A 72,089-nucleotide genomic window follows, 5' to 3' on the forward strand; every position below is an offset into this window, starting at 1 on the left:
GAACATGTGAGTCTGAAAAAGAATCAATTAGAAATCTTGGAAGTAAAATATATAATCATTAATATTATGGAAGAAACTCATATAGACAAGTTAAAATCTAGACTGGACCCAATCAAGAGCAGAATTCTGGAATTAGAAGATATTATAGAGGAATCTGTCCAGAACAAAGCACAGAGAGACCAAGGACAATACAAAAGAACAACTATGAGATATAGATGCTAGACTGATACGCTCTAACCCAGGGGTCAGCAAACTATGACCTATAGGCCAAATCCAGTCTTCTGCCTGTGAGCCAAAAGTGACTTTTACAGTTCTTAATGGTTGGAAAAAATCAAAAGAAAACTAATATTTTGTGACTCATAAAATTTATACAAAAATTCAATTTTCAGTATCCATAAATAAAGCTTTGTTGTAACATAGCCATATTTGTCTGTTTACCTATTGTTTATGACTGCTTTCAGGCTACAACAGAATTGAGTGGTTTCTACAATAGAATTGAATAGTTTCAACAAGAACAGAATGGCCCACACAGCCCATTTATGATCTCCACAGAGAAGTTTGTATATCCTGACTCTATCATTCCTGTTTAAGAAAAAAGGAGGAAACAGCATAGACACTATATCTGTAGAGATAATAAGTGAGAATTTTCCAGAATTAAAGAAAGACTTGGTGGTGAGAGATATTTAATACTCTTCTTAACTGTTCCTATTTTAAGAATATTGATGGGTATTTGTTAGGACATCACTGAGTTTTACTGCCTGGAGTTTATAGCCAATTGTACTATTTCATTGAACTGACCAATTAATTAGACAACTCATCAATCCAGTCAACCATATGTTGTTGTTTCACTGAAATGATTGTTAAAATCTGGCATCCAGAAGATCTAATCCTATAACTCTCAAAAACTTCTACAAATCCATCTCACCAAATTTCTGCCCTCTCCTGAGATTTTCCCATGAGTTAGCTCACTAACTCAATTCCTTCAGCAAGGCATGCCCTTCCCATTGTTCTTCATGTTGCTGTCTTTGAAGTTGCAATCCTTTAAGATTCAGCTAAGACATTATCTTGTTCATTCAGTATTAACTCTGCAAATATTTACTGAGTGTCTGCCATGTAGCAGGTGCTCTTCTAGGTGCTAGGGAGACAATGGTAAACAAGTAATAACCCCTGCCTTCAAGGATCTTACTTTATTTTACAGTCAAGCAGGTAATTAAAACACACAATAATAATTGTTAAAATCAGGAGAAGAACAGATGAAGAGCACGTAACACTTGAGGGCTTGGTGGAGTCAGGGAAGTTTTCTCAATTAAGAAAGATCTTAAAAATCTTAAGATGAGTGGGAGTTAGTTGGACAAGGGTGGTGAGGGGTAGAAGAATTCTAAGCAGAAGGCATATCATGTGCAAAGGCCAGAAGGTAGGAGAGTGCACATAATTTCAAAAAGTGTGTGCAGTTGGAAAGTAGAGGCTAAAATGGGAATAGCAGGTTAGTAATAAGTGAAGCTAGAAAAGCGAACTGGAGCTAGACCATTAAGAACCATCTTAAATCTTACCAAGAAACCTGGAGATTTTCCACAGGCAGAGAAGGGGAGGTTTTGAATGGCATTAGGTAGAGAGCAGTGTGATCATATTTGAACTTTAGAAAGATTTCCCTGGCAGCACTGAGGAGGAGGGCTTGGTGTGGGCAGGATAGGCATGGTTGCAGGTTCACAAGTTTGGCTGCAGGAAGCTGAGGGACTTACTATCTTATGCTTTCCATTTTCTCTGTGAAGTTAGACCCAGGGCCATCCACTAAGATAAATGGGAAGATGGCTGCCTAGAACATGCAAAGATGGTGGAGTTTTGTCATAGCCATCACAAACGAGATAAAGAGCTGACTGGGAAAACAGAAAAAGGACTTCCGAGCACATCAAGATTGGAGACCTTGAATTTTGAGCAGCCCCATCTACTTAGCAGCCTGCCATGGAGAAGACAGTGGGTCAAGGACGCATGGTTGAAGGCGTTACTTGTTATATATGATAAAAAAAAAAAAATCAGTGCAAGGAGTTGAAGAGACTTTCAAAAGAGTGGTTGAAAAGGGATCATGGGACCAGGATGAGCAGGGAAGAAAGTGAAGATGAGAGAAACCAGGGAGCTGGAAGGCTGGAAAATGCTAAATGACCTGAATGAGAGCAGCTCTGAGAGCCCCCAGAAAGGTAGGAAGACAAGGTTAGGTTGTAGAATGGCATCGTCTCATCAGCAAAGCAGTAGTGGGCAACACCAAAGTCTAGGGAGTAGCTATAGGAGTGGACGGTTGAAGCCAAGTGGAAGCTAAAATTAGGAACTGAAGTGATCAAGGAACTGAGTGGCCAGAGTGTTATTAGGTCATCATATGGATGATATTTTCACCCTGGACGATGGAAAATCTTGACTAGGGATAGAGAAGAAGATCGAGCCAGATGCCAGTGTCTTCAGTGATAAAGAAATAACGATGCAGAAGGTGAAAAATTACAATAAGGAGAGGCAGAGGGCAGTCTAAGTGGATGGCATGAGCCTCTACAGAGGAAAGGTGATTATATATATAATGACAGTGAAGGTCATAGTCTAAACGGGACCTTGAAGGAGTCAAGAAGATGCTGATGGTACCTCTCAGACCAAAGTCATGTTATGTGGGGTGGTGAAAACTAGCTGCAGAAGAAACCGTGTGCTCAGGAGAAAGCCAGATTTTTAGCTAACTAGGAGGTAGATGCCAGTTTAGAGAAGAGATTGTACAAAAAAGAATTTGTCCCATAAGGGGGATTCTAGGACGCAGAGTGGAAAGGTTCTGGGCTGAGGATGTACAAATGGAAAAGACAGGGACTCTCTCTCCAAGGAACTCTTCATTGCTCATCACAAGCTACGTTGGAGCACCTTTCGAGCAGTCTCCCCATGACATCATGGTGGATGCTGTGACAACTGGGAGACTTCAGTTCACAACCACTTCTTGAGCAAAGACACGAGGTGGTGGAGGCACTGACTTCAGGAGTCTCCGGCAATCAGAGAAAAAAGGTAGTGCAAACTGCGGCCAACTCTCTGTACACGTGCAAGAGGAGGGGAAAACCCCACACCAGGTGTCCCAACTTATACTGTCACCAAATCCTTTTTGTTTAAGGTGCCAACAATGGAACAATGAGCAAAATGAAGGAGTATGAACCTCACCATCACAGGTGTAACTGTGCTCTGTTCACGTGACTATCTCCTCCACCAGAGTAAAAGCTCCTCAGAAGTAAGAGCCACGTCTTATTTTTCTGTACCTACCTGTACCTAGCACAGTGCCTGGTACACAGTACTCAATAAGCATGTGTTGAGCTGAAACGAACTGAACAAGTGACGTCTGTGTAATAATTAACAGTTGACCAAGTAGCTTCATATTAATTATCTCAGGGTTATAAAAACTTTGCAAGGCAATCATTCTCATAGCTCTAGTTTCTTAAATGCTTCCTACTAGCCAGAATCAGCGTTAACTGTCTCCCTCACTTTACAGATAAAGAAAGTGAGGTTCAAAAGTTAAGGGACTTGCCCTGAGTTATACAACTAGCTACTAGAACTCCAAATCCTGGGCAATTTCTGTCACAAAATGTTGCAGTCCACAAAGAATTAATTCCTTGGTAGTCAGTGAGTGTGAGAAAGAATTAATGATAGTAATATTAAGTATTATAATAGTGTTGATAGTATGGTAATGATAACATATGAATTATTATTATTATTCCTATTATTATTCCTATTTACAGCTCCTCTGTCCTGTGCCAGGCTTTACCTGTACAGTCTCTAACACAAAAACCTATAGTATAGCTATCATTATTCCCATTTTATAAATGACAAAACTGAGAATAAGAGAGGCTAATTAATTTACCCCAGGTCACAGAGCAAGAGACATATTCCAGCTCCAAGCCCAAGTCTGTCTATGGCCAAAGTCTGAATCCTTTCTCCCATTCTCTTCTGCCTCACAAGTCATCCCAAGTCAGCCCCTGAATGCTATCTTTCCTAAGTTTTCATCTTCAGTGTTCTGAAACTCTGAAAGCCAGAAAGAATTTTGGCAGTTTTGCGATATGAATGGTGAGAGTCACCGTACTTACTGATTATTCATACTATTCATTATTACTTGGGGGATAAATAAGAAGATGAACAGAAAACAGAAAGAAAAGATATTCATTCATTCTTTCTGTCTTTCACTATTTAGTGAGTTTTCACCATGTGCTGGTCCCTGTTCTAAGCGTCAGGGACGAGGAAGGGAATGAAACAGATGAAATCTCAGTCCTCATGGATCATCTATTCCAGCACGTCCCTGTCCTCTGTGGCCCCTGCAGGTAAACCCCTTTCATTCATTCCGAGACACTCACGCCTCTACAAATGGTGCTCATGCCCCCAGGTCCAGAGGAGAGGCAGGTTGTCTTGTAATCAGAGCCCACACAAAGATGTCCAGGGACTAGCCTTTTATAGGGCCTAGAAAATTGTACCCACACAGCCACTTGAGAGAATTTGCAGCCATCATTTCCATTAGTTAGAGGGGTGTGCATATCAGTGAAGAAAGCAGATGGTGAGCAAGCCTCAAAACGCCAAGGCTGAACCACAGGTGCTCAAAAGATCCACTGATCTCCTGACCTCAGCTACAAGTTTACTGTGTGCTGAATTAAGGGTTATCTTAAGATGGTGCCTCTCAACCTCAGTCATCAGAAAGGGCTGTGTTTCCTTTTAAAAGTCTTTTGTAAGGCTGCCCACTCCTCCTCCCATAAGGGCAGTCGTCCTCACGTCCAAGCCTATCTTTATGGTTCGCCTCCAAAACAAGTGCAAAATAGTGTTGGATTCGGATGAGCCCTCCCTCTTGCTGGCCACTGGGACACCATCTGCAAGTTGAGCGGGAAGAGTAAACACTGCAGGTTAAGTAACTCATTACTAATATTTTCCTTGAGCTCTGAAACTTTCTAAACAAACAACAACAACAATTGTATCATAACAACCTTCCAGAGGTTAACAGCCGGCAGGTGGTCCAGCTCAGTCCAAATGAAAACCAGACAGCTGTTTGATTATAAACTGTTGACTCTTTATGGAGATCCGGGGAAAACTTCTTGCCGAAAAAAGGGTCTTCTCTTAAAAATCCCTAATGAAACAACACATAAATGTCAAAATGACAAAAATAAGGAAGTGTGTCATAGACTAAGCATTTTAATGTCCTTTCTGGCTTCCTCCAGAGTGTACTCTGGATCTAGCCACATTTAATGGCACAGATTCTTAAAGAGGTGGTGCACAGCATGAATTTTTATGACCCAAATAAAACTTGGAGAGGGCCACTTTCTCTGCCATAGTCAGTTGTCCTCAGCAGATGTGTGGGAGGCTCACGTTTCAAATCAGCAACTGTACCAGCATTTTACCTGGACCCAGAGGCTATACAGAGGGCACATGTGAAGAAAACCCTGAGGTGTGGAGCATTATCCTGTCTGTCTCCAAGCCATTAAGACATTGCATGGATCCCCCTGGGAAGCCCTGGCAAAACTAGAGAAAATTCCAAGGGCTGATAAAATGGTTCGAGAATGGTGGATGAAAAGTTTCTAATCAAAACCTTACATTAGCACCATACGGTCTCACAGATTGATGACTATAACTGTTTTCTTCCCTTGATGATGAAATGGAACACAAGAAAATTACACCCTAAATCAGTATTTAATTACTGGTCTATTATATTACAATCAGAAACATTTCAGAAAGCTCAGAAAACAAAGTTGAACCTTTTTACACTGAATTCTGCAGCAAGTGGCGAAACGCAAAAAACCTTAGGACTCCAAGAAAAAAAGAAGCTATGCAATGACAATCACCTACTTTTTTTTTTAATAAAAGAAAAGTAACAAAAATGAAAAGTGTAGAAGAGAGAATTTCATAGCCTCTAGTTTAGTTGCAATAAATTAGGAGAAAGGTGAGATCACAGAATGTGGGGGAAAAAAGCAGCTTTTTGTTTGACCCATGTTTGGTGGGGTTTTCTGATATCATATAAGCAAGAGGTGGCAATGAGCCAAATCCTCAGAGATAAGATGGGCAGCAAAAGAAAGAAAGAAGGAAAAGCAGCACCCAAGATGCTTAGCAGGCCCTTGATACTTTTTGCTAGTTTGTAGAAAGAGGAACATGAGGGTGTCAGTGCTTCATTCTGATAAAATATAGTGTAAAGCTTTTCATATCCTATTAGAACCAGACTGTGGCTGCTTCTCAATTACTGGAGGCTCTGAAGGTGAGACAACAAAATGTAACTTAATAAATATTTATTGAGGGTCAACATATAACACACTCTGCTAGGCAATGTGGAGCAACAAAAAATGACCTCAAAGTGCTTTCGATCCTCAAATAAAAAAAAAAAAAATACATCAATAACTAACTAGAAGATAAAACATAAAGGCATGAAGACTTTCTACTTCATTTTCATGTTTGTTATATTTATTATTTAGTTAGGGAGCTTCCAGGAATGCTACTTGGGGGGAAAGAGACTTTGAGCTTGACCTGAAAGTTTGAGAAAAATTTCCAATCATGAAGGTTAATTCCAGAGTAATCTAAGAAGCATAAGTACAAATAGTGAAAACTAGTACCAAATTTACCTAGTCACTACACATTTCTTCCTATGCTGCTCCTATTCTTTTTAAAACTCTAAATAAAAGGAGTGCCTATATACATTTTTTTTTATTCTAAAGAATTTTTATTTTTAAACATATTAATGTGGTTTTCTCTCTGAAATAGTTATCTGTCCTAGAAGTAAGCTACTGCAGATGTCTATTAGCTAGCTGGAATTACTGATAATGTAGTCACAACCCTACCTCAAGAGGTTATGCCCAGCAATTCCCATCCCACACATGCAAGATCAATGTACGGTTCAGGCTTTCAAGCCTCGTCGATATGCTAAGATGATATTTGCATATTTTGTCATTCCCTTTTAGTCCCTTTCTCATAGGGTCTGGTGAGCACCAGGGTTCCCGTCTACCCTGCTCCTTTTTGTTTGTTTTGCCTTTTTTTTTCCTACCCCCACTACCTTCTAGCTCCTCCCAGCACAGAGTTTACATTCCATTCCATCAGGGCCATGCTCTTGTTGAGAATCATAATTCTTGAGATTGGAAAGTTTGTATTCGTTTTCTATGGCTTCAACCACAGATTTATTTTCTCACAACTCTGGAAACTACAGGTCCAAGAACAAGGTGTTGGCAGGATTGGTTTCTTCCCTCCTTGACTCATAGACGGCTATCTTCTGTGTCTTTATATGGTCTTCCTCTATGTATGTCTGTATCCTAAACTCCTCTTCTTACAAAGACATCAGTCATCTTGGATTACCTCTTGAAATGCCTTATCTCCAAATATAGCCACATTCTGAGGCCAGGGGTTAGGACTTCAATATATAGGTTTTGGGGGGTACACAATTCAGCCCATAACAGTATCCAAGTCACTAAAATTCTCTGATCATCCATTTCCATCTCTGTGGAAAGAAAGTCATAAGAGGATGTCCTAAGTATTTTCCAGTTCTATGAGAGCATGGGTAGAGAGCGTTGCATTCCTATACCTTGTTCCCTGGCTACTTCCTATAGAAATCACCAGACTGTCTCAGGGCCTAATGTCACGAACAAAGTAAGGCATGTAAGTCCCCCCTCGATATCAATAAAGGAGTTGAGATTCAGAATGGCTAAGTGATCTGACTAAAATCTCCTCGTTAGTTGAAAGAGGAAAGGTTCTTCTGACTTCGAATGCAGTGTCTATAAGAGTGAAAATTAACATGTCATTCCTCAGGTGTTAAAATAAATGAATTTTAACATTAATTTTCTGGATTAAATTAATCCCAAAAGAATAACCCTAAGAGTGATCATTTGAGACTGTTTTTGCTGAGTAGATATTTATCTTCATGGTATTTTCAAGATGGCCAGGGAGGTTCTGTTGCTCAAGAATTTAACTCCCTTACTGATGCAGGATGTCTGGAATTTCACCCTTAGTACACAAGTTCTGTAAATTAAGGCTTTTTTTGCTTTAGTTTTATTAGTTTTGATGATGTAAATTCTCAAACAAATACAACAATCGAGAGACTATATAATGAACCACCATGTACCTATCATCTAACCTCAACAATTAGCAATATAGGGTCAACCTTATTTCCTCTCTACCCCACCAACTCCTTCCTCCACAGATAATTTTGAAGCAACTCCCAGATATTGTAGGTGTAAATATTCTAATATGTGTATCTTTTTAAGATATAACCACAGTACCATTGTCACACCTTAAAAAACTAACAATAATTTTATATAAATTAAATATGAAGTTTTTAAAGGTTTATCCTCAGATTTCTTTTTTTTTTAATTGAGGTATAATTGACATATAACATTAGTTTCAGGTATACAATATGATGATTTGATATTTGCTATACACTGCAAAATGATCACCACAATAAGTCTAACTGCCATCTGTCACCATACAAAGTTATGAAACGTCCTCAGATTTCTAACAGTAATTCTTTAGTAACATCAAATATTCATTTAGTGTTCATATTTCCCCTATTATTTGAAACATTTTTTGATAATTTGTTTGAATTGTTTCCAAGTAAGTTCCAATGTATCAGTTAGCTATTGCTGCATAACAAACCATTCCAAATGTTGGTGCCTTAAAACAAACGTTTATTATTTTGCATGATTCTATAGGTTGGTAGGGTGATTCTTCTGGTTCATGTAGCTATACTCAGCTGGTATCTTGATTGAGCTGGAATAACCAAGGCTTTACTCTCATGCTGGAGGTCTTGATGAGAATGACTAGAGGGCCAGGATCCTGCCCCCCCCCTTAATCCATGTGTTCTCTCCCCAGGAGATACCTCTTTATATCATGGTTGAGAGCTCCAAGACAGCAAAAGCAGACGATGCCAGGCCTAAGACTCAGACCCAGGACAGTGTCATTTCTACCACATTCTATTGGTAAACTAAGTTAGGGTCCAATCCATGCTCAAAAGGAGAGGAAATAGATCCCATCTCTTGAAAGGAAAAGGACATGATTGTATAGAGATGGGAGGAATTACTGGTGACCATCTTTGCAGGGGAACAACCACATGCATCCATGGAAATTTTGACATGTTTCTTAAGTCATTTGTAATCTATGGGTAACTCCTTCATATTATTTTTCCTCTTGCAATGTCTTTGTTTGTTTGAGAAATCTGTTGTTTGTTCTCTAGAGTTTCCCAGAGTCTAGATTTTTCTAATTGCCTCTCCCTGGGTTTTCTAATATGTTCCTATGTTCCTTTTATTCTCTGAAAATTGGTAATGAAATCTAGAGGCTTGATCAGATTCTGGTTTGATTTTCTTTTTTTCATGGAGTTGTATGCCTCCATTAGGAGGCACATAACTTGGCTGTCTCTTTTATTGTGATGTTATTAGACACAGATGATCATTACCTATCACTAGATCGGGGGGTTCTGCAATTTATGGCCTATAGGCAAAATCTAGTCAGTGTACCCTGTTTTTAATAAATAGAGTTTTATTGGAATGCAATCATGTCCATTTGTTTACGTATTGCCCATGGCTGCTTTCACATTCCAACTGCAGACTTGAGTAGCTGCAACAAACTTTATGTGGCCTACAAAGCCTAAAATGTTTGCTATCTGATCCTTTACGGGGAAAGTTTGTTGACTCTTGATCTAGATTCATTCAGATCGCAAAATCATGATTTTCTAATTCAATCATTTCTCCTTTTTTATTAACTGAAATATTCCTATAAAAAGAAACTTCTCATCAATTATGTGGTTACCTAAGGTACAGATCATATAGGAAAAATAGGATACATGCTAGATTCTTTCCCTCTACTTACCTGTTTTTAATATGAGATAGCTTCCTAGTATTCTCCAAAGGTGACCAATGAGGTGTTGAGGGTATTTTTTTTTTTGGTGTTTTTGTTTGTTTTGTTTTAAAGTACCACTATGAACCCATTCCCTATGTTTAAATCCATTGCATTCAACTCTTATTAGTGCTCAAATTGTCCCATCTTTTCTAAGTAAATTTATTTAAATCACCTTCTGAGTCCTTTTTAAAGAATCCCCGTATTATTGAGAACCTCGTTACTACCTGGTCTAACAAAGTGTTCCCCACTAATCTTGTACATATCCTTTCCCATACATGGAATTGCCCATTTCTCCAAAGAGATGTGATCCCTTGGTGAGAAATGGAATTGAGTGAACAGAATTCAGATGCATGGGGTACATATTGATACCAGAGTGGTTATTATTTCTAAGTCTTTTTTGAGACTAGAGCTTGAAAATATGCCTTTTTTTAAAGAAAGAATATTATGAATTTATACTGATTCTTCTGATTGAAATTCTGGACTACAGGATTTTCATTTTATCTCATTGATCTTACATCTTTATTTCCTTAAACCACTCTGAAAACCTTAGTTCTAAACAAACCAAAATAAATATCCATTGAATTATCCCAAATACACACAACAACAACTTCAGGATAGTAGTATCAGTGCTATGATCAATAATATGGTTACCAAAAAGTTTAAGGTCTTTTGTAGTTCTTCTCTTCTATGAGAATATATTCCACTGGGGCTATCCAATCAAATCACTCTGTTAAAAAGTTAAGCTAATATTTTTGATGAAACAGGACATTTTGACATGACCATTTCAAAACAACCCAAATTGTTGAAGCATTGTTTTTATTGCCAAGTAATATTTGCAACAGAAACCATGGATCACCACCCAATTTCTGAACTACACTCTAGACAGGATTAGGGGTTGGGTAAGGCTCAGAAATGAGGTGTGTCCACTGTATACATTACAAAAAACAAAAACAAGGAAAAAAAACTATTCCTTAGGAGGAAATACATTCTTCCGTTTTACTTCCTTTTTAAAGTACAAATTCACCTAGGAGAAATAATAAACTAAGCTATTACTAGTAATTTACCCTTTTGTAATAATGGGCTCTAATAAGCAACAGGGGAAGAAGTTTGAAATCACTACCTAACCAAGGGTAGAGGAGTCAAAGAAACGTGAAGGAAAGGGGGCAGAGCATGAAGTTCCTCAGACTGCAATTCAAAAATGTTTCCTTCATCCTACTTTTCCCAAGGGTTACCCCTTATAAGGCAACTAGATAGAGAAGTAGGAGAGATTTCACGGTAGTCAACATCCTTAAGCCTCCTTTAAATCACCAGATTGCTTTTGAGAGGCATGGCTTCCCTCCTCATAGGTACATTTCTCTTTCCTTTCCTTTCTCTCCTCTTTTTCCCCTTCTTGCTCCTATGCCTTGAGCCAGACGTTGGCAAACTACAACCAAGCCAACTGACACCATTTTTGTAAATAAAGTTTCACTGGAACACAGCCAGGTGCATTTGTTTATGTGCTGTCTATGGTGGCTTTCACACTCTGATGGCAAAATTGAAGAGCTGAGAAAGAGACCATATGGACCACAAAGCCTAAAATATTTATTATTTGGCTCTTTACAGGCAAAGTTGGCCAACATCTGCTCTAGACTATGGGTTGACCATAACTTCAACCTTCTGGGATATGGCTCAGCCGTTCTGAGCTCAAAAGGTTGCTAAGATTTAATTTAAATGTGTCACTGAGAATAAGCTCACTCCCTAAATAGGACAAAATATGGGTTCTAGAAATTGAACTAAACTCAGGTTCAAGAGCAGTGCCTGCTGGAAGTGATCCAGTCATAGGTTCAGCTTGCAATTTTTTCAGAATTCTGAAATAAACGAAAACTTTTCTTTTAGGCACACCACCACCACCAGAAATCCCAAATATTTAAATTAAGGATAATAACGTCCACTATCATCGCTCACTTTTTATGTGCTAGGCACCATGCTATGCACTTTACAGGTGATGTATAACCTTCTTTCATTCTTTCATCAGTCCAGGGAAGCAGGCACTATGATTATCCACATTTTATAGCTGAGAAAACAGACTTAGAGAGAATGAGAAACTTGCCCAGGGTCACACAGCTGGGACGCAATGGAGCTGAAATTCAAAAACCCAAGCTTTCTCAAAAGGAGCTCATGCTTTAAAACCACTAAGCAATGCCACTCTTAGCCAAGACACTGAAGTCTGCCGTAGTCTCAAGTCTAGAATCTGAAGGGATCCTAAGAAAGGACTGATCTTTCTTGTTCAGGACTGAGACTTCCTAGAGAAAAAGAACTCCTGTGAATGACATGGGAAGGAGAGGAACCTGTCACCAAAACTATGAGGTAACTTCTTTCATTACAGAGACTTCCAGTTAAATATGGCAGCCTGACCACAGACATGTAAGCTTTCTTCCTCCTGAGTCCCCACTAAAATGATTATAAATGAATAAAAAGCATATAAGTTCTTGAGGACAGGGAAGCAGGTGAGGAGACATCAGTAGATGAGAAATTTAATATATTTTTAGAAGGAAAATATATCAAGGAGGAGTGGTGAGCAATCCAGTTGAGCAAGGAAAGCTAGAACCAGAAGTCCCTGCAAAGGGAGATAACACAATGGGAAGAGAGTGATGACCCCTTACAGAGTCCCTAAGAGGCCTAGGAACTAACAGTGCTGAATAAGGCAGTGGTCAGGCTCAGGTCTAAATACAGATTTGGGGGTTGGTGGTAAAAGTCTGCATAGAAAATGGTTGCCTGCCTAAATCCCATTCCTCATACCACATAATCCTCAGGCAGAAGACTGTAAGTGTGTATCCTTCTAAAAGGAATAAACTAAAGAGGCTCCAGACATAGCAAAGGGATGGGGTGGGATGAAGAAGTAAAAACTGGAGGGTTAAGGAAGTTTTGTGGGCCTGTCAATTAGCCTCCTTTACTTGTCCTGTCTGAAGAACTCCTACAGCAAAGTGTATGCCCTGCCCTCAGAGCTCCTACTGTCAGATTCTTTGCTGGAGATGGTGAACAGTCCCAGACTTCCATATGCTGACATATGAAGCATTCTCCAATGAAAATGCCACTCTCTGTGCAATGACGTTACAGTGAAGCCTGCCAATTAATGGGCCCACAAAGCTTTCAATCAACTCCATTCTCAAATAAGAGCAGATATTCAAAGATTACCAGATTTGAGAAAAATCTCCAGAATAAGAGACAAGAACAAAGCAACAGAGGAAAGGGAACCAAGATGAAACACAGATAATGTAGGAACAAAACAAAGTTTCACAAACTATAATTAATATCCTCAGAGATATAAGAAGATGTTACGTCCATAAGACAACAATTAGATGCTATAAAGGAGGAACAATAAGAGAAAAAGAAGAGCTTTTAGAAACTAAAGTTATGAGAGATAAACCTTTTTAAAAAATCTTTAAAAATCAGTAGAAGATTTGGAAGAAAAAAATCATGTAATCCTAAAAGAAAATAAAAGAAGATAGAGTGATGGCAGATAAGCGAAAAGCAGAGATACACAGAAGATAAATCTGGTTGATCCAACACCTCATTTATAAAAGTTCTAACAAAAGCAAACAAAAAATGGTGAGATGGAAATGATCAAATATAAGAAAATTTCTCTAAGCCAAAGTTATGAATATTCTGATGGCTCTATACTCTTAGAACCCCAGGTGAACATGGAATATCCAGGAAAAATCATTTTTAAAAACTCATACCAAGGCACATCACTGTGAAATTTCAAAATAAGAGTAAAATGAAAATTCTAAAAAGATTCCACTCAGAAAATCCAGGATGCTGGCAAAGGTACAAGAATCAAAATGACAGGACTTCTCAGCAACAATAAAGTATTGGATAACAATGGAATAATGCCTTCAAAATTCTTAGTGAGAAGTGATTGCCAAATCATAATTCTTTATGCAGCCAAACTAAAAATTATTTGGAGGTCAGAGGAGGGAAGACTGCTATGAAGACTCAGCTATAACTTCCCTGCATCTTCTAGCTCCCCTGTACCCTTTCTTAGGAAGCTACTGAAATAGTACCCCAATGATGAAAAGGAGTAAACTTAGAGGGAGAAATATTTAAGGAGATCTCTAAGTAAGGGATTCAATCCAAAAGAATGACAAAGGGAAGTCTCCATTATGGAGGCTGTGCAATAGCCTTTTTTTTTTTTTTTAAAGGAACTGATTAAATGACAAATTTAAACATTTTGGGAAAACATATAATTGAAAACATATATATATATATATATATTTATATTTATATATTTATAGGCCTATATTTATATATATATATTTATATATATATATATAATAGACCTGACAAACCAATTGGGAAAAATCAAGAAAAGATTCAGTGGTCATCTTAAATGCTTTTCACCAGATATTTTTACCTCTCCACCTTTCAGACACGTGGTAGAATTTCTCTTCTAAGGCATCTTGTGGTTTGTGAAGCCATGTGACTTATTCTGGCCAACAAATTGTAAGCAAAAGTGACACGCATCACATCTGGCCCAGAGCAGTTTAAATGGTTTGTTGCCCTTCAGAGCACTTTTCTTGCCGGTGTGGAGACTGACTAGTTCAAGAAAGTGGTTGCCCCAAGAGCCTAGGACCCTTAGTGACTATAATAAGTAGAGTCTCTCTCTCACCCCTTAAATCAACCCATAGTGGACACGCGACATGCATAAGAAAGAAACCTCCGTTGTTTTGAGTTGCTACTCAGTGAAACCTGTCCCCCATCCCGATAAGTATATGGAAATCCACATGTGTAAAACTAAGGCAATTACTAGAATCACAGTATACTACTAATTCTACAGTGATAATATTTGTATCATTGTGATAATGGAAATCTGACTATTAATTTAATAAAATTTTTGATACTACTATATTGAGAGGTTGGGAAAAGAAGTTAAGGGTTGTAGTGGTTTAAGAGAGCCAACAGACAAGGTCTAAAATTAATAAATCAAAAAATAGTAGTTAATAATGGTATCCTTTTAGCAATATGGAGATACACACCAGAAGAAACAGTTTAGGCTATTGAGAGCTATTTCTCTGGGTTATGGAAGTAAATGAGAATGGGACCAAAGGACTGCTCTCTCTATGAGAATGGAATCAAAGGACTGCTCTCTCTGTGTTATCTAGTACCATTTGATTTTAACTGTGTGCATGTATCACTTAGATGAAAATGAATTTTAATAGTGACTCTAAGCACTTTTTGACATTATTTGACATTTCTATCTTAAAAGAGTTGAGCATGAGGTTGGGTTTCCCCCTATTTCTCTGAATTCGCGCCACAGAGGGCAAAGTTGTGTCAATCTTCTCCCGCTCGCTCTCTCTGAGCCCTCTCCTGGACTGCCCTGGTGTTGCCAAGGCCTAGACGGGCTGAATGTCAAGCCTGAGCAAAGGTATCTGGGCTCCCCTGGGAGGGCAGCAGTGTCATCAAGTCTGACTCATCTAAAAAACCCCTCACAGAACCAAGCCTGGGGTTGCTGCTGGGGAGAAGCTGGAAGAAACCACACACTTTTCTGGATGGATTGTAATGTCTGGCAGCATAGCAAGCACTGGTCTTCTGAAATTAACCCCTAGTTAGTCTGAGAGGTCCATCTTTGTTCATAAGTTTACCTGTAAGTAAATATAAGGTCAGTCAAGGTGAGGTTTCAAAAAGGCCTACCTTTCAGTGGGCCTGCATGTCTAAGAGGTAAAACCCCTCAGTCCAAACAGCTCAAAGTAGCTTGCAAGGTTGCAAGACCTTCCCAGGCTGTCCCCTGGGCTGGGTTAAGTCTCCAGACGAGAAGAGTGCTTGCCCACGTGAGTGGAAATGGCAAGGCCTAACAAGCCATCCAAATAAATGGCTGAAAACACTCCAGGAATTATATAGATTGTCAGGAAGGATGTTATTATTTCTTCAATAATGACTGAAAAAGAGAAATAATAGCCTTGCTATGTGCTAGGATGTTCTAAGTGCTTTTTGTATGATCTAATACTGGTATTATTATGGTCATCTTTTTACAAATAAGAAAACTGAGGCACAGAGAGGTTAAATGTCTTGTCCAAGGTTGCAGAACTGCAGAGTAACTGCAGAGGTGTAATTCAAATCCAGCTATCTCACTGGGCCCAGGGTCTAAAGTGAATCACCAGTAATATTTGAAGGAAAAATCATTTTCCAAAATTCCACATCCAAGTTCTGCACCAGACAGAGTGGGGGCTACTTTTCAAAGATGCTGTTGCTATTCACAATTCCACGAAGCACGGATGTATGTGAAACAATCATTCCCCCGACTGCACAGGTCTACTATTTATATGAAGCTATTTAACTTAATTACAAATAATTTAGGCTACCGATGGGAGCAAAGCAACATTAAGGGTCTTGATTTTGAAACCGTTCTACAATAGCTTTTAAAATCTAGGAGGCAAATTGTCTTTCCAAATGAAAATGAATGTGTGATGCAGTGAAGTCTTAAAGTGATTAGCATCTTTTGCTGAGCCCCCATCTATTTCCTTTGTCATTTACGCGATGTACAGTCTTTAATTTCAGCTCCATGATCAAAGACATGAAACTTGAGAAGCTCACTGTTAAAGTCAGTGGCCGCACTTGGAGAGAGGAGCAGTGGCGACGTGATGGTTGCTTCTCACCTACAAGGGGAGACCAGACTCCCTTAAAGGTTTTCAGGCAGAGATCCCGGCCCAAGCTCTAAATGAGGAATGTGAAGTCACACACACACACACACACACACGGTTCAAGGAGGCTCAGCCTCGCCCATCCCATTCCACCGTACCTGTGAGAGCTCCATTGCTGAATGCAGTGCCAGGAAACATGTTTTTAGGAATTCAGAGTATCACGTTTCATAATTTGATTTAAATCAATTATCCCATCCCTCCCTGGAACAGGCACAAGCTCCAAAAATACAAAATGTAAATGGAACCAGCTGCAGCAAAAGCTTTTTGCCAGGATGGATTTCAGTCAACATAATCAGCCTCCTCTTCGAAGTACATTACTGTTGAGACCCAGAGATTGCGTGAACTGCTTCCAGTGTCCTGGGAGGGACCAGGAAGGTAACCAATTATGGGAGGGGAGAAATAGAAGGAGCTAATCTTCTCTGTCCTGGCTTGCCTTTGCCCCAAACTCTTAGGAAGAATTAATTCACTCCTCTGGGGGATACTGGGAAACTGAGGTCGTTACTGGCAGCCTTCAAACACTATCCTTAATTTATGGATATTTACTAAACCACATAATCACCCTGAGTTATACCATTACAGGGTTCAGCAGAGCCAAGGTCTGCAGTCCTGGGCGTGAAGATCAATTGTGAGAGGTTTTGTGAGTGTGTGTGAGTGTTTATTAAAGAAGGCATGAATGTACCCCACAATTATTTAGGCTCCCAACATGCTGCCCAACAAATGGATCCCATGCGTAGGGTTTGGCATCTTTCCATTGAAATCCTTCCCCTTAATTGATTTAAAATGATAATTCAATTAAAATAATTATTCTAATCAAACTTCATATCTTTTTGGCAGGTTCTATGGGGACCTCTGTCCTCAATGTTATTTTAGTATTTTCTTTATTTGTTTTCTCACTGGGCTGACTTTGGCTCTCTGAATCTTTGGAAAATTTTACGTCATTGGGTAATCATTGCACCTTTCTGGAGCTTTCCATTCAAGACACAGGGAATGAGGGAAACAAAATAACCTAGAGAGATACAGTACTTTGAATTGTGACCAAGTGGCAGCCAAGAAATGACTGAGAATGATGGACGGATGTGTCACCCACCCATTCACCTAAAATGTAGACCTCAGAGTGGCCAACCAGCCTGTTAAAGCTGTAGGGGGAGGACGAATGGTAGTCCCATCCCTCTTGCTCTTATCTTTTTTTGAGTTCCTCATTTTTCTTTCAGAGGCTGTTACACTGTTGAACTGTATCACAGTTGTATCAGATCTTGGGAATTCTCCTATACCTCTTCTAATTTTTGAAATATTATTATAACACATCTCATTTCTTCTACACAGCTATGTTGGAAGGTATGCAGGGCAGATCCTGTCAATCCCATTTTAAAGATTAGGAAAAAGCAACACAGAGATGGTAGGTAGCTCTACCAATACCACACAGCTAATATTGTAAGGTCTGACTGTCACTTTCCAATTAGAGAACCATATAGCAATGTAAGTGAAAAACTATTTCTATGTTTTAATTTTTTAATGTTAATAAAATGTGCAAGGACACTGGCCAGTATGATTTGTATAATGACCAACTTTTGCTTTTAAAAGAAAAAACCCAAGATTCCAGGTGCACTTTTGCCTGAAGGATGCTATCCTCTTGATCTGAATCATTGATGCCTGGGAATCCAGCTGTGGCCTCTTCCACTTTTCAGCCATGCTAATGAGTATGCAAAAAAGATCTGCAATAGAAGAGTCAGGCCCCTTGATGCTATTCTAAGTTGAACATTGGACCAGGAGTCCAAGACTTGATTCAACAGCTCTGCCACTGATAAGGTATGTGACTTTGGAAAATCTTTTTTATCTCTGTGGGCTTCAGAGTACCCACTAGACCTTCAAATTCTAGTATCTACTTTTAATCAAAACAGCCTTGATTTTTGAGATTCCAATATTAAACCCATTTGAAAATTGTATCTAAGAGAAAAACTGGACTTCATCAAGGCAACAGGACAGTCTTATTTTTTTTAAATTAATTTAGTTATACAGCAGGTTCTTATTAGTTATCTATTTTATACATATTAGTGTATATATGTCAATCCCAATCTCCCAATTCATCACACCACCACCATCCCACCCCCACTTTCCCCCCTTGGTGTCCATACGTTTGTTCTCTACATCTGTGTCTCTATTTCTGCCTTGCAAACCGGTTCATCTGTACCATTTTTCCAGATTCCACATATATGTGTTAATATACGATATTTGTTTTTCTCTTTCTGACTTACTTCACTCTGTATGACAGACTCTAGGCCTATCCACGTCTCTACAAATGACCCAATTTCATTCCTTTTTATGGCTGAGTAATATTCCATTGTATATATGTACCACATCTTCTTTATCCATTCGTCTGTCGATGGGCATTTAGGTTGCTTCCATGACCTGGTTATTGTAAATAGTGCTGCAATGAACATTGGCGTGCATGTGTCTTTTAGAATTATGGTTTTCTCTGGGTATATGCCCAGTAGTGGGATTGCTGGGTCATATGGTAGTTCTATTTTCAGTTTTTTAAGGAACCTCCATACTCTTCTCCATAGTTGCTGTATCAATTTACATTCCCACCAACAGTGCAAGAGGGTTTCCTTTTCTCCACACACTCTCCAGCATTTGTTGTTTGTAGATTTTCTGATGATGCCCATTCTGACTGGTGTGAGGTGATACCTCATTGTAGTTCTGATTTGCATTTCTCTAATAATTAGTGATGTTGAGCAGCTTTTCATGTGAACAGACCAGTCTTGATTAGTAACCTCCTGGCAGAAGTTTAAACCTCTTGATCCAAGGGAACTCCTGCTTATCGCATATTATGAGTATACCTTTTTTAAAAAAATAACTTTGCCGCACCTTTGATGATGCTTTGATGGAATGTAAATTTAGCTATTTTACAGATGGCAAAATACAGACCTGGAGAGACATCTTGAGCATCTCATCATGCACCTAAAGGCAAGGAAGGGCCTGAAAATAAGGAAGAGGAAGGAGTCGTGGGCCACAGAGCCTGAATGGAGAAGCCACAAAGAAACCTGCCCAAGGGCTCGGACTTTGAGTCCCAGGCCTCTAGCTTGGTGCTTCTCTGTAGATCTTGCTCTGGGTAGAGCCTATCTTGGGATTTATGTTAAAAGACATATGGAAAAATCAAAGAAAAGGGGGCTGTGGGAAAGGGCATTAAAACATCATTCAGAATGAAACTAGGTCAGACAGCAAGTTTCTCCCAAACCTCATTCTTTTCCAGATTGTTTCTATGCAGGATTACCCATTTTAGGTGATTCAGCTTCCAGAGGGGATCCCTTCACACATAGACACTTTGTCCATTGCAGCTGTATGTGGCTAACAAATTGAAAACAAATTCTATTTACATGTATATAAGAACAAATTTTACGCACATATATATGACCCAGCCCAAACTGCAAGCTCAAAGAAACCCATATTTTATGGTATGCACTATTCTTTTCTTTTACTCCTTTTAAATGTAATATTAAATGTACAGAAATATGAAAAGTAATAAACAAAAATAAAGACCCCCTCCTCAGAAAGTAACTGAAGTAATGGAACTAAATCATCTCCTAAGACTGTTTTATGCAAAAAGCCTATTCAATAAGCAGTTTCTGTTGTAGGAAATCATTTGACCAGCTGGTCCATTAAATTCCTGGCTGTGAGTATCACCTGGGGAAGGTGTGGAACATGCAGATTCCTGGGCTGGCCTGCAGGTATTCTGACCCAGTAGTTCTCAGCAGAAGCCCAGGAATATGCATTTTTAATAAGAACCCAAGCTGATCCTGATGTCCTGACCTACAAACCAATTTTCAGAACCACTGCCCTGGACAATTTCCTCGGAAGGCTCTAACTGATTAGTGATCAATAAGTTTACTTTTGACTACTGTCATTTACCAGGACTCCTTAGACTGACTAGTCTCTAACAGAATTTAGAGGTTTAGAGGAACAAGCAAGGGACTAAGATCCAGGAGGCCTGGATTATATTCTCAGCCCTGTAGCCAGAGTTGGATGGCCTCATCTCTCCTACAGTAAAATGAGTTAATAAATGTAGTTATTATTATATGGAGTGATCAGCATCACAGCAGCAAAATCTAGATTTCTCTTTTCTAAACAATGAAAATAAACAGCAGGCATTACGATAACACTGGTGTGGTGCTTTCTGGGCCTGGCATTGGTTCACCTACTAGGTACTGAGTGGAAATATCCAAATTCATTTAATGCCAATGGTATTTCTCAAATGCCCATTCTGAGCCAAACCAAAACACTTATATGAAAGATATAAGACATGGGCCATTACCTCTCCTGGAGAGTTAATGTGTAACCTCACAGAACTCATTCTATACTAGAATTCACTAGCAATAGGAGTCATTCCATATCAGAGACATGCAAAGTGCATGCAGAAGGACTGAGAGACAAAGAAACATGCTTAGCATGGGAAGGAGTAAGTCTGAGGCTCTTTGTGGAGATTTGTGGAGAAAGTTAAGTTTGGGGTAAGGTCTTAACAAGCCATAATCTTTGAGTTCATGGGAAGGAATAAAGTCTTGAATTTTGGCTGTTGCTTAACTTAGGCAGACTGCCTGAGACCATGGGACGTAAATGTCCCTCCTTATCGGGAGAGGCTATTTTCTCTCTCCTAGTGTGTACTTCAAAACTAGGCTGATATCCCATGTAAACATACATACATACACACATCCATGCATCCATCTAACACTCTTCCTATCAAGGACTGCACTTTTCGCTGGGGATGCAAATAGGATGAAGCCTTGATACTGCTCTCAAAGTTTACAAGAGAACCACAGAGTTCATCAGTGAGAATTTCTCAGTCGCCACAGGGACATCCCAGTGAGCTCAGATTAAGTAATCCAGGAACATTCTTTCACTTCTCTTTTTCCAGATTAACTCATTCTGCCCAGGGGGAGAGTGACTGGAGAGAGAGCATAGTATTACGATTCAGGTATAGATTCTGGAGCCGCACTGCCTGGCATGAATCCTGACTCTAAGTAACTCAAATAACTGCCAGCTGTGTGATCCTGGGAAATTTACGGAATTTCTCCAGGGCTCAGTTCCTCATCTGTAAAATGGGGACAATAAATTAATATATGGAAAGCACGGAGAAGAGTGCCTACAAGCTCCGTGTGGACCCTAAGTAACTGTTCACAGACATGATACTAACATGATGTCTCCTCCTTCCCTAGTCATCATCAGCTGCTTGAGAGCAGGAGATCTGTAGCCGCCCAACTCCATCACAGATGGGCACCACCCACGAGAGCATCTACTACGTGCTAAACACTCAATATGTGCATTTTCGTGCAGGCTTTCCTGGGAGCTCCTCTTTTAAAGCAAATCGACATTTCCTTATGGCCTGACGTCCATAATCTTCCCGGAGACAGAAAATAGCTGGTGAACACCCTTTCTACAATAACGCAACTAGCACTTCATGCCCTCCCTCAGGTTACCCAGCAGGCTCTTCCTTTCTAGGCTGATCCATTCTTCAACACTGCCATACAAATATGCCCCACCCACAGCCTTTTAATCATCTCCCTTGCTTGGCCCAGAGCCTGCCCCAATTCTCTGTTGTCCACGTTGCCCGGGAGAGCTCCAAATAGGACAAGCACACACTCTTCTCCAAAAATGTCTTCTCCAGTTTTCAATTCTGATAAATGCCCTGGTGCATTAGACTGAAATACTTCTGAAAATAAGATTCCATACACTTTCTTACTATTTCCTTCACCTTAACCTGATGGATTAAGAGGCTCTGGATGGAAAGAAGGTGACTGTGCTCATAAGTGAGAAAAGGTATGTGGGCTGATAGATATTCTTACCCACTAGGACTTATATCAGATCTAGAAAGCAGGCTTCATTTCACATGTCAACTCCAATCACTTGATGTAAGGGTTCTGTTCAGGAGGATTCTGAGGTCGTGTCTCAATAAGAAGTGAGCTGTGATCAAATAATAGTGTGTGCCATGGGCTCAGGAGTGGGGAACAGTTTTTGATACATGCTAGGCCTGCCCTAGATCCTTCTGGCAGTCTGCATACTAACCTGGTAAACTTAAGGTTTAGAACATGCTCCTATGTATGTACTCTGATTTGAAGAATACAGTAAGCCCTTCAGGTCAAATATTTTTTCAATTATTTTGATCTCTTGATAATCACTTTTACAATTACAAATCTTCAACAAGGTCCCAATTCACTTTAAAATGTGTATCTTGGAAGGAATGATTTAAGCTATTACCAGCTTATTACTATTCAATCTCAGAGTAACTAGCTAGTCACCTAGCAAGGGCCTAAGGAAATGGTATCCAGAACAGCTAAGTTTTGACATGGGGGATGAAAAAGAAAGGAATTTGGAATATTTTCTCAAAATATACTCACTGACGGGGTTCCACAGTGCAGCCTGGGCAGTCATTAGGGAACATGAAGGCACACAGTATTGGGAGAATAATTAATGGAGTGTCACAGAATGGATTGGATTTAGCAAGATATAGATGTCTGAAAAGCATACACCATCTGTTTCACAAATTGGCCTATCCCTGGTCCTAGGGGATAACTGTAACTTTGCCAAGCGCACAGAAGATACACAAGAGGTCAAAGGCACTGCTACTTACCAACTAGATGAGGAAAACCGATTAAGTTCTATTCAGCTACTAAAGGAAGGAATCCCAAGGAAGTTTAGGCATTCAGCCCAGTGTTTTGGCAAAGGGAACGGGATGAAGGGTAGGTAGTCTCTCTTCCCTTCTAGGGTTTTATAACTTCTATTACTGTATGTCATCTATCGTAAGGCTGTTCACATATTAACATCTCTAAAATCAAGATGCATTTGAAAATCAATGGCATTTCATAGTTTAATTTAGACAACTTGTTTTTCCTTTCCTAACGGAACATAAAATAATGGCATCTATTACATTTGACGGCAAATGCGATGAAACACAGTAAATTGGAAGGGGGAGTTTAATACATGGGAATATGCCAGAATCCTTTACCATCTCTTCTCTTAGGTTCAGCCACAATCAGCACAGCCCTCCAAGCCTCTGTCTCGAATCCATCAAGTGTTTGTAGAGTCCCCAAGACTCCCAGGCACAGTGATTACGCTTGTGCGGCTACATAAAAAGTCTTGTCTGAAAGGGAAAAGGCGACGTGGCCCTATTTATTTTAATATGTCTTCAGCTATTTTAAAGGGTTTTTTTCTTACTTCCATGTTGGAGGTCTTTCTACCAGTTTGGAAAAGTGCTCCCCTCCCTGAATTCCCCAAACGCACCAGTTAAATGTTAAAGCTTAGGAGTTTTCTATGTGGCCCTCTGTTTCCATTAGCTCAAGGAACAGCAACTAAGAAAGGAAGGAATGCTTTCAGAGTGTCATTTACACCCCCAGAGGCTCTGTACCACCCACGGTCTTCCCTCTCTGCCTCTCAAATGGATCAGAGCAAAATTAAATATCAAAACTCACTCAGACACTCCCAGTTTCTCCAGACTTTCAGACTAGCCTTTGCCACCTGGTAAGGCATAGAGCTTAGTTGAGCTCTGGGTACATAAAATAAAGTTGCTATTGGTGTCTTGTCAATCAACATCCAATCCCGTGCAAAGGCAGAGCGTGCAGCCATGTGCCTGCCACATGTAGAATGTTACTCAGCCACCTTAGAGGGAGGGGACAACTCCCCCAGGGAAATTCTCACAGTCCAGACATCTGACTCAGGGATCCAAGTGGAGGAAAAGATAAGAGAAGACTCAGGAATGAATTCATGGCAGGTACTGATGTAACTCTGATCTCTCCAGGCTTGACCATCCAACTATGCGTGGGGGAGAAAAAGAAGGAAAGAGGACAGACAATAAAGAATGGAAAGGAGAGAGGAGGGCAAGGATGTCTTCTGGAAGCACAGCCAGGGGTTCAAGGGGAGCACATTCTCTAGAAGCAGCACCTCTCAATAAAAAGTTCTTCAGATACTATGCTGAGTAATGTTAAAAAGTGTAGGTGAAAAGACATCAGAGACAACCACGTGAAAGCAAGGAGAAGCTAAGAGAAACTATGTGGGAAAACCTGGAGGTAGAGAGTAAACTTTTCTCATTCCCATGAATAATGCCATGTGGCAGCCATGACTCTGCTTAGGGAAACTGGCTTAGTCAGGAGCCAAGGGATGCTGCTAAGGAAGAACCAAAGCTGATAATCATTCAGGAGATTCATGCTGGGGCTTCCCTGGTGGCGCAGTGGTTGAGAATTTGCCTGCCAATGCAGGGGACACGGGTTCGATCCCTGGTCTGGGAAGATCCCACATGCCGCGGAGCAACTAGGCCCGTGAGCCACAACTACTGAGCCTGCGCGTCTGGAGCTTGTGCTCCGCAACAAGAGAGGCCACGATAGTGAGAGGCCCGCGCACCGCGATGAAGAGTGGCCCCCGCTTGCCGCAACTAGAGAAAGCCCTCACACAGAAAGGAAGACCCAACACAGCCAAAAATAAATAAATTAATTAAAAAAAAAAAACGAGTACTGTTAAAAAAAAAAAAAAAAAAAAAAAAAGAGATTCATGCTGGGCCAAGGAGAAAAATCAAGAATCTATTAGCTGCATTAACTGGCTAACAGAAAAAATACATTCATTAATACGTGCTTGCCCTCCAGTGAATGTAATAATGTCTCTGTCACTGTCTCTCAACCTCTCTCTCTCTCTATCTCTCAATTGCTTGGCCTGAATCAATGTCTTCTGGTAAAGTCCTAAAGGAGGACGATACCTTCCCCAAATCCTACCTCCCAGTGTTATTTCCCTTCAAGTTACATCTGGTCATGTCTACAGAGTATTAAGACACTAGTTGATTTATCAGAGGAAGTCACAGGAATGAAACAATCTTCAAACTGAGACTTTAGCAGAACTGACAGATGTAGTAGTTCCCTGTAGAATAGCTACGACGTGCAGAGGAACTTGAATATCATTGCCCTAAATTACCAGGAATGAATTGCCCAAATTAAGGCATATGAGCATGTCTCCTTCTCTGGAGATTGTGTGAGAAGTAAACACACCTTCACTTATCTGATCTACTCCTCTGTGGTTTTAAGTGTGGAAGAACTTACTCATCGGAAAGAATATTTTTCTCCTCTAACTGAAGAAGCTTAAGAAGAATTCCCTACATGTTTATAGAACTTATACCATTTCAAGTACTCTCAATTGTTAATTGCATTTGATGCTCACAGGCATTAAAGCCCACAAGTGAGATGTGTATTTACAGTTATCTTAACACCACCAAGCAAACTAGCAATATCTCTGTAAACCGTACATTACCAGTTGCTCATAGCCTCAAATGATCTTTCTCTCCATCCACTGTCCTACCCTTTCTTCTTCCCTAAAGCTTATTTCCCTTCCTGGTCAGTTCTGCCTCTTTTAGAGCCTGTATTACTGTTGTTATATATATAGATGCTTACAATTCAATTGCTTCTGAGGATCTTTATTCATAAGTTGATGTCTCTCCCATTTTCTCTTCTTTTTTTTTCTCTTTTCTACTATCAAAACCCTGATCAAATGATGCCCACACTTTTCACAACAGATTTTGTTTTGCTTCCCCTTTGCAACCCCCTTTTCTTGGCCATATCCTTTGGTACTTATACTTGTTCTCCTCGTGATTTGCATAGAGAGTATTTACTTGCCCTTCCTCACCCTGATTCTATTTCTGCTGCCACAAAAATAAATTGATGTTAGCCTCAAACCATCAACTTCAAAAATGGAAATTACTTATTTGTATAGAGATTCTTTCCAAAAGTTTTCTTCTTACAAACTCAGCCTTTACTCTTCAACCTGCCACAGAATTTTAAACCTGAAAGACACCTATAAAATCTAACCCAACTGTCTTATTTAGAGATGAGTAAACGGGGATGCAAACCCAGGTCTTATCAGTTATGGTCTTTGCAACACATATTGATATCTGGCCCAGTCACATCGCCCATCTGAGCTTTATTCTCATACATTATTTGATATTGTCACCGAGTGGCCCAAGTGTATTTTGAACTTGATCAGACTCCATCACTGAGTTCCTTACTCTTCAAAACTCCTCCTCTTACCCCAGAAGCTGCTACTCCTCCCTGGTGAATATACCGCCATGCACCAGAGGTCATCCTTGATTTGGGTGTCATCCTGATTTCTCCCCTCTTTCCCCCTCATCCCCAGCTCATCTCTTGATCTGCCCCCTTCTCTCAGGTTTCTCTCTCACTAGCTTAATTCAGGCCACCAATAGCTCTTACTTGAATTACCACAACAGCATCCTAAGCGGTCTCCCTGCTCCCACTCTCACCCACGTCCAATTGCAATCACATCTCCTTGCAACCAGCCAGAGGGAGTTCTCCAAAAAAAAATTCGGTCATGCCACTACTCTGATCAAAACCATCAGTGAGTCCCCCCACTGCCATTAAGAGCAGGTCCAGACTCTGAGCAGGGTTACAAGCTATCTATGTTTTGACCCTTCCTTATGTCCAAGCTCATCTTTGGCTGCTCCCACATCACATTTCAAACCAAACTTCCTTCAGTCACTTGGATGAGTCATGCTCTTTCCCACCATCCAGACTCTGCACAAGCTATTCGCTCTGGCTGCAGGATTTTTCCTCTTCCATTTTATTTGGATAACTGGCAAACTCCTCTTCACCATTCAGGTAGGAACTGTAGAAAGCTTTCCCCCAGATCCCTGCACAGCTCAGGCTCACTTCTGCAGTTGCTGGCTCAGATGTCACCTCTTCAAGGAGCCCTCCCCTCACCGGCACCTCACCCATCATCATGCTCCATCCTCCTGCTCTGATCGCTTCTCCTCATAGCACACATCACAGCCTCTTGGATTATAACCCATTTGCTTATTGTTGTCTCTGCCTGTCTCTGCCCCTCCCCAACACCCCCCCTCCACCACATTAGATGTCCTTAAGCACCATGAGAACTCGAACTCTGCCTGTCTCGGTCACTGCTGAATCCTCAGTGCCTAGAGTAAGCACTTAATAAATATTTGAGAAATGAATATTCTCCATGCTTAGCACAATACTCTGCTTATAGTAGTAGCTTAATAAATACTTGAGGGAGGGATGGAGAAAAGAAGGGAGGAAAGAAGGAAAAGAGGTTAAAAGCTTGAGAACTCATACTGGCTTTCATCTTTCCTTTCTATAAGAGCTGCTACGTCTTCTCCTTCTATTGTGTTTATTTCATCATTATTCTCCTATTAGCCATTGAAAACAGTTGCCAAAAAATAGATCAGACAATCATCAAACTTAACACAGAATCCAGCAGTGCAGTGAGACCCTCAGTCATGAGTGCACTTCCAGACTCCTCCAACTCATTTCTTAAGCTTAGATGTCTGCACTGAGTCACCAACTTCTGCAACTCTGATTGAAATGCCAGAGTTAGTCCACAGCCTTGCCCCTTCCCCTGCACTTTTCCTGAGAACAATTACCTAAAGAACTCCTGTTTTATTCTATTTTTCTCATACGCCATCTCCTAGCTTCCCAGCCCTAACCCGGTCTGCGACCCATGTGTAGGTGGCATTGTTATTATTTCTTGACCTCTTGTCCCTCATCACCTGCATGGTGTCGACAGAGATGCATCTCGTTTGTTCTCTGATTTGTACTATTTTTTCCCTACTTAGTTCACTTTTATTTTATAGAGAACATTTGCTTCCTATTCTGAGTTTCCTCTGAACCATTCCTTTCTTTAATGACCTATCTGAGAATCCTTCCCACTAGACTGAAGTTTAAGGGCCTCACCTTTCTTTCCTTTTTGAAACAGGGAACTATGTTTGCCCACATCCCATCTGTGAACCCCTCTTATCACCACCCCCCACAACCCAGTCGGTCCATGAGCACTGGCAGTGACCTGCCCTCTTGGGTGCAAGAACACAGAAGGGTGTCTGCTCCAGCCAGAAAATTAGAATTCACCCAGAGCAGGGAGGTCCCTGGATCTGTTCATGCACATGAGCCTCAGTTCCTTCCTACTGAGATTTGTTCCTCCTTTACAGCCCCAGCATCGTTCCTTTTGGCAGAGGAAATGAATGTAAAAGAGGACTGATGGAGTTTGCACTGTACTGATTTTCATCAGCAGTACCCTGGTGCTGCCAAGCACCCAGCCAAAGGGTTTCTTTCCTTCTTATTCCATGCTTGGCTTTAAATCCTTTTCCCTATGCTAAGCATTTCTGAAAGCCTTAGTTCACACTTTGAGCTTTAGCTCTCTTTCTTTTTAAAATTTTCTTTTCATATTTTTCTTTTTTCTTTTACTTTTTTTACACTAGACATTCTCTTTTATGCATCCCTGGTTCAAGGTTTATTCTTTTAAATTTTATATGTCTTTAAAAACGTGAGCTCATCAGCAAAGGACCTGTGGGAGACTAGTATCAGGGTGAATCAGAATAGAATCAGGACTGAACAAAGAACTTCTTTTCTTCATTTACTTTTAAGGTACTCATTGCAACCTTGATTCATAGAACATTGTAGAAAATAAGAAAATCAAAAAGAAAAAGATTGAATTTATTCAAAACCTGGCCAGCTAGGAATAATCATCATTAACATTTGGGGTATATACTTGCAGGGTTTTTTTCTTGATGCATTAGCAAAAAAAAAAAAAAAAAAAAAAAAAAAATGGAATTAACTGTTCATCCCATTTTACTGCTTTCTGAATTCACTTAACATTCTACTGTACACATTTTTCTGTGTCATGGAATATTGTTCTACAATATCATTTTTAAAGACTACATAGTATTTCATGATATAGATACGCTATTATCAATTCAACAAATGCTTATTATGCGTCACAGGATGTTTCCCACACTGGGGATTAGAAACAATTGTGTACTGAACATCATTGTAGAGGAAGCTTTGTGCTTATCAATGATTGTTTTTGGGGGATTCATTCCTAGAAATGGAACTGCTACATCAAGAGATACGAATCAAATTTGGGGGGATATAGATCAAGATCACCTTCTGTATGGGCTTTACATTCTCCGTGAACGTATAACAATTTATATTCTCTGGAGATGGGCATGTGTATGTCCCACATCCAGGACAACAGTGGGTATTACAGTTTTTTTAAAACCCTATCCAATTTTATAGATGATAAATGGTGTTATTTGTTGCTTTCAATTGCATGTATTTAGTCACTAGTAGGTAATCATATTTTTCATATGCTTATTGACTTTTTCTGTTTTTGTGAATTATTTGTTCATATCCTTTATACATTTTCTTACTAGAGTGCTTGTCATTTTCTTAAAGTTTATAGGAGTTCCTTATAGGATATTAGTAGACCTATCCTTATAAATATTTTATCCCTAGTTTCACTTACTTTTAAATTTTCATTATTTTTATGGAGAACTAGTCTTTATTTAGGAAATTAATTATTCTTTTCTTATATATTATCTACCTTTGGTATTATGCCTTAAATATCTTCCCCACCAAAAGATGATTTTTTTTCTAAAGCACCCATATCTACTCCTAGTACTTTTATGGATTCTTTTATCTACTTAAATATTGAATTCATATGGAACTTAATTTGGTACATGGTGTGAGGCAGGAGATCTTTATTTTTGTCCCAAATGGTTAGCCATGTGTTTCAAAATCTTTTCTTAAATAATCTTTCCTTCCCCAGTGATTTTAAGTACCATACTTATCATATAAAAATCATTGTATATACTTAGGTCTATTTTTGGATATTCCATCCTGTTAATTTGAAAAGAACTGGCTTTTAAGTTTTCTTATTTAGAAATGAACTTTCATTTATTAAGATATTGTTTCTCAATAAAAGCCTGTTGTTTCTTTCAAATAAGTCTTTAACATTCCTTATTAAGTTTGTATAAACACATTTTCTTTTTCTGGTTGCTAGTATTAACGGGATTGTCTTTCTCATCCTGTTTTAGGGGTTATCACTTGTATACAGGAAAGGAATGGCTGCTATGATGTGCTGCTTAGACCCTCCATCTTGGCTTGTACATGCATTTCTCTAGCTTCTGAGTGTTGATGGATGACAGTTTAAACTGAGTCCCTCTCTTCACCCGCCCTTAGCAGGAGAGAGCTGCCTTGCCTCAAGCCATACTCCTCCCCTAGACAGCCCATGTCCTGTGACTGGTAGGTTAGGGATATGAAGGTCCAGACTCCTTGCTTCAAAGCAGGGAGATTCTCAAGAACCATCCCAGCTCCAGGGCTCCCCATGGAAGTGGATATGGTTCTTGTGGCAACTTCATCACAGTCTAACACCTCCCTTCACTCCCCTTAAGGTACTGACCCTGAAAGCATTCACCAATTAGCTTCCTGCATGGGAGCGTCCAATTCAGAGTCTTTTTCTCAGGGAACCATTCTTAAGACAGTTGTTGTTAGAAGTAATCTAAGAAAGAAGGCTGAATTAATAGGCAGTTTTGGAACTGGATCACCTGCTAACTAGTTGGCAGTGAGGACCCCATCCCTAGAGGTTGGTAGAGAACTACAGCCTTGCTGTAGCAGTGCAACTGCTAAAACTTCTCACCAGTGACAACCTGGGACAGGATACTCGTGGAAGCAAACGCACTGGCAGGTGCAGTAGCTTACGCTTTGAGAGGTTCGGAGGAAGTAGTGATTACAAGGACAGTGGCTTGCTGAGTGGCACTGACGCACTGGAGAAAGACAAGAAAAGGCTGAGAGTGATTAATCACTAATTGAATGCTAAGTGTGAACATCAGAGGACCTCCTTGGCAGCACGTAAAGATGCTCTGATTTCTCATCTCCTGTGGGAGGAGGAGGTTAAGGATCAAGCCCAAGACTTAATTATAAGAGTAACAAAGCTGCAGAGAAAGTGGAATTTTCAGCCCAGGTAAGTGCACTTTGCCAAGGTCAGGGCCCTGAATGGGGAAGGTGTGGGACCATGAGATTTGAGATGGCTCATTTTGGTCAATACGCTTGGAAACCTTTACACTCCAGATCCCCCTGACCTCTCTGGGCCTACACAGGAGGCCCACTGCTCCCTATGAGTATAGCGCACCCCCTTGCTTAAAGATGATGCAGAGGTCTCTGCCCTGCAATGGAACCTGTATCCTTGAACAAATACCCCACTATTAAAGTGGGAGCTTATGGGGGCCAAGTAATAAATGGAGTCCTGGGCCCAATCTTGCTTGCAGGCCCAGTGGGTCCACAAATCCACCCCTGGGATTTGAAAATGTCCTCGGATGCCAAATGTATAAATGAAATGGACATACTTGGTAGATGACAGAATCTTTACATGGGATCCTTGACCTTTGGGGTAAGAGCTATTGTAGTGGGGAAGGTCAAGTGGAAGCCTCTGAAACTTCCCCTTCCCAGCTGAAAATTATAAAGAAAACACTTTATCATGTCCCTGGGAGAATAGCAGAGTTTAGTAGCACTCTAAAGACTTCATCATAATCTAGAATGCAGGGGTGGTAGTCCCCATTATACCCACTTAATTCTCCAGTCTGGTTATTACAAAAACCAGACTGATCCTAAGGGACGACAGTGGATGACATCAAACTCAGTCTAGCAGTAGCTTCAATTACAGCTGCTGTGCTAGATGTGGTACCTTTTCTAAGGCAGACCAACATGGCCTTAAATATATGGTATATAGCCATTGATCTGGTGAGTCCCTATTTCCATCCCTGTTAGAAAGAAGGATCAGAAATAGTTCTCTTTCATTTTGGAATAGGCAAGAGAATACAATAACCATCTTTCTCTGGGACTGTTAACTTCCCCAACCTCGGTCATACTGTAACTTTAAGAGATTGAAATCTACTTGACCTATTGCAGAATATCACACTGATCCATTCTATTGGGCAGGATGAATAAGAAGTAACAAGTATGTTGGAGGCCTCAGTAAAACACATCTCCAGAGGGTGGGAGATAAACTCTATGAAGATTCAGGGACTTGCTAGATAAGTGAAGTTTTTTAAAGACCCAGGGATGTTGATTCATCCCTTCCAAAAATAAAGGACAAAATTCTGCATCTCACACCTCTTGTCAATAAAGAGGGAGTACAATGCCTGATAGTCTAGGTTCTGCAGGAAACATTTTTCTGTACTTGAAAATATTGCTCTGATCCCCCTACTGGGTGACATGATAGGCTACCACTTTGGGGTAGATCCCAGAGCAGAAAAGGGCTCTACAAAGCAGGACCAAGCTCTGATGAAAGCAGGCCTGCCCCTTGGTCAATATTACTGGCAGACTCTATTAATTAGAGGTGTTGGTATGGGGAAAAGATGTCCTGTGGAGTTCATGGTAAGCCCCAATGGAAGAATCACAGCATAGCCCCCTGGGGTTCTGGAGCAAAGTCATGACACCTGTAGACAAAATGATGTCTTTTGAAAAATGATTCCTGTATGCTACTGGCTCCTGGTAGAGACATAATGCCTGATTATGGGACATCAAATGACCCTGTGACCAGAACTGCTCACCATGAACTAGGTTCTATCAAACCTAACAAGTGATAAGGTCGGGCAGGCTCAGCAACAATTCCTCATAAGATGAGTGCTGTCCAACAAGCCGGGCCAGAGGGCACAAGCAACCAGCACAAGCAGGTGGCCTTGACCCACAATTCGAGCACTGCAGGTACACCAATGCCTCACCCTCAGCTCAAATCTATGGCCACAGGGGCAGGTCCTTTAAGACTCTCCCATGGGACTAAATGACAAGAGAAAAAAGTTTGAGCTTGGGTGACAGATGTGTCTGTTCAATATGTGGGTGTGGGGTGAAAATGGGCAGCTACTATACAACAGCCGCACTCAGAGGTAGCCTAGAAAGGCAGTGATATAGAAAATCCTCCCAAAGGGCAGAGCTTCAGAAGATGCAGTGGGCAGTGCACTATGGAATGAGAAGTGGCTCAAGATAAGAATACACGTGGGCTTAAGGCCAATGGGGAATGGCTCCTCTGGTGTGTCAGGAGGCTGAAGGAGAGAGAGTGGAAGATCATGGGCAAGAAGAGTTCAGGCAGAAGCATGCGGATGAATCTCTGGAAGGCGGCATAGAACGTGAAGATCTTTACCTTCATGTTAACTAATCCACCACAGAGCGTCCACCATAGAAGGGCTAAACAAACAGGCAGGCAGGATGACTTGTTCAACTGATGTTAGCCAGCCTCTGCATCAACCCACCAGTGCTGGCAGAATATTTGTAGGAACTGAGTGGCCAAAGAAACAGGGAAGAGGTCTGTGCATGGGCCTCACAGCATGGGCTCTCAGGCACTAAGACTGATGTAGCTACTGCTGCCACCAAATGTCTCACCTACCATGAACAGAGACCCATGCTGAGTTTCTGAAAAGGTACCATCCCTCAAAAAGACAACCAATGATTACATTGCACCCTATCCTATATCCTAGAAGTGATCAGTGATTCATCCTGACTGGATTTAAAACACTTTCTATCCATGGGTTTGCCTTTCCTGTCTGTAGGCCTCAGTCAGCATCACTATTTTAGAGGTGAATATTTGAGCTGCTGACCCAGACCCCACAAATATCATACTGGACTGAGGTACCCACTTTACAGCAAAGGAAGCACAACAATGGGTACATGGTCATTGGATCCACTAGTCTTATCTCATATCGCATCACCCAGAAGTTGTCAGCCGGATAAAGCAATGGGATGGCCTTTCGAAGGTGCAACTGAGGTGCCAGCTCAGAGATGATGCTATATGAGAATGGGGCACCCTCTCCAGAATGTAATATACACTCCAAGTCAATGCACACTATATGGTGCTGAATCTCCATAGATAGACTACACAGTTTCAGAAAAAAATGGCTGGAAACAGGAGTGGCACCACTTACCATCACTCACAGTGACCCACTTGTGGGAATTTGTGATTCCTGCTCCTGAACTCTGTAGATTTAGAGATACTGGGTCCCAGAGAAGGAAAGCTTCCATCAGGTGACACAGCAAGAATCACATTAAACTCTAAGCTCTGATTCCATCTGGTCACTTCAGGATCCTCGTGCCAAGAGACCAGCAGACAATGAGTCACTAGGGTAACTGACCTAATCATCAGGAGGAAGGAGGGGTGCTGACTGGGAAGGGAAGAATGTTTTTGGAAACCAACTGATCCACTGAGACATCTCTTGGTAGAACCTTGTCCAATTTTGACAGTAAGTGGACAAGTGCACAGCCATGGCCTGAGAAGGGCATGACAACTGGGGGCTCTGGTTACTCAAGCATGTGGGTCTCAGTCATCCTACCAGGTAAACACCTAGACCAGCAGAAGTGCTAGGCAATCATGAGGTGATACTAGGATGCATAGTAGAGGAGATGGTGAATACTGGTTGCAATCTTGAGACCAGTGACAGAAGTGAGGGCAGAAATTCATCCCACTTACCTTCCTCTTCTGGGCTCTCTTTTCTTGTTCATTAAAATCTTCTTTTATATTTACTGATTTCTCTTTTATGCTTTTTAAGGCTACCCTCTGTTTTTACTTCTTGTAGTCTTTCTTATTTATTAATTAAAACATTTAAAATTATACATTTTCTTTGATTATAGTTTTAGCTACACGCCATCAGTTTTTGTGTGATGTTCTCATTTCATGTCTAAATAGTCTAGAATGATATTTTTATTTTTCTTTGAACTAAGACCTAAGAGTGCTTCATTTCATTTTTTAACTTAACTAAAAATTTATCTTTAACAAATTTTTATAGGGTCTCTTTCTCAAATGTTTATATAAATTCAGTTATCTGGTACCCTTGACTTCCACAACTAAAACATTTGACTTAACAGCACATTGCTATGCACAAGTGATTTCTTAGGTCACATTTTTACCTATTGGATCATCCTTGTTCCAGCAATGGTTCCATTCTCCATCCTTAAAAAAAAACAACTTTCTATCAGAAGGAAGTATGGTATTGGAAACCATCTATGGTATTAGAAACCATCCAACTTGCTACAGCCCAACTTCCCATTCATATTGCCAAGTTGAAACCTCAAACCAAGCTGCTTTACTGAACTCTTACCGCAAGCAAAATCCCTCTAACAAAGCCCCAGTGTTTTCTATACTTGCCCTTTCATTCATGAATAAAATGAATAGAGCCTCTGACCCCGACCTGCTCGATTAAAGCCTGCCACGTTCTTTCAGGAGTTCTTTTCTCCTGGTAGAACATCCACACCAGATTCAATCCCTGTGTGGGTCTGAACTTCACATTGAACTCTGTGCCTACAGAAATGTGCTATCCTATAAAAAGCATCCTTTCACTGAATTCATAATTGGGGTTCGCACACTATATTACCTCTCTCTGAGTAGCTGCTTTTTGCCTCAAGAGGCAGAGACCCAAGACTCAATTCCAGTATGTGCCCCAAAGGTTTATTCTTGTTGTTTCTTCCCCTCCTAGCAGCTGCACAAGTTCTCTTTTCTTCTCCTGAAAACTCAGAAAAATAAGCAATGCCTCCATATTTTGCTTTCTGCCCATCTTATACATGAGGAAACAGAGGCATTAACAGATGAAGTGACTTTTCCTAAACCAATTAGTGGCAGGGTAGCAGCTGAGCTAGAATTTGTATCTCCTAACTTCTCCAATTACAGTTACCCTAGAATTATGTTGAAGTACATAGAATTGTGTTCATTCTCAACGAGCAACCTCAGATGGAAAGCAGCCGATATCTAGCCTTCAGTGTCTACATAGTAAGATGGCACAGGAATAAACTCACAACCATCTCAAATTTGATATGCATACTCTGTAGTCACGTGTCCTCATGTCACTGGCATACTCCCTTGTCAATCTCAGGTGACTGTTCTTAGTTTTACCCTATTTTACCTTCAACCAGCAGTATACCCCAGTCCTGTAACCTGAAGCTTCTTTTGATCCTCAGTAGATTTTCCAGTATAAATATTAAATGTGTAAACTCCTATAAATCTTAGAGATGAAAAACAGCTACCAGAGCTTCTAGGAACAGCAGCCTTACTCTATTCTCTATGTTCAACTACATGGGCCCCTTATTCCTGCCAATATTAACTAGGTAAGTTCCATGGTATTGTGCAATTGGCAGCAATTTCATGTACAAAAGGGAAAAATTTTCTAAACTTAAAGGTACAAGGAGGAGGGGGGAAATCAAGCTTTGGTGTTGATTTCTCTTGTGTTTCAGCAACATGTTTTGACTGTGCCTATACACAACCTAAATGCTTTGGCAAGGCTACCCTGCTGGTGGAATGTGCCATACCTTCGTGCGTGCAGTAAGGATGTGTAAAAGTGCACACTTCCTGTCACGGCAGACCATTTGAACTCATTCTACTACATCCTAACTTCTGGCCTCAGGGATACATGAGTAACCTCTGATAACATACCCATAATTTTTGTTTACACCTGCCAATAAACACCCACTCTCTGCCAGTTCTTAGGAGGATACAAGCATCAAGCAAGGGGGTTCCCGGATTAGGAAGCACCTTGGGAGAATCCATTCTAGAGTAGTTCACCTGGGACCTTGATCCTAAAGTCACCCACTGAGGTTCCGTAAGGAAGAAACAACACAGAAAGCTTTTATTCAAAAATGTTCAGAAGCAAGATGCTGGACCTCTAGGAACTTATAACAATAGAGCAAATCAAGATACAGACACATAAAAAGTATGTGTTAGAGAAATCAAAATGAAGATAGTCTTTCTCTTGGTACCCACAAACGTGTACACACACATACACATACAAAAGGGCTCCAGTCTTTCTCCAACACAACCCATCCTGTACACCACTGTTTATCATGATACTTCTCAATGTCATATTCTTCACACTACTCTATAAATTGTAGAAAATCCTGTTGCCTAGAGAATAGAAGTGCAAATTCATGGCAATAAAGCTGCAACGTTCTCCTCCCGAGCCCTCCTATTTGGCCATGGGACTCTCACCTGTGAACCCTACCTTAGTCTGACATTCCTAAAACACAGTGCTCCAGACAACCACTGCCATTAGATCATCATTGGCAAGGGAGTAGAAATGTGCTTGCCATACCTGGTTTAAATTTAACTGCTCACCTTTTGCTTGTATTCACCCCTAAGGCTTTGTTTTCTACTTACCATTAATGTATTGACTTACTCATTCATTGATTCAGCATGTTAAACTCCTATTACTGACTGTGCACAGTGGAGACAGGGAAACAAAATTGAAGCCAAGGAGCCTGGGTTGGAGGCCATCTCAGGTGAAGGTGGAAAGGGAGAAACTGGTATAATTTGAGAGTGAGGAGGCAGGCAGGTGGTCAGGTTTGGAAAGGAGAAGAGGATGAGTATGGGTTTGGGCACTTTTGTTGGAAATTTCTTTATGATAATCAAGTAGGAGATCCATTAGGCATTTGGGTAGAAAAGAAGGTTATGGGCTCAATCTAAGATCAGGGAGTCATCAAAGAAATTGTGTGGGCTGAAAAAGCTGCCAAGACCAAACCCAGAAGCACACCAAGACTACCAGGCCTGAGGACAGGTGAGAAGGACATGGAGGAAGGTCAGGGAAGCAGATGAGGACCTGAAAGAACACAGAGCCAGGGCACCTAAAGAAGCAGAGATTTCCCTTTTTAGAAGATGCAAGACATAAAACATTTTCCCTTCAATTCACAAATTATGTCAATGAAATGATCTGAAATATTCATTGAGGGTGCACCTCGAAGGAATAACAAATTTTACAAGAGACTGTCTGGGGGAGGTATGCACATTAGCAGATATGACATGCAAGCATCTTATTTTTCACCAACAGTGAGTAATATCTGTGGGTTGATTACAAACAAACTCTTCAGTTAATGGTAGAAATGAACAAAAGACTAGGGATGAATTTGCATTAGGATTTTGATCTTTTAGCCTTTAAATATATGTGGGTCTATCCCTTAGCATGATGTGAAGTCAGAGGGAACATTACCCCTGGAAAGCACACACTGCAGTTTAAATTTCTGGAACATGGCCAGGCCCAAATGGAGTGTTTACTAAAGGCAGCTGAAAGCAATATAACTGGAAGGCCAGTCTGAATTGCAATCAAAGAAAGTGGAAAAAGGTCAAAACTAGAGCAGGGGTGCCAGACAATTAGGTCAACAGCATGAAGCCATGCCATCAACAGATAACCCAGCCGAGGATTAGAAATCAAAAAAACAGGCAAACAGGTTGGGAAGTAGAATGAAGACAGAATGCGAAGGGGGCCCACGCAAGGGGACAGAAAAAAGGCAAAAGTGTCAGAGATGGGCCAGACATGGAGGCAGATCCACGGCTCAGGAATATTCGTGATGGCCTCAAGGAGTGGCAGGATTTAATCAATGGGCTAAAGTCTACCAGCTTCTGCAGTTCCAGGTACAGCAAAGTCTCAGTGAGAGAAGATCACTCTGCCTTTTGGCTGGCACCCAACTCCACCCATCGGGTGACAAGCATCCCCCATTTTCCTGCTGTGGAGTCTCCCCTGGCCTGGATTGTGTCTGACTCTGGCCAGGGCAGCCTCTTTCCCTTTGTCTCCTCGGCTGTAATCACTGTTGAAGACTAGGTGTGGATGATATATTTGTAAACGTGTACTAGAACATTAGGAAGTAGGCATTTCTCCACATAATTAGATAATAAATGAAATAAACCAACACTTACTGAGAACTAAAAACTGGGGTCATTTGGAAATGTTTCATATTAAAAGGGAGGATTATGAGAGATTCTCCATGGTTTTTCCCTTCTACTCCTTTCATTTACCTTTAATTTTTTTTCCTTGCAGGTTAAAGCTGAGTCCACATCCTAAGGGACCAAGACAAGCCATCACGTTAAATGATGTCCCTGATAGCCCTGTGGATCAATAGTTTATATAGGCCTATTCCTCATCTGAGCTCTGTCAGGGCCCAAATTATACACTGTACATGAAAACCACCTCCTGGATTTACTGCTCTGCACCCCACACTCCCAGCCACAGCAGGTGGCTTACTGCCCTGCATTTCTTTCTTTTAAGCTTTAACTAAGTCTTTGCTACTGATTTTTCAACATTTCCAAAGTGGCAGAGCAGCAATTAGCCAAGTTTTCTTCCCTTCCACAAAACAGCAATGATTTCCTTGACTTCCAAAGAAACTCTTTAATGTCCTATTTCTCTCACAGAAATACAAGAATCTTTCAGTCAAAGGGATATGCAGTTAGCAAAGAGATTACAGTAGTATGAGGAAGCAGACAAGAATTCAGCCTGCAGTGTTTCTGATGCCCTAGGATTAACCCACTAGAATCTGGACCATCAAGCATTAGTGAGAGAGTGGCTGATGAGCTGAAATCTCTAGTTCTACTTCTGATACCGAGGCATGGAGTAAATCGCCTCACCTCTCTCCATGCCTTGGTTCTCCTCTCTCTTAAAATGGGAATGATTTTACTTACTCACATTACTTCATGACATGGAGAGGATATTACCTAAATCAAATAGAGTACATGTGAAAACATTTCATACTGTGGAGAGGGAAGGTGTCCCATAAATTCTAGGTTCTGTTATTATTTAATATTTCTATATCTCAGATGGATCTGGTCTCATGAATCATTTTATTAACAAAGTGGACTTGAACTATATTGAACTGTTTTCTGAGCTTCCTAATCTCCAATTGGTGTCAGATATCTAGAATTATAGCCCTCTGAAATAGTGTGTGAAGCGTGCTTTACGATATCGAGACCAACTCTTGTCTGGTTAAGAGACACATCCCATGGCTTTCTAATCAGTGTCGCAGACAAAGAGGTTCACCAGAGGTCAGTCTGGGAGCCAGATTAATGAGTCGCCTTACTTCCATGAACTGTGATCTTCAAATTTCTCTCAGTTTGACCCAGCTTTCTTATCCTTTTGCATATGTTCTTGGGACATTTCTGTTTAGCGAACAACAATAATATCCACTACTTTAATTATGTTTAAAATAAATAAACAAGAGACCCTATGTTCTGTTGGTCCAAATAGAAGAATATGGTTTCAACATACAGTTTCCCCATGGCTTGTGCTGTTGTAAATACTCTTTTTATATTCTAGTGCCCGGTTACCCACATGCCGACCCAGTTATAGTCTACCTGTATAGCCTTAGCTCTTTATTTTAACAATAAGACGAAATGATGCACTCCTTTAATTTCAAGCATAATTCACATTAGCTACTGTACTCCTGCATCCAATTATGTCAACCCAATGTTTTCACACTGTCCTATTCTGAGTTCCTATAACTAACACTTCATTGTGACCTATCATTTTTAGCTGCATCTTAACAAACATTTAATTAATCAAAACATTTGAGTACCTTCTATTTCTAAATCTGACTCAGCTATAAAATTGCGGGGAAGTGGTCAGTGCTGCTTTTGTATTTCCAGACCCAAACCACAGTTTTGTGGTCATGTATACAGGTCAATTTCTAAATACCTGAGTTTAATCAGCATTCAAATTTTGCAATCTGGTGCAGAAAATGAATTACAGACTTTCACTGACTCTCCTGCTTGCAGGACAGAAGGATCCTTCCCATTGCTACTCACAGAGTCTATTCAAATCATTTTCCCAGGACTCTCTGGTATTGCTGGGGACCTTGAGGTCTAGATTGAGTCCTTTTGGTTTCTGCTGTACTCCCTGATGAGTATCAGCATATAGCAATGGCCCACATCTTGTTCATTGTATACGTTGAATATATTCCCCTTTTTCTCTACCTCCCTGGATTGTTTTAAGACTCAAATGAAGTAACAGAATAATAACTAACATACAGAACTTTATAGAATTGAAGGTGTCTTTTCATATAAGTAGGGAGGGGGAGCCTTGAAAATTTAAGTCTGTTAATAATAGTAAATAAATGCTTTATTCAATTTTTCTTCTACTCCTAGGTGGTCACCTCTTCTGAAATACTGGCACATCCCAGATGTTGATGAGTTCTCCATTAGTCCTCTAAGCTCAAAAGATTTGAATTTCCCTACCATGACCCAGCCATCAGAATAGAATCGCTTTTCATCATTTAGATTGACTTGCATTCATTGATACCTCACTGCAACTGTAGATCATCTCTAAGTTTCTTATTCTGTTTAATAGCCACTTTAACTGTGCTTTTGAGTCGGCAGAAAGCTCAGTTACCCACGCACAGCAAATGGCTTATGAAGTGATACTGGTCCTGATGTCTGATCTTAAACCCCAAAGTCAGTGCTACTTAGTTTTATCTTTTATGGATTCAGTCCACAGGCACAATCACAATAGACCAAGCAAGTCTCCCTGAAACAGTCACTGCTTTAGGAGTTAGCCTTTAATTTGAAGGTACTTTCCCCAGCTGAAAGCTGTAATAATGCTCCATTCATCTGGCAACAAAACAAAGAACTGTAGGATTTATAAGCTGACAGATCCTCTAATAAGTGTGAGTGAGAGATCAAATTTCCACCCTTTTACGTGACTGGGTGACACATCTCATCACCTATTCTGACTTTGGGGCCTTATTAACAGCCAATTTGCACACAAGCATTGGCATGATGACCCAAATCAATCATAACTATGATGGAAAATGCTCCACGGGACAATGACAAACAAAATCCATCAGCACCCAGAATGTACAGATACAGCAAGCTGTGAAGGTAATCCACCTGAACATGCCACCTCCTAATTTCTGAAGATCAACTTCTCTAACAAACTAGAGGTTTGTGCCCTTCCTCACTGGTCTACAAACATCCCTCACATAGAAGCTTGGTCAATAAAGCGAATGACTTTCCCAAACAGAGATTGACAGGAGACAAAAACCAGGGCTGTTTCTGGTTGATTTAAAAGTATTCGTGGAAAGGCCATGGTGGTAAATGCATTTTGTGCCCATCAGATCATGTGTGGTGTGGAGACATGAACTGCAATCCTTGTGTTGACATGTAAAGAGACGTCCACTAGATAATCCTCCTGGTCTCCTGGTCATGGGCCACTCCTTACAAACAGTCCAAGGATGGAGGGTGAAAACTATCAGTTCACACTGCTAAGTTACAAGAGAACTATAAACCCTAAAATTTGGTCTCTTTTCCTCTCTTGTTCCTTGGACCAGAGTAATGCTGCAATCCCAGATGAGTATATCTGCTGTGAAAATGCTAATTTTCCTTCAAGTGGCAATTTTAGGGTCTAGACTGGAGGGAGGGGCAGCAGAGCATATTAACAAGCCCATTTGGTTGCATATTTATGTAATGGTTAAAGCTAACCATTTGATTTCCATCTGACTGGCTCCTGTGTTGATCTTCAGTTCACTCTGATTTCAGGCAAGGAAGAGAGGGGTGTTATTTATGGGCTCCTTTCAAATCCCAACAGCTTCATTAGGTAGCCATAGGACTTAAGGTAACATTAGTTGATAAAACAAACTAACCCCAACATTTCACTGACTTGGAACAACAAACTCATGTAACAGTTCAATTTAGCAGCTGAGCGGCTATCCTCCAAGGAGGGAGTCAAAGCCCTGCCTCCTTTCATGCTCAGGTTCTGCTATCTTCAACATGTGGTTTCCAAAACCACCTAAAGGGTCAATGTCATTCTAGCAAGCCAGAGCAAAAGGGTGCTTAGAAGATGCAATAGGAGGATTTTAGGGGCCAGGCCTGGAAGTGGTACATATCACTTCTCTTCACATTCCTCTGGTTAGAACACAGTTATACAGGTACAATAAGAAGGCAGGAAAATATATTTGAGCCATATACTCAGGAAGAAGAGGAAATGGGTTTGGTGAGCATCTAACAGGCTCTGCTACAGTGGCAGTCTAGGAAAAACAAAAGGCCAGTTGATTAGGTTTCAGATCATTGTCAGCAGTCCCATTTGGATGGAGATGCCTCAAGAATAAATGGTGTGAGAATGTGTCAAATAATCTCCCCTACATAGCAAACACTGTTATTAGACAACCCATCAAATGGTATAAATAGGTGTTAAAGGCAAACCTTGAGACTTGCATCGTCTACCACAATCTCACCCTTTGAGCCCGCGAACCACTTCTGTGCCATACCACCCGCCCTGAGGAGGCACAAGATCCTGGCACCCCTGCCTTCTCCCAAGACTCCTGAGCATTATCCCACCTTGCACTCCACTTCCAATCTTGACTGCCCAGTTCTCTACTTCGTGCTTCATCCCTGTCCATGGTGTGACCCCTAGGTCTCCCCTTGGATCGGACCCTGATCCTTTCCTTTCTGTCTGTTACCTCACCCTCATGATCAGTACTCACTCCTCAGACTGAGATTTCTGGCCACTGAAGCTGACAACTCAGCCAATTTCTGGTCTGAATCACTGGACTCTGCCTCAGTACCAGCCCACAGACCTGCATGCTTTAGGAAAATACATTGTTCATGATTTACAAAATTCCCCACCCAGCCAGGTTTTTTCATTTTAGCTACTAAAAAGCATTCTGTATGTAAGCTGATCCAAACCTTGTAATAATCCAAAGCTGCTGGTACCAATGTCATCCCCATGTTGACTATAAGGAAAAAAATAAGACTTAGTAGGAGGAGCTTCAAGATGGCAGAACAGTAAGATGCAGAGATCACCTTCCTCCCCACAGATACATCAGAAATACATCTACACGTGGAACAACTCCTACAGAACACCTACTGAACGCTGGCAGAAGACCTCAGACCTCCCAAAAGGCAAGAAACTCCCCACGTACCTGGGTAGGGCAAAAGAAAAAAAAGAAAAAACAGAGACAAAGAATAGGGATGCGACCTGCACCAGTGGGAGGGAGCCGTGAAGGACGAAAGGTTTCCACACACTAGGAGCCCCTTCACGGGCGGAGACAGGGGGTGGGGGGGGGAAGCTTCGGAGCCACGGAGGAGAGCGCAGCCACAGGGGTGCGGAGGGCAAAGTGGAGAGATTCCCGCACGAGGATCGGTGCCGACCGGCACTCACCAGCCCGAGAGGCTTGTCTGCTCCCCCGCCGGGGCGGGCGGGGCTGGGAGCTGAGGCTCAGGCTTCGGTCGGATCCCAGGGAGAGGACTGGGGTTGGCTGGGTGAACACAGCCTGAAGGGGGCTGGTGCACCACAGCTAGCCGGGAGGGAGTCCAGGAAAAAGTCTGGAGCTGCCGAAGAGGCAGGAGACTTTTTGTTGCCTCTTTGTTCTCTGGTGCACGAGGAGAGGGGATTAAGAGCACTGCTTAAAGGAGCTCCAGAGATGGGTGGAGCCACGCTCTGAGCGCGGACCCCAGAGACGGGCATGAGACGCTAAGTCTGCTACCGCAGCCACCAAAAAGCCTGTGTGCGAGCACAGGTCACTATCCACGCCACCCCTCCCAGGAGCCAGTGCAGCCCGCCACTGCCAGGGTCCCGTGATCCAGGGACAACTTCCCCTGGAGAACACACAGTGCGCCTCAGGTTGGTGCAACGTCACGCGGGTCTCTGCCACCGCAGGCTCGCCCCGCACCCGTACCCCTCCCTCCCCCAGCCTGAGTGAGCCAGAGCCCCCGAAGCAGCTGCTCCTTTAACCCCGTCCTGTCTCAGCGAAGAACAGACGCCCTCAGGCGACCTACACGCAGAGGCGGGGCCAAATCCAAAGCTGAACCCCTGGAGCTGTGCGAACAAAGAAGAGAAAGGGAGATTTCTCCCAGCAGCCTCAGGAGCAGCGGATTAAATCTCCACAAACAACTTGATGTACCTGCATCTGTAGAATACCTGAATAGACAACGAATCATCCCAAATTGAGGAGGTGGACTTTGGGAACAACATTATATATATATTTTTTCCCTTTTTCTCTTTTTGTGAGTGTGTATGTGTATGCTTCTGTGTGTGCTTTTGTCTATATAGCTTTGCTTTTACCATTTGTCCTAGGGTTCTGTCTGTCCGTTTTTTTGTTTTTTACTTAAAAAAAAATTTTTTTTCTTAATAATTATTCTTTACTTTTTATTTTAATAACTTTATTTTCTTTTATTTCACTTTATTTTATTTTATTTTATCTTCTTCTTTCTTTCTTTCTTTTTTTTCTCCCTTTTATTCTGAGCCGTGTGGAGGACAGGCTCTTGGTGCTCCAGCCAGGTGTCAGGGCTGTGCCACTGAGGTGGGACAGCCAAGTTCAGGACACTGGTCCACAAGAGACCTCCCAACTCAACATAATATCAAACGATGAAAATCTCCCAGAGATCTCCATCTCAACGCCAAGACCAAGCTCCACTCAATGAGCAGCAAGCTACAGTGCTGGACACCCTATGCCAAACAACTAGCAAGACAGGAACACAGCCCCATCCATTAGCACAGAGGCTGCCTAAAATCATAATAAGGTCACAGACACCCTAAAACACACCACCAGACGTGGACCTGCCCACCAGAAAGACAAGATCCAGCCTCATCCACCACAACACAGGCCCTCGTCCTCTCCACGAGGAAGCCTACAAAACCCACTGAAGCAACCTTAGCCACTGGGGACAGACACCAAAAAAAAACGGGAACTACGAACCTGCAGCCTGCAAAAAGGAGACCCCAAACACAGTAAGTTAACCAAAGTAAGAAGACAGAGAAACACACAGAAGATGAAGGAGCAAGGCAAAAACCCACCAGACCTAACAAATGAAGAGGAAAGAGGCACTCTACTTGAAAAAGAATTCAGAATAATGATAGTAAACATGATCCAAAGTTTGGAAATAGAATGGAGAAAATACAAGAAATCTTTAACAAGGACCTAGAAGAACTAAAGAGCAAACAAACAGTGATGAACAACACAATAAATGAAATTTAAAATTGTCTAGAAGGGATCAATAGCACAATAACTGAGGCAGAAGAATGGATAAGTGACCTGGAAGATAAAATAGTGGAAGTAACTACCGCAGAATAAAGAAAAAAGAATGAAAAGAATTGAGGACAGTCTCAGAGACCTCTGGGACAACATTAAACGCACCAACTTTCAAATTATAGGGGTTGCAGAAGTAGAAGAAAAAAAGAAAGGGACTGAGAAAATATTTGAAGAGATTATAGTTGAAAACTTCCCTAATATGGGAAAGGATATAGTCAATCAAGACCAGGAAGCACAGAGAGTCCCATATAGCATAAATCCAAGGATAAACACACCAAGACACATATTAATCAAAATATCAAAAATTAAATACAAAGAACAAATATTAAAACCAGCAAGGGAAACACAACAAATAACACATAAGGGAATCCCCATAAGGTTAACAGCTGATCTTTCAGCAGAAACTCTGCAAGCCAGAATGGAGTGGCAGGACATATTTAAAGTGATGAAGGAGAAAAATCTACAACCAAGATAACTCTATCCAGCAAGGATCTCATTCAGATTTGACAGAGAAATTAAAAGCTTTACAGACAAGCAAAAGCTAAGAGAATTCAGCACCACCAAACCAGCTTTACAACAAATGCTAAAGGAACTTCTCTAGGCAAGAAACACAAGAGAAGGAAAAGACCTACAATAACAAACCCAAAACAATTAAGAAAATGGTAATAGGAACATACATATTGATAATTACCTTAAATGTAAATGGATTAAATATTCCAACCAAAAGACACAGGCTTGCTGATGGATACAAAAACAAGACCCATATATATGCTCTCTACAAGAGACCCACTTCATACCTGGCGACACATACAGACTGAAAGTGAGGGGATGGAAAAAGATATTCCATGCAAATGGAAATCAAAAGAAGTCTGGAGTAGCAATTCTCATACCAGACAAAATAGAATTTAAAACAAAGACTCTTACAAGAGACAAAGAAGGACACTACATAATGATCAAGGGATCAATCCAAGAAGAAGATATAACAATTGTAAATATTTATGCACCCAACATAGGAACACCTCAATACATAAGGCTAACAGCCATAAAAGGGGAAATTGACAGTAACACAGTCATAGTAGGGGACTTTAACACCCCACTTTCACCAATGGACAGATCATCCAAAATGAAAATAAACAAGGAAACTCAAGCTTTAATTACATTAAACAAGATGGATTTAATTGATACATATAGGACATTCCATTCAAAAACAGCAGATTACACATTCTTCTCAAGTGCTCATGGAACATTCTCCAGGATAGATCATATCTTGGATCACAAATCAAGCCTTGGTAAATTTAAGAAAATTGAAATTGTATTAAGTATCTTTTCCAACCACAATGCTATGAGACTAGATCTCAATTACAGGAAGAAATCTGTAAGAAATACAAACACATGGAGGCTAAACAACACACTATTTAATAACCAAGAGATCACTGAGGAAATCAAAAAATACCTAGAAACAAATGACAATGAAAACACGATGACCCAAAACCTATGGGATGCAGCAAAAGCAGTTCTAAGCGGGAAGTTTATGGCAATACAATCCTACCTTAAGAAACAAGAAACATCTCAAATAAACAACTTAACCTTACACCTAAAGCAATTAGAGAAAGAAAAACAAAAAATCCCCAAAGTTAGCAGAACGAAAGAAATCATAAAGATGAGATCAGAAATAAATGAAAAAGAAATGAAGAAAATGATAGCAAAGATCAATAAAACTAAAAGCTGGTTCCTTGAGAAGATAAACAAAATTGATAAACGATTCGCCAGACTTATCAAGAAAAAAAGGGAGAAGACTCAAATCAATAGAATTAGAAATGAAAAAGGAGAAGTAACAACTGACACTGCAGAAATACAAAGGATCATGAGAGATTACTACAGGCAAATATATGCCAATAAAATGGACAACCTGGAAGAAATGGACATATTCATAGAAATGCACAACCTTCTGAGACTGAACCAGGAAGAAATAGAAAATATGAACAGACCAATCACAAGTAATGAAGTTGAAACTGTGATTAAGAATCTTCCAACAAACAAAAGCCCAGCACCAGATGGCTTCACAGGCGAATTCTATCAAACATTTAGAGAAGAGCTAACACCTATCTTTCTCAAACTCTTCCAAAATATAGCAGAGGGAGGAACACTCCCAAACTCATTCTATGAGGCCACCATCACCCTGATACCAAAACCAGACAAAGATGTCACAAAGAAAGAAAACTACAGGCCAATATCACTGACTAACATAGATGCAAAACTCCTCGACAAAATACTAGCAAACAGAATCCAACGGCACATTAAAAGGATCCTACACTATGATCAAGTGGGGTTTATCCCAGGAATGCAAGGATTCTTCAATATATGCAAATCAATCAACGTGATATACCATATTAACAAATTGAAGGAGAAAAACCATATGATCATCTCAATTGATGCAGAGAAAGCTCTCGACAAAATTCAACACCCATTTATGATAAAAACCCTCCAGAGAGTAGGCATAGAGGGAGCTTTCCTCAACATAATAAAGGCCATATATGACAAACCCACAGCCAGCATCGTCCTCAACGGTGAAAAACTGAAACCATTTCCACTAAGATCAGGAAAAAGACAAGGTTGCCTACTCTCACCACTATTATTCAACATAGTTTTGGAAGTTTTAGCCACAGCAACCAGAGAAGAAAAAGAAATAAAAAGAATCCAAATTGGAAAGGAAGAAGTAAAGCTGTCACTGTTTGCAGATGACATGATACTATACATAGAGAATCCTAAAGATGCTACCAGAAAGCTCCTAGAGCTAATCAATGAATTTGGTAAAGTAGCAGGATACAAAATTAATGAACAGAAATCTCTTGCATTCCTATACACTAATGATGAAAAATCTGAAAGTGAAATTAAGAAAACACTCCCATTTACCATTGCAACAGAAAGAATAAAATATCTAGGAATAAACCTTCCTAAGGAGACAAAAGACCTGCATGCAGAAAACTATAAGACACTGATGAAAGAGATTAAATATGATACAAATAGATGAAGAGATATACCATGTTCTTGGATTGGAAGAATCAACACTGTGAAAATGACTCTACTACCCAAAGCAATCTACAGATTCAATGCAATCCCTATCAAACTACCACAGGCATTTTTCACAGAACTAGAACAAAAAATTTCACAATTTGGTGGCTTCTCTGGTGGCACAGTGGTTGAGAATCTGCCTGCCAATGCAGGGGACATGGGTTCGAGCCCTGGTCTGGGAAGATCCCACATGCCGCAGAGCAACTGGGCCCATGAGCCACAATTACTGAGCCTGCGTGTCTGGATCCTGTGCTCCACAACAAGAGAGGCCGCGATAGTGAGAGGCCCACGCACCACGATGAAGAGTGGCCCCCGCTTGCCGCAACTAGAGAAAGCCCTCGCACAGAAATGAAGACCCAACACAGCCATAAATTAATTAATTAATTAGTTAAAAAAAAAAAAAGAAAGAAAGCTCTAGGCTTGATCAGACAGTGCAATATATATTTATAAAAAAAAAAAAATTTTCACAATTTGTATGGAAACATAAAAGACCCCGAATAGCCAAAGCAATCTTGAGAAAGAAAAGTGGAGCTGGAGGAATCAGGCTCCCTGACTTCAGACTATACTACAAAGCTACAGTAATCAAGACAGTATGGTACTGGCACAAAAACAGAAATACAGATCAATGGAATAGGATAGAAAGCCCAGAGATAAACCTACACACATATGGTCACCTTATCTTTGATAAAGGAGGCAAGAATATACAGTGGAGAAAAGCCAGCCTCTTCAATAAGTGGTGCTGGGAAAACTGGACAGCTACATGTAAAAGAATGAAATTAGAAAACTCCCTAACACCATACACAGAAATAAACTCAAAATGGATTAAAGGCCTAAATGTAAGGCCAGACACCATCAAACTCTTAAAGCAAAACATAGGCAGAACACTCTATGACATCAATCACAGCAAGATCCTTTTTGACCCATCTCCTAGAGAAATGGAAATAAAAACAAAAATAAACAAATGGGACCTAATGAAACTTCAAAGCTTTTGCACAGCAAAGGAAACCATAAACAAGACAAAAAAACAACCCTCAGAATGGGAGAAAATATTTGCAAATGAAGCAACTGACAAAGGATTAATCTCCAAAATATACAAGCAACTCATGCAGCTCAATATTAAAAAACAAACAACCCAATCCATAAATGGGCAGAAGACCTAAATAGACATTTCTCCAAAGAAGATATACAGATTGCCCACAAACACATGAAAGAATGCGCAACATCATTAATCATTAGAGAAATGCAAATCAAAACTACAATGAGATATCATCTCACACTGGTCAGAATGGCCATCATCAAAAAATCTACAAACAATAAATGCTGGAGAGGGTGTGGAGAAAAGGGAACACTCTTGCACTGTTGGTGGGAATGTAAATTGATACAGCAACTATGGAGAAGAGTATGGAGGTTCCTTAAAAAACTAAAAATAGAACTACCATATGACCCAGCAATCCCACTACTGGGCATATACCCTGAGAAAACCATAATTCAAAAAGAGTCATGTACCACAATGTTTCTTGCACCTCTATTTACAATAGCCAGGACATGGAAGCAACCTAAGTGTCCATCGATAGATGAATGGATAAAGAAGATGTGACACGTATATACAATGGAATATTACTCAGCCATAAAAAGAAACGAAATGGAGCTATTTGTAGTGAGGTGGATGGACCTAGAGTCTGTCATACAGAGTGAAGTAAGTCAGAAAGAGAAAAACAAATACCATATGCTAATACATATGTATGGAATCTAAAAAAAAAAAAGAAAGAAAAAAAGTGGTCAGAAGAACCTAGGGGCAAGATGGGAATAAAGATGCAGACCTACTAGAGAATGGACTTGAGGATACGGGGAGGGGGAAGGGTAAGCTGGGGCAAAGTGAGAGAGTGGCATGGACATATATACACTACCAAACGTAAAACAGATAGCTAGTGGGAAGCAGCCGCATAGCACAGGGAGATCAGCTCGGTGCTTTGTGACCACCTAGAAGGGTGGGATAGGGAGGGTGGGAGGGAGGGAGATGCAAGAGGGAAGAGATATGGGAACATATGTATATGTATAACTGATTCACCTTGTTATAAAGCAGAAGCTAACACACCATTGTAAAGCAATTATACTCCAATAAAGAGTTAAAAAAAAAAACTTAGTAAAGCATGATATTTTAGGAACATCACACTGAAGGGCTTCTGTTTGAACCCAGTTATTCCTGTCTCCTAAGTTTAAGCTCTAGAAAAGAGCATTGTGTATAAATTAGCAGTGATCAAGGTTTAGATGAGACAGAGATACAATAGGTCAATAGCAGGTTTCTGGGTGAATCCAGTGATGTTGATCTGGTCGCAGGCTGTAAGGTCTCTCCCCAGAGAGACAACTGTTAAAGAACAGCACTATATGCCCATCCATTCATGTGGAATCCCAGACCCCATCACTTTTGAGTACCCACTATCACAGTTCCAGACAGTTCTGATTGGCTTCACTGTCCTTAACCCTTCTGAGGATATGGTTGTTACCTCCTTGTCCAAATTATAACACACTTCCTGTTTATTAGTCATGACCTGATTTTTCTGACAACGTGAGGAAATCTTCTCAGCCCCAAATGTCTGCCAATGATTTGTGGATGGCAGGTAAGCATACTAGCAGGCTATATTTAACACAATTTGAAATTTCATTGTCTTTCAGTAAAAGGCAGATGTTTCCAGATGTCATGAATCAACCTTTATGTCTGACTGACGTGGTATTTGCAGGAAACATCTTGCAATACTGTCATGTGTTATTGGGAGCTTCTTGGACTAGATTATTTGCAAGTCGGAACCTGCTGCTTTCTAGTGAATTGTTATTTGGATTGCTTCAGTAACCTCCTGTTCAGATATGACAATAGGTTGACAATTCTATGGTTCATCTGCCCCATTTGGTTCTCTCACAACCACAAAGCTGCAGCCCATTCAGTATTAGGAACTTTGAAAACATTTGCCAACAATTCAATCACACATCATAATTGAGGAACACACTCAGTGAGAGCTAATTGGTGCTATTGTCAAGCCCAAGAACATTTTATTTGGTTTTCCTGGAATTACTTAATTTTTCAAATCCTGAACTTCCTTCTATTTCTGTAATGTTTTGAGTACTGAGTTAATTTTTGTGTGCATTTGTCAAGTATTCCCATCAACTTATCTTCACTTAAGTCACTCAATGTAAGATACTAATTAGCTGAGCAATTTTATTGTTTAGTCTGTCGGATCCATGGTTATTTTTATACCATATAAGTCTTCCCAGGCTTTTGGTGGCTTTGCCAAATTTCTGTCCCTTTGTTTCACTACATTTTGTCCTATTCACTCCTTTGCTGCTATGTTGTGGAATAATTTAAGTCATTTTTCCTACTGCTGTAACAATCTTATAGTAGATGTTTTATGCATATTATTTTAGGCCTGACCTGTCATTTGGCTATTGAGGTAATGCATAATAGCCTAATTATTGTAAAGTAGGAAATCTGGGAAGTGTGGTGTCTTTCATTAGGTCAGAGTATGAAAGAAATTCAAAGCCACAATGAACGTAATTCTTGCAAACAATTTTTGAGTGCCATGGTTTTCAAAAAGTATCAGAATTCAATTTGAAATTTATACCTTTCCTTCCTTTTTTCAAGCTACAATACTCTCTACCCTTATCCAAATTTCCATTCATTGCTCCCAGATCTGAGCACTCATATCTGATGGTATATCCATTTCTGATTCAATAACTAGGCTTCTCTTTACCATGACTGGTTTCAGATCTACCACGTTTTGCTCACTTAGCCTGGCTGTCAGTTCAAGATATTTGGTAATAAAATGTGGCTACCTTGCAGGTCTGCACATCGTCACCTCAATTCCCATTACAGAGGTCTCCAATAGCTGTGCATTTACTGGCTCTTCCCTTAATGCCCTCTCAGCAATCTGGCTCAAGTGGATGACTGACTCTTTCAGCCAGAACACTTCGGACAGTCACAGCTCACTGGGCTGGGGTGTGTCTTAAATCTCTGGTTACAGACCATCGGGCCCAGCCAGCTACTCGCAACTATTTCCAGCGTGTAAGGCCATTCCTGAGTGAAAAGGCCATCAGTCTCCCCATGGATTCACCTCTAATTCTCCTTTCCCTGACAGAGTGACTACTCTATAGGCCCATTATGAGCTCCTAAAACCTTTGTGGGGCATCAGAACCACATGAAATGACAGTGGCATCGTTTTCCTCTCATGCACAAGGATACTGAGCTGGGTTTTGAGAGGTTCGTAATTAGTATAATTACTTTATTTTGATTGCTGAGGTTAACAACATGGGCAATGCCCAAGCATATTATCATCATCAATTGATGAGCTGGAGGTTTAAAAATCTGATTATATGACATGTGTTCAGCCATATCACCCTCTGCGTTGCTACTGGGGAATAACTAATACCTTGTTCCTTAAGACGCTGAAATAATTTTGCCATGATACTGTGCCAGGTATTAGTAAACCTAAAGAAATGAGCTCCCCGAATACTCTGCCGTGTGGGTGTGTTCATGTTGGCACAAGTGCCATTTTCAAACAGCATCCAAGAAAGCAGGGAGCTCATCGCACAGCTGATTAGGAGTGTGCCAGCAGAGTTCAAAATACGTTTCCCTGTGATAATCCCCAGAGGAACCGATAAACAAGTGGTTCTCAACTGGGGCCATTTGGCCATGTCGAAGTTTGGCAAAATTTTGATAAATGCTTTTGGTTGTCACAACAGGTTGCAGGGGGTGGCGGTAGAGAAGGAGTATGCTACTAGAATCTAATAGATAGAGGCCAGTGATGTTATTACACTTTCTACAGTGCCCAGCACAGCCCCCGCAGTGAAGAACTGCTTGGCTCAAAATGTCAACAGTGGCAATGTTGAGAAATGCCGGGTTAGACCAATGAAGAAGACTCAAAAAGGTTTAAGAGAAGTGCAGAGGACTATTCAAAAATAACAAAGCTCAAACAGTTCACCCATTCAAAATTACTCAATAAGGATTACAGAAGTTTCAAAACAGCGTCATTTGTTGAAGTATCCCAAAAATTGAAAGTCCTCAGCTTGGCTTTTCAAAGTGAAACATTTTAGGCATGTGGAAAACTCTCTGAAATTAGGATTTAAGATTTAAATGAACAATCTGCCTTTATTCCAGTACCAAAGGCTCTTTCTCTCATAAATAAAGATAGGATAATGAATCTCTCAACTCCCATCCCAGTCCTCCCACACTTACACCAGGATTTCCTCATGAAATCATGTTGTGTGTGAGACAGCCAACAGGCAGAATTTTATTTAAAAATGATCGCTACCCAAGGTTACAAAACGCAGTCCTGACTCAGGGTGATCAAAAATGAAGGGCTAGCCTTGTACTGCAAATAGACATATGGTTTAATTTATGTTAACATAGGTTATCGTTGCCTAAATTCTGACTCCTCCCAAAATTATTCCCTTCCCTGTGCACTGTGACTCAAATAAATGAAATAAAATTTAAGTTTAATTCTTGACCATTTAAAACATAAATACTACTTGCAGGGGTGGACTTTCAATCATTCGGATCTTAGCATGAGGCAGTTATACATGTTTGCTGGATTTCTTACATCTGTTTCTGATGACTATGGGAAAGGTGAAGAGATGAAGCTACAGATGAATAAGTCTCATAATCATCTGAGCTTCAGGAATTAAGGAATTTGTCCAGGGAGGCCCAGGAACCCCAGAATCCTGGTTTCAACTAGCCACACCACCCTAGGAGTGGTCTAAAAACCTATACACACAGAGGACAATGAAGAGAACACTTGCCCTTTATTAGAACTGGGGCTTTGGTCCCAAATCCCAAGGTGGATCTCAAGCCCGGCTGAGCTCTGCTGCCTGCCAGAACTCCTCTTAGCCAGACTAGGAAGGCTGAAGTAGCCTTCTTTCCCCTGAGTCTTACTCTAGTTTTCACTTAGGTTTAAAGGGAGTGGTGGGGGCATCTCTTTCACAGTGGAAAGGGAACACCTCTTACCTCTGGCCTCCTGAAGGGCAGACCATCTAAAGAAAGAATAGGCAATACAGGAAGAAAGGGAGACAGACAGACAGACCCTACCAGGCCTTCCTCCAAGCATAGCAAGTCTCTACACAGCTCCCGCCTTGCCTCTCTAAGCCCTAGGAAGGAGCTACATCTAGAAAGACTAAATGCCATGAAATGCGCTTAATTATGCTATTCTGGCTAAGCCTCTACATCTTAGAAAATGAGACCCAATGAATGCCCTCAAGCTTGACCAATCCATGCACAGCCAAACTTCTCCTCCTTGGAGATGGGGGTGCAAGCGGGGCAGGGGGGACTGTGACCTCCCTTAAGCACAATCAGCTAAAATGATTAATAAGGGGTTTTGATGGAAGTGTGGTGGAATGGGGAATCAAGTGATTCTGGGTTTGTGGCAAACAAGGTAAATGGAAAAGTAGCCTAACCAGGAGTCAACACTGAAGTTCAGAGCATCACATGGGATCAAAGGGTTAGAAAGGAGCACAGAAAACGTCTGTGAGAGAGCCAAAGGCAAATAAACTTTTGCAAGATCTTGCTTTGACCAGCCTAGTGTCTGAAGGTCTTTTCTCATTGATGGCTCTGTCATCAAGGTAGAGAGGATCTCTAGGATGACCCCTCTCCCAAACAGACTTTTTACAGAGATGTCCACCTACACCCTCAATCAAGCATCAATGGTTCAAGCTGCTGTTCACGCAAATTTAAATTGTGGCACGATATATATCATAGCTCCAACCTAAGTCACCTATGGAAGACTCTGGGTAGCAAATCAGAGATTGCTGAGATATTAAGATTACCCAAGAGACAACCACCATTGTGGATTTATGTCCTAAGCTTCAGGAAGTAAGACTAGCTGCAGCAAAAGGTAGGTAGTTTGAACAGGTTGACAGTTTCTAAAAACATTCAGAACCATTATTTGAGATTAAGTTTACAATCATGGAGGTGCCACTTCAACATGCTGTGCAAATTGATGGTAAAGAGGGCATCTACACTTGCTTGTTATTTGCCACAGTACCCTCCTAGGCTGGATGGTGGAAGAAGGACCCCAGTATCCTTATCTACCAAAAAATTATTCCCAGCTACTCTTGTTTGGTCCCCAAGTGGTGCACAAGCCCATTGTTGGACTGATTTGAGATTCATGAGTACTCTGCTGAAGAGAAAAGAGGCTATGAAATGGCCCCAGAGCAACTGGCAGGAATGTTAAAAAAGAAGGGCTTAGAAAATCCACCTACAGTAAACTGTAGCAAATGCTCCATCCCATTCTATTGTGAGGATTATTTGCCTTCACACTAGCTTAAAAGGGAAAATGTACTTCCCCGTATGTCCTTAGAAGAAGACAGTCATAGAGGCAAAGCCAGCCAAGATTAAATCAGGACATGCAGAATTACTGCCTTCAGGCCGAAAAGAGTTGATTTTAAATGCTTTAGGTAAAAGAGTTGGATAAGGACAGCAGTTGGGGGAAGACTTCTCCAGTGATTTTGCCCTTGGTATGAGGACACTAATGTAAGGCTGGCTGCTACTCAACGGGAGGTAACTTCAGCTCTCATCACCATCCCTTCAACTGGGGGTCAGTCTGGGGATGAGTCCACAGCTCTAATGATATGTATTTCGTGGCCCCAACCAAATGGGCAGCTTGCTTGCAGCAATGGAAGTAACTGCCCACCCAGCACAGCTTGTCTCTGGATTTCAGAACCTGCCTTTATCCTCTGGCCCTCCACCCCGCTATTATTTTGTCTCATTCTAGTTTCCCTTTCTTCTCTTCCTTTCTCCTTTGTGTGTCCTGAACCCTCCCTTCCCTATGGGGCTGATTTGACAATAGCAACCACCTTTAGCTTCTTAATTTGTTCACTTGGAGTTTTCCATTTTAAAGCTTTCAGGAGTTTATCACCTCACATTATAATTCTGATTAAGTGGCTCCTGCTTTGCCTCCCTCCTAGGCTTGTTGTAAGAACCGAGGAGTGGGAGACCTTCAAGATGGCAGAGGAGTAAGACGGTGGAGATACCTTCCTCCCCATCAAATACATCGAATATACATCTACATGTGGAACAACTCCTAAAGAACATCTACTGAAGAGTGGCAGAAGACCTCAGACTTCCCAAAAGGCAAGAAACTCCCCATGTACCTGGGTAGGGCAAAAGAAAAAAGAAAAAACAGAGACAAAAGAAATAGTGACGGGAGACCGCACCACTGGGAGGGAGCTGTGAAGGAGGGAAAGTGTCCACACACTAGGAAGCCCTATCATCTGGAGGAGACTGTGGGTGGCAGGGGGGAAGCTTCAGAAACCACGGAGAAGAGCGCAAGCAACAGGGGTGCAGAAGGCAAAGTGGAGAGATTCCCGCACAGACGAACGGTGCCGACCAGCACTCACCAGCCAGAGAGGCTTGTCTGCTCACCTGCCAGGGTGGGTGGGGGCTAGGAGCTGAGGCTCTGGCTTCAGAGGTCGATCCCAGGGAGAGGACTTTGGTTGGCTGTGTGAACACAGCCTGAAGGGGGCTAGCGCGCCACAGCTACCCGGGAGGGAGCCTGGAAAAAGTCTGGACCTGCCAGAGAGGCAGAGACATTGTTTTGGGGTGCACAAGGAGAGGAGATTCAGGGCACCGCCGAACTGAGCTCCAGAGACCGGCACGAGCTGCGGCTATCAGCGTGGACCCCAGAGACAGGCATGAGACGCTAAGTCTGCTGCTGCAGCCACCAAGAAGCCTGTGTGCAAGCACAGGTCACTATCCACACTACCCCTCCCGGGAGCCTGTGCGGCCTGCCACTGCCAGGGTCCCGTGATCCAGGGCCACTTCCCCGGGAGAACGCACAGTGCGCCTCCGGCTGGTGCAACATCACACTGGCCTCTGCCGCCGCAGGTTCACCCCGCATTCCGTGCCCTTCCCTCCCCCCGCCTGAGTGAGCCAGAGCCCCAGGAATCAGCTGCTCCTTTAACCACCCTCCTGTCTGAGCGAAGAACAGAGATGCCAAAGGCGACCTCAGAGGCAGGGGCCAAATCCAAAGCTGAACCCCAGGAGCTGTGAGAACAAAGAAGAGAAGGGAAATTCTCCCAGCAGCCTCAGGAGCAGCGGATTAAATCTCCACAATCAACTTGATGTACTCTGCATCTCTGGAATATCCTGAATAGACAATAAATCATCCAAAATTGAGGCGGTGGATTTTGACAGCAACTGTAGACTTGGGGTTGCTTTCTGCATCTACTTTTTTTCTGGTTTTATGTTTCTCTTAGTTTAGTATTTAGAGTTTATTATCATTGGTAGATTTTGTTTATTGATTTGGTTGCTCTTCTGCCTTTTTAAAAAATATATAGATATATATATTTCTTTCCTTTTTCTCTTTTTCTGAGTGTGTTATGTGCATGCTTCTTTGGGTAATATTGTCTGTATAACTTTGCTTCGTCCTAGGGCTCTGTCGGCCCATTTTTGTGGTTGTTGTTGTGGGTTGTTTTTTGCTTTTTGTTTGGGGGGGGGCTATAGTTTTTAGCACTTGTTATCATTGGTGGATTTGTTTTTTGGTTTGGCTGCTCTCCTCTTTCATTCTTTCTTTTTTTCTTCTGTTTTTATTACTTTTTAATTTTTTATTTTTAATAATTATTTTTTATTTTTGATAAATATTTGATTTGATTTGATTTTTTCTTTCCTTCTTTCATTCTTTCTTCTTTCTCCCTTTTCTTCAGAGCCATGTGTGGCTGACAGGGTCTTGGTGCTCCAGCCGGGGTTCAGGCCTGTGCCTCTGAATGGGGGAGAGCCAAGTTCAGGACACTGGTCCACCAGAGACCTCCTGGCTCCATGTAATATCAAATGGGCAAAAGCTCTCCCAGAGATCTCCATCTCAATGCTAAGACCCAGCTCCACTCAATGAACAGCAAGCTACAGCGCTGGACACCCTATGCCAAACAACTAGCAAGACAGGAACACAAGCCCATCCATTAGCAGAGAGGCTGCCTAAAATCATAATAATGTCACAGACACCCTAAAGCACATCACCAGGCATGGTCCTGCCCACCAGAAAGACAAGATCCAGCCTCAACCACCAGAACACAGGCACTAGTCCCCTCCACCAGGAAACCTACACAACCCACTGAAACAAATCTTAGCCACTGGGGGCAGACAACCAAAAACAACGGGAACTTGAACCTGCAGCCTGCAAAAAGGAGACTCCAAACACAGTAAAGTTAAAGCAAAATGAGAAGACAGAGAACACACAGCAGATGAAGGAGCAAGGTAAAAACCCACCAGACCTAACAAATGAAGAGGAAATAAGCAGTCTACCTGAAAATGAATTCGGAGTAATGACAGTAAAGATGATCCAAAATCTTGGAAATAGAATGGAGAAAATACAAGAAACGTTTAACAAGGACCTAGAAGCACTAAAGAGCAAACAAATAATGATGAACAACACAATAAATGAAATTAAAAATTCTCTAGAAAGAATCAATAGGAGAATAATTGAGGCAGAACAATGGATAAGTAATCGGAAGATAAATAGTGGAAATAACCACTGCAGAGCAGAATAAAGATGAAAGATGAAAAGAATTGAGAACAGTCTTAGAGGACTTCTGGGACAACAGTGAACACACCAACATTCAAATTATAGGGGTCTCAGGAGAAAAAGAGAAAAAAAGGGGACTGAGAAAATATTTCAAGAGATTATAGTTGAAAACTTCCTTAATATGGGAAAGGAATAGTCCAATCAACTCCAAGAAGCATAGAGAGTCCCATACAGGATAAATACAAGGAGAAACACGCCAAACACATATTAATCAAACTATCAAAATTAAATACAAAGAAAAAATATTAAAAGCAGCAAAGGAAAAACAACAAATAACATACAAAGGAATCCCCATAAGATTAACAGCTGATCTTTCAGGAAAACTCTGCAAACCAGAAGGGAGTGGTAGGACATATTTAAAGTGATGAAAGGGAAAAACCTACAACCAAGATTACTCTACCCAGCAAGGATCTCATTCAGATTTGATGGAGAAATCAAAAGCTTTACAGAGAAGCAAAAGCTAAGAGAAGTCCAAACCATCAAACCAGCTCTACAAAAAATGCTAAAGGAACTTCTCTAAGTGGGAAACACAAGAGAAGTAAAGGAACTACAGAAACAAACCCAAAACAATTGAGAAAATGGTAATAGGAACACACATATCAATAACTACCTTAAATGAAAATGGATTAAATGCTCCAACCAAAAGACACAGACTGACTGAATGGATACAAAAACAAGACCCGTATATATGCTGTCTACAAGAGACCCACTTCAGACCTAGGGACACATATAGACTGAAATTGAGGGGATGGAAAAAGATATTCCATGCAAATAGAAATCAAAAGAAAGCTGGAGTAGCAATTCTCATATCAGACAAGATAGACTTTCAAATAAAGACTATTACAAGAGACAAAGAAGGACACTATATAATGATCAAGGGATCAATCCAAGAAGAAAATATAACAATTATAAATATATATGCACCCAACATAGGAGCACCTCAATGCATAAGGCAAATGCTAACAGCCTTAAAAGGGGAAATCGACAGTAACACAATAATAGTAGGGAACTTTAACACCCCACTTTCACCAATGGACAGATCATCCAAAATGAAAATAAATAAGGAAACACAAGCTTTAAATGACACATTAAACACGATGGACTTAATTGATATTTATAGGACATTCCAACCAAAAACAACAGAGTACACTTTCTTCTCAAGTGCTCATGGAACATTCTCCAGGATAGATCATATTTGGGTCACAAATCAAGCCTTGGTAATTTAAGAAAACTGAAATCGTATCAAGTATCTTTTCTGATCACAATGCTATGAGACTACATCTCAATTACAGGAAAAAAACTGTAAAAAATACAAACACATGGAGGCTCAACAATGCACTACTTAATAACCAACAGACCACTGAAGAAATCAAAGAGGAAATCAAAACATACCTAGAAACAAATGGCAATGAAAACACGATGACCCAAAACCTATGGGATGCAGCAAAAGCAGTTCTAGGCGGGAAGTTTATAGCAATACAATCCTACCTCAGGAAACAAGAAACATCTCAAATAAACAACCTAACCTTACTCCTAAAACAATCAGAGAAAGAAGAACAAAAAAACTGCAAAGTTTGCAGAAGGAAAGAAATGATACAGATCAGAAATAAATGGAAAAGAAATAAAGGAAACAATAGCAAAGATCAGTAAAATGAAAAGCTGGTTCTTTGAGAAGACAAACAAAATTGATAAACGATTAGCCAGACTCATCAAGAAAAAAAGGGAGAAGACTCAAATCAACAGAATTAGAAATGAAAAAGGAGAAGTAACAACTGACACTGCAGACATACAAAGGATCATGAGAGATTACTACAAGCAACTATATGCCAATAAAATGGACAACCTGGAAGAAATGGACAAATTCTTAGAAAGCACTACCTTCCCAGGCTGAACCAGGAAGAAATAGAAATATAACAGACCAATCACAAGCACTGAAATTGAAACTGTGATTAAAAATCTTCCAACAAACAAAAGCCCAGGACCAGATGGCTTCACAGGTGAATTCTATCAAACATTTAGAGAAGAGCTAACACCTATCCTTCTCAAACTCTTCCAAAATATAGCAGAGGGAGGAACACTCCTAAACTCATTCTACGAGGCCACCATCACCCTGATACCAAAACCAGACAAAGATGTCACAAAAAAAGAAAAGTAGAGGCCAACATCACTGATGAACATAGATGCAAAACTCCTCAACAAAATACTAGCAAACAGAATCCAATGGCACATTAAACGGATCATACACCATGATCAAGGGGGATTTATCCCAGGAATGCAAGGATTCCTCAATATACGCAAATCAATCAATGTGATACACCATATTAACAAAGTGAAGGAGAAAAACCATATGATCATCTCAATAGATGCAGAAAAAGCTTTTGACAAAATTCAACACACATTTATGTTAAAAACCCTCCAGAAAGTAGGCATAGAGGGAACTTTCCTCAACATAATAAAGGCCATATATGACAAACCCACAGCCAACATTGTTCTCAATGGTGAAAAACTGAAACCATTTCCAATAAGATCAGGAACAAGACAAGGTTGCCCACTCTCACCACTGTTATTCAGCATAGTTTTGGAAGTTTTAGCCACAGCAATCAGAGAAGAAAAAGAAATAAAAAAGTCCAAATTGGAAAAGAAGTAAAGCTGTCACTGTTTGCAGATGACATGATACTATACATAGAGAATCCTAAAGATGCTACGAGAAAACTACTAGAGCTAATCAATGAATTTGGTAAAGTAGCAGGATACAAAATTAAAGCACAGAAATCTTTTGCATTCCTATACACTAATGATGAAAAATCTGAAACAGAAATTAAGGAAACACTCCCATTTACCATTGCAACAAAAAGAATAAAATACCTAGGAATAAACCTACCTAAGGAGACAAAAATCTGTACGCAGAAAACTGTAAGACACTGACGAAAGAAATTAAAGATTATACAAACAGATGGAGAGATATACCATGTTCTTGGATTGGAAGAATCAACATTGTGAAAATGACTATACTACCCAAAGCAATCGACAGATTCAGTGCAATCCCTATCAAACTACCAATGGCATTTTTCACAGAAGTAGAACAAAAAATTTCACAATTTGTATGGAATCACAAAAGACCCCGAATAGCAAAAGCAATCTTGAGAAAGAAAAACAGAGCTGGAGGAATCAGGCTCCCTGACTTCAGACTATACTACAAAGCTACAGTAATCAAGACAGTATGGTACTGACACAAAAACAGAAATATAGATCAATGGAACAGGATAGAAAGCCCAGAGATAAACCCACGCACATATGGTCACCTTATTTTTGGTAAAGGAGGCAAGAATATACAATGGAGAAAAGACAGCCTCTTCAATAAGTGGTCCTGGGAAAACTGGACAGCTACATGTAAAAGAATGAAATTAGAACACTCCGCTAACATCATACACAAAAAATAAACTCAAAATGGATTAAAGACCTAAATATAAGGCCAGACGCTATAAAACTCTTAGAGGAAAACACTGGCAGAACACTCTATGACATCAATCACAGCAAGATCCTTTTTGACCCCCCTCCCAGAGAAATGGAAATAAAAACAAAAATAAACAAATAGGACCTAATGAAACTTCAAAGCTTTTGCACAGCAAAGGAAACCATAAACAGATCGAAAAGACAACCCTCAGAATGGGAGAAAATATTTGCAAATGGAGCAACTGACAAAGGATTAATCTCCAAAATATACAAGCAGCTCATGCAGCTCAATATCAAAAAAACAAACAACCCAATCCAAAAACAGGCAGAAGACCTAAATGGACATGTCTCCAAAGAAGATATACAGATTGCCAAAAAACACATAAAAGGATGCTCAACATCACTAATCATTAGAGAAATGCAAATCAAAACTACAATGAGGTATCACCTCACACCAGTCAGAATGGCCATCATCAAAAAATCTACAAACAATAAATGCTGGAGAGGGTGTAGAGAAAAGGGAACCCTCTTGCACTGTTGCTGGGAATGTAAATTGATACAACCACTATGGAGAACAGTATGGAGGTCCTTAAAAATCTAAAAATAGAACTACCATTCGACCCAGCAATCCCACTACTGGGCGTATACCCTGAGAAAACCATAATTCAAAAAGAGTCATGTACCACAATGTTCCTTGCAGCTCTATTTACAATAGCCAGGACATGGAAGCAACCTAAGTGCCCATCGACAGATGAATGGATAAAGAAGATGTGGCACATATATACAATGGAATGTTACTCAGCCATAAACGAAACTGAGTTATCTGTAGTGAGGTGGATGGACCTAGAGTCTGTCATACAGAGTGAAGTAAGTCAGAAAGAGAAAAACAAATACCGTATGCTAATACATATATATGGAACCAAAAAAAAAAAAGGTTCTAACGAACCTAGGGGCAGGACAGGAATAAAGATGCAGACGTAGAGTATGGACTTGAGGACACGGGGAGGGGGAAGTGTAAGCTGGGATGAAGTGAGAGAGTGGCATGGACATATATACACTACCAAATGTAAAACAGATAGCTAGTGGGAAGCTGCCGCATAGCACAGGGAGATCAGCTTGGTGCTTTTTGACCACCTAGAGGGGTGGGATAGGGAGGGTGGGAGGGAGGGAGGGAGATGCAAGATGGAGGAGATATGGGGATATATGTATATGTATAGATGATTCATTTTGTTATAAAGCAGAAGCTAACACACCATTATAAAACAATTATACTCCAATAAAGATGTTAAAAAAAAAAAGAACAGAAGAGTGTTGGGTTCTTCATATCTATAATGGGCCCCAGAACTCCCTAGAGGGAGGTTTTATATTTAAGACAACAAAAATAACTCTCATAACAATTAATAAACGAAAAACGAGGCTCCCCATGTAGAATGTCAATAAGCCTCCAGTATATTAAACATTCAGGAAAGAGATTTGTTGAAGACTCAGCCCGTGATGACCCAGGAGGGGCACCGTCATAGTTAATGGAACTGGGAAGCAAATGACACTAGGTGATGTTCAGGGCTGCCAGTTGCCTCAGCAAGTTGAAATATCTCCAGCAGCAATCTCACTCCTATGTTAAAGAAACACATTCTCGAAGCAGAGAGGTGACAGAGGTCAGATCAGCTTCTCTCTGACAACCATCCTCAAACTCACTGACCGTCCCCTCCACCAGGTATAAGCCTTGGGGAGACACTTCTAATATGTCCATTATGCTATTTAACCTCAAGCTTGCTCCAATATGGGGCACTTCTTCCAAACAATAATATAACTTTGAAATGAGGTGGACCATGGTTTGAACCCAGCCTCTCTCTACTGTGCTACTTTGGTGATTCTGGCCAAGCTTCTTAACTTCTTTGAACCTCAGCATCTTCTCTTGGAAACTAAGATTGTGTGTTTTTGCTGCATATCAAATAATCTCAAAATCTCACTGTCTTAAAAAAAAAAAAACACTGGTTCTCTTGCTCACAGGTCTGCCAGCAGTTTTAGGTCTACTGGGATTGGCCAGGGTCAGCACAGCTTGGCTCTAGGTTGTGGGTTGGGTTCATATGTTTCCGTTTTCTCCTAAAACCAGTGGCAACCCAGGGAATGTTCCTCTCCTGGCAAGCCACAGAAGCACAGGGGCAGGCAAACTGCAAGCACATCTCAAGTCCCTGGTCAAGTCATGTCTGCTAAGATCTCATTGGCCAAAGCAGTTGCATAACCTAAAGTCAAGTAGGGGGAAATGCACTCTATCACCTCTCCTTCCCATGAAGTCTTTGTAAGGCCACAGAGGGAGTGAAGAATTGAGGTTCAATCTCTCACAATTGAAATTACTATCACATAAGGTGTGGAAAACATTAAATGAGATCAAAATATATAAAGCCCAGGACAGAGGAGGCGCTGAATAAATGATAGGTATTACCATGGGTTAACAAATAATGTTTTTGATAGCTATGCCTATCTATACAAAAGTTCCAAAATGAGGCAGACATTACTTTATTACCCTTTAATGAATTTTATCAACTGTAATTACTAAAACATAGCCCCAGGCTTTTGTGCCCTGTCTCTATGCAACGCTGATGATGCAAATAAGCCAGGGCAAGCTACCAAGAGGCATATACACAAACTCAGAAACTGGAGATGTTTGTCCTAACCCTAACCCCAGGCTCCCTGTTCTGACCAGCCTCCTCCAATTGCTCTGGCCTCATTTAACACAGTAAAGAAGGTCTCCAAACACTCAAATCCTATGTCCCTGCCTTAATTAGAAACCATTAGTACGTCTGGAAAATAGATGCCCCCTTCTCTCTATATCCACATAGGGGTAATGGGAGAACAGGTATGTTGCAGGGTGGCTGATTTCTAGTCTCTTCTCATACAGACCTTTTTTTCTCCATTTCCTGCAGGGAAGAGACATCGTGTGGGGGAGGGGTGTGTGTTTTAACCTCTCACGATGATCTTAGGGCCCCTTCTCCTGGATCCACAGCCTCTCCCTCCTGCACCACTTCACATACACACTCCCCTACTTCCCACCCATCCTTCACATGGAACTTCAAGCCAAATTACCCCCAAATATAGGCACCATTCTAGTTGGCAGGGATTGAGAAGTTTGGGAACATCTCTTAGCACTCTAGGAGAGCTGAGTCTTTGGATCTGGAGTGACATTCCTGGGTTAAACTCTCCACTCCATCACCCCTTAAGTGGACCCAGAACATTTTATTTGGACTCTTTAGGACTCCTTTCTACCACTTATGAAACGGGGTTAAAAACATGTGCCTTGAAATATTGCTGATGGGATCAGATGAGATTGTTTACTACTGAGAAAATATCTATGGAGTGCTGTGTGTGCTAGATCCAAAAGATGAAGACACAGCCACTGCCCTCCAAAGTTTAAAGTCGGTCCCAAGCACATAGTGGGAGATCAGTAAACCATCACTACTATTATCACTTACGTTTATCTTGGTGGCAACATGTGAGATATTTAACACGTGGCACAGTACACGAACCCTTCTACAGGAATGAACAGCAGTCTTAGAGCTGTACCAGGGTGCTGGAGGCCACCTACTAGGCCAGGATCATGGGGAGTAATGATGTGGTAGCCCAGGGGTAATGACCAGGCTATGGCAGCATGGCCACACAGGAAACTCAAGGCAGCAGCTATTTACCCCCCAGTAAAGAAGTATTTCAACATTTTAACAACTGGTTCAGTGCTACTATTAAAATATTATTTATTTTTAAATATTATATTTTAAATGATAAATGTGCACTTATCATTTAAACTCATATCATACACTTCTGATAGTTCTCTTGTCTACCTAAATGCTAAAATAAAGGAAGAGATCTCTCTTATGTATGTTGCTTTTACTGTCCAATGATGCAAGGAAAACTTACCCTGGGTGATGTTCCTGTTTCAGCTCTGAAATGAACACATGATATGGCCAAAGAGGAGCCATCCTGTCACAGGCACCAAGGATCCCTCCCCAACCACCATCCATGGGCCCGAAGCAGAATCACATGACTCTAAAGTCAAGGTTGAAGGAAGCATCTCTATGTCAGATGTCAGGGATTCCAAGCCAGTGTTTAGATGCTCTGCCCTCCCAGGGGCCTCCTATCCCATGAGGACTCACTTTCTCAGGGATGTCTGAAGTTTCCCCGAAGTCCTCAAGTTGATAAGTGACAAACAGGTGATGAGGGCAGCCAGTTGCAGGAGAGAAGGAACAAGTATAAGAGCTCTATTAAAAACCAGAGGAAGGAACTTCCATGATGTCCATTCCAACCAGAGTAAAACAAAGGCTTGAGACAGCGTCAGCTTTCTGCCAGTATCATGTTTACTTGGTAGCATTCACCCCTCCCCCAAAATATGAATGACTAAGGTAAATGAAGCAACATATTTCAGCAAATGAAAAATATTCCGGTCAAGGAGAGAGTGAAGAATCGGAAAATTCCCATGCATAATGGACAAGATTCTTGTAAGAATCACAGCAAGTAATGGCACATTTTTACCTAATTCTGGCTTAGGGTCGTGGCAGTTCACAGCTTACAGAAATCATCCAGTCCATTTAATCTGGAAACTGAAGGCCAATGATGTGAAGTGCCCTGTACTAACAGAGGACTCTTGATCCTCAACCCAGGGGCCGGTTACATCATGCTAACATTTCTTTCTCCCAAATGCAGAAAATAAGTACACACACACATACACAAAAGGAAGACACTGAGGAGTAATCAACGCATCATGAGACAGGCATTCTTGGAAAAGATCTGTGATAAAATATTCTCCCAAGAATATACAAACACAGACATTTAAGATTATTATTTTAGTTGCCAAGACAACAAAAGAACAATATCAGAGAAAGAAAAGAACCAAGAAATCTTCCCCCAAGTTCGATACCCAAACCACAAGAGACTAAGGGTGAGGTACCTCTCACCTTGGGATTGTGGGTGCAAGGAAGGCACCCAGGACCAAGATATACCTGATCACAGAAACCTGAGCTGCCCCCAGCTGTGGAAGTACCACACAGCTAAAGTATTTAACGCCAGTGTGCTGCAGGCCAGAGTGATCTGAGGATTAATTCCATACACATGTGCCTAGGAGGTTTGTTTCGGGGAAAGCAATCCAAAAGCCAACTGCAGAGTTCATTTTAATAGCACTGAGGTTGTGTGCATGTCTAATCATGGGATCAGCAAATTACATGCCTGGTGCACGGACCATATGACCTTTGTGGGACTGTGGAACAACTGAGTGCATTTGGGAGAAACACTAAGAATTCACTGAGCATAAGGCCAAGTTGCGAAGCTATTTGCACAGGGCAGACGAGCGGCAGCGATGAGCAACGTGCTTTTGAACATCTCCTAAGCCTGGGGCACTGAACTAGGCACTAAGGGAGGATTCATCCCACCCCCAAAGTCGCTGTAGAGAAAACTGCACTGACTCCTTTAATGAAAGGGCACCCCACAAAGAAGGCTGTAAATGCTTGTCATCAAAGACAGGCAGAACATGGAGAGAATCACCTTCCATCCCTGTCTGCCTAGCTGTGCCCCCTCCAGGCTCTCAGAACATGGAAAAAAAAAGACCTTGAGGCTCTTGAACATGGAAAGGCCCTAGTAGACTAACACAAAGTAGTTAAACAGGCAAAGCACTAATGGTGTCACTGATGGTGAATCAGGAAAAGAAGAACTAACAGTTACACATCATCCTGCTCTCTTTACTGGTTTCCACACCTCTCCCAGTACATCGTCGTCTTCACACCGGACCACATGCACGTGCACATGCAAACACACACACACACACACACAACACACTCAGAGGAGTTACCAATTTGTGATAGTAAAAAGGCTTGGGCAAGATTAAGTCCTAGAACTGTGGCAGTGAGCTGTCATGAGAGATGCTAGGAACATCAGGAGAGAGGAGACTACGCTGAGAAGCCTCTGACCTGAATTACAAAAAAGGAATGTTAAGATCTCCTTTCTCCAAGAAAATCCTCCAGAACTTAAAATCCACCCAGACACACAAATGGTGTCATCAATACAGGAATTTGTCCTCCTCTTATTTAACGCTTCCCAAGGATACACTCTGTGCTGAGGACTAATTTCAAAGCATCTAAGAAGCTATGTTTTGCGAGCTCACTAGATTCTGAGTTCCTCAAAGGCACAGGCTGTATTTCCATCATCTTTGTACATCAGTTCCCAGCACATAAGAGGTCTTCCTAGACGGTTACTGTTGTTGGATGGCCTGCCTACCCCACATGCCCACACCTCAAAGAGGGATTCAATTCTCCAGTGTACACCTCTGTCTCTTACCTGAGATTATGCAGAGCCCAGTAAACCATGACTAATATCATTTACACTGACCTGGTGGCAACGTGTGAGATATATAACAAGTGGCACAGCACAAGATCCCACTTACAGGAAGGACCACAGTAGGGTAGTGGATGTTGCCTACTCTGCCACTACTGTCCACGCATTCATTCAACAGGTACCTATATTCAAGGCACAGTTCTTGGCACTAGGAATACATTCCAACCCATGGTCTTCCTGGAACGTTCATCAAGTCAATCCTAATTTGGGACCAATCATCAAATAAACACTGACCCAAAGAGCACCTACTGTGTGCTAGGGTGTGTCCTGAGCACTTTTAGGGAGATGATGTAATAGATGCTGACCATGTCCTCAAGAACCTAACCATTTAGCAGAGTAGCTGAGCCTCTGCACAGCAAAGACAAACTGGGCAAACTCAGCAGAATAGAGAGGTCCCCAGTGACAGGAAAAGTCACTGAATACTTTAGTGTACAGAGGCAGGAATCTGCTGTCCAGCCTACTCAGGCCTGTTAGATCTGGGGCTTGGTCAGAGCTGGTTCTCTGAAGACAGAGAGACTTACAGGATTGGTAGAGTCAGCCCTGAGCAGAAATGTGAAGAAGGGAAAGAAAAATTAACACCGATTGAGCACAGCGATGGGCCTCTACAGCCATGACATTATGCAATTCTCTCAGCGGCTCTTTTGTCATGAACGTTTGTCATCATGTTAGGCGGCTTAACATCCAAGCCCTCTTCCCTTCCGAGAACCTTCCACCGTTTCGCCCAATAGGATGTCCAGCCCCAAACAGGCTTAAATGTGGAGGGAGTGCCAAGAGGAACGGAGCTGAGAGCCACGCAGTATCCCACAGCTGGAGCGTCACACAGTGGTGCATCCAGAGCTGGCAGCATCCTAACGGGACTGTTCCTTCAGCTGCATCTTAGCTGACATTCTGGCTGTTCAGCTTCCTTGGGTCTCTGCCCGTTTTCCAATCCTGTTTCCTCAGCCTTCTCCTCAATTCTGAGTTATCTGATATCCTTCCAATGAATTCCTTTTCTGCTTGAGTCATTTTTGGCTGCTTACTATGAAGAATGCTGACTAATACACCTGCAATACAGGCATCATTTACTGCATTTTACAGATAAAGAAACCGAGGCTCGGGGAAGTGAAGTAAATGGCCAATTAGTGACAGAGGTAGAGTTTAAGCTCAGGTCTTCTGATCTCAAACCCAGGCATGTTTTCTCTAGTTGTTAGGTTAATCAGGACACCTTGATTGCAAGTGATAGAAAAAATGACAACTGAAACCGGGTTAAACAAAAAGGATATGTGTTGGCTGAAGAGTTGAGATATAGAAAGTATACCTGGCTCTATTCCCCAAAGGATGTTGAGTCTGTCCATTGCTGGTATCTGCTCTCACCTATGTGGACTTCACTCCCGATAATCTCTTCCATCATGGTGACCTTCTCCAGCTTATATTCTCATAACCACAAACCCAGTAGAAATGGGGAATTATTTTCCAAAAAAACCTGAATGAAAATCTTGGGTTTGACTCTCACTGGACCATCTCAGTGGCCAGAGATGGGATATATTGCTAGCCAAGCCTCTCTCACCCTTCCCCCTCCCCCGCCACCCCCCCCCCCACCACACACACACACACACACAGTCTATGGTGGAGGCAACACCACTCAAACTTTACAAGCTGAGGTTGGTGGAGTGACAGTTCCCAAGAGGATAATCACAGTTCTTTACCGAAAGAAAGGTGAATAGATACTGTGTGGCAAAAACAACAGATGTCCACTGGCGTCTACTGCTTTTACAGTATGGGTGACACTCATCTTTCTAGCTCTTCTCCACACTGCAGAAGAGCCTGTATCCAGAACTACATCCTGCCAACCACCAGCTGTCTATTCTTCCTCCCAACCAAAAGTTTCTTTCAAATTATTTAATTTGTATTGCAGTATAGTTGCTTTACAATGTTGTTAGTTTCTACTGTACAGCAAATTGAATCAGCTACATGTATACATATATCCCCTGTTTTGGATTTCCTTCCCATTTAGGTCACCACAGAGCAATGAGTCGAGTTCCCTATACAGTAGGTTCTCATTAGTTATCTATTTTATACATGGTATCAGTAGCGTATATACGTCAATCCCAATCTCCCAATTCATCCCACCCCTCTTTCCCCCTTGTTCCATACCTTTGTTCTCTACGTGTGTGTCTCTATTTCTGCTTTGTAAATAAGATCGTCTATATCAATTCTTTCAGATTCCACATATATGCGTTAATATACAATATTTGTTTTTCTCTTTCTGACTTACTGCACTCTGTATGACAGTCTCTAGGCCCATCCACGTTTCTACAAATGACCCAATTTTGTTCCTTTTTATGGCTGAGTAATATTCCTTTGTATATATGTACCACATCTTCTTTACACATTACACACGCTAGACACTTAAATTATCCATTCCATGCCTTCGCATTTTAAATCAATGTAGTGAGTCTTTCTGGGGGCCGCTGTGAAGGCTGAATGTTCACAGAGGAAACGTGGAGAATGTGGAGGAGTGACTGACTCATCAAGGTTGTTTC

The sequence above is a fragment of the Balaenoptera musculus genome, chromosome 13 (genome assembly GCF_009873245.2).
Source record: "Balaenoptera musculus isolate JJ_BM4_2016_0621 chromosome 13, mBalMus1.pri.v3, whole genome shotgun sequence".
In the NCBI taxonomy this organism is placed as follows: domain Eukaryota; kingdom Metazoa; phylum Chordata; class Mammalia; order Artiodactyla; family Balaenopteridae; genus Balaenoptera; species Balaenoptera musculus.